The sequence below is a fragment of the Podarcis melisellensis genome (genome assembly GCF_964234715.1).
Source record: "Podarcis melisellensis genome assembly, chromosome: 18".
NCBI classification, from domain to species: domain Eukaryota; kingdom Metazoa; phylum Chordata; class Lepidosauria; order Squamata; family Lacertidae; genus Podarcis; species Podarcis melisellensis.
The window spans coordinates 12461455-12531921 of record NC_138536.1 but is presented as its reverse complement, the minus strand read 5'-3'; the positions used below and the strand labels follow the sequence as shown (position 1 = coordinate 12531921).

Below are 70467 nucleotides of genomic sequence, written 5' to 3'. Positions count from 1 at the left end.
CCCCTGACAACCTTTGAAAACCTCCTAACAACAAAGGGAAATGGTAAAGGGACGGTATCCGCAATATACAAAATACTACTCCAAAATCCCGCAAATCCCCTAGACGCAATCAAAAAACAATGGGAGAATGACATAGGCTATGAGATTAACCCCACTCAATGGACCAGAATGTGGTCTAAACCCCCCTTTAAATCCATATCAACGAAAAGAAAAGAACTCACACTGAAACTCACCTACAGGTGGTACCTAAGGAAACTAGCGCTAATACACCCAGGAACCTCACCAAAATGCTGGAGAGGGTGCACCTCCACAGGCACATACCTTCACATGTGGTGGGAGTGTCCCAAAATCCAACTATTCTGGACAACAGCCATACAAGAAATATGTAAAATAACTAAGCAAGTATTAGACTTCACCCCAGAATTGGCCCTACTAAACATCTTCCAAGACAACAATGCCCATTTACACCACAAAGAACTCATAACCCACCTACTTTCAGCAGCCAGAAACACCATAACCAGACACTGGAGAGACCTGTCAGGAGTAAGCATGGACCAATGGTACCAAATAGTATGGGAAACAGCCCTACTAGAAAAATTAACTAATAAACTGAAACTGACACGGGGACAAACAGAAGAAGACACCTTCACCCCGGTATGGCTCCCCTTTATCACATACACAGCCCAACAGGACAATGACAATAATCCACCAACAGCATACAAATCAATATGGCTAACCTGATCCAAAACACCCACCCACCCCACTCACACACAAAATCAAAGATCACCAGCCAATCACAATAAAACAATCACATCCTAGGCCAACCCCAACCTCTCTCACCACCAAAGGAACACAAGTGAACAACACAAGCACGCTGACACCAAACTCTACATACATTAAACATAATAGAAACACCGCCACCCGACCCCACCCCCATCCATCTCCCCTCCCTCCACCCCCTTTCTTTCTTTCTTTTTTCTTTCTTTCCTTTTTTTTTTCTTCTCCCCCTAATGCCTCAACAATTGAAATGGATTTGTAAAAATGTTACATGGGAAAAAAAATACGAGGCATTACACTTACACTGTAAAACAAGAAAACCCTTAATAATAATAATAAAACAACAACAACAACAAACAAATAACATGAAAAGCACCCTTAAACCAAATCTGTATATTTTATAACATAAGACATTAACAGCAGTTTCAATGAAAATCATGTACATTTCCAGGTTTGGGTAACTCTCCACTAGTGAATATTATTATTTAAATAAATAGCTTTATTGTTATGCTAGCCAAAGGCCATGACAAATTGAAAACTAGAACACAAAACAGAAAAATAAAGCACACGTTACATACTACTTAGGGCTGCCTAGGCTTAAGCTAGATGAAAACACATAACTAGGAGATTCTGTGCTGCATATAATAGTCCCTGTTTAGACCTCTGCACCCCCTTTGCAGTTCCTAGTGAATATTCACGAATTATTTTTAGGAAGTCTAAACTGGTTGTTGACTCTGGAGTTGCAACAGGCAGCCTGAGTGGTTGGGGCAGCCCAGCCCATTTCACCGCCTGAAGCAAACTGGGAAGGGGCTTCCCAGGGGGGCACAGCTACTTCTGGCGAGATTGACATGGACGACTCTCCTCTGCTCCCCAGACAAAAGAAGAATTTAAGGAGAAGCTAAATGGGCTCCGCCCTGACCTGCCCAGACAGCAGGGGGGCGGCGCAACCGGGCACGAAAGGTCTGGCACTCTGGCGCTCCCTGAATTCGTGGACTGGCGCAACACAGGTTGTGTCACCCCGGTGAAAGATCAGGTGAGAAGAACGCTGCGTGGGAAGGCCAGAATGACCAGGTCAGGGACTCAAGGTGTGTTGCAATGATGAGAATCCCTCAGGTGGGGGTAGGGATGTCAGAAGGTCCCCCCCCCATCTGAACCAAGGCAACCAACCGAAGTCCATAGCAAGTTCAAGACGCAAAAGAAGCTAACTTTTTGCGAGCCCCCTGTTTGCCCTCAAGGGTAAGAGACAGACACTTCTCTTACTCAATGGCTAGCTGAGCTGTTGCTCCCCGCCAAAATAAAAAATAAAAATCCAAACCTGCTTCGGATCCAAACCCACGCCATCCCAACCCACTGTCTCCATGCTTCCTTATCCAGCACCCTGTCTGTTTTAAATTGCGGCATGGGGTGGGGGTGGGGAACTGGTTGGCCGGCACACAGCTCTGCCCAATGCTGCTGCGGGTGGTGTGCTCTCAAGGGAGAGTTTCCTGACCGCATTGGCGTGGCGGGGGAGAGGCTGTCCCTTTGCCCACCCCCAGCAACGGCCCTGCTGGGGCTATGGCGCCATCAGAGAGGGCTCTGGGTGCCCACTCTGGCACACATGCCATAGGTTCGCCGCCACTGGTCTAGTCCAACCCCCTTGCAAAGGAGACTTGTTTGGGTCAAAATCAACGCTAAATAAATTTCTTCCGATAAATGAACCACCATAGTCACTAGAGGGCCATGAAAATTTGCATCCTGGGCATTTTAGACTCATCTACCCATGTACTAGGGACGCAGGTGGCGCTGTGGTCTAAACCACAGAGCCTAAGACTTGCTGATCAGAAGGTTGGTGGTTCGAATCCCCGCGAAGGGGTGAGCTCCTGTTGCTCGGTCCCTGCTCCTGCCAACCTAGCAGTTCGAAAGCACGTCAAAGTGCAAGTAGATAAATAGATACCGCTCCAGCGGGAAGGTAAACGGCGTTTCTGTGCACTGCTCTGGTTCACCAGAAGTGGCTTAGTCATGCTGGCCACATGACCTGGAAGCTGTACGCCGGCTCCCTTGGCCAATAAAGCGAGATGAGCACCGTAAGCCCAGAGTCATCACAACTGGACCTAACCTGGTCAGGGGTCACCCATGTACTATCTGAAACCAAAAGGGCTCATTGGTTGCCAGATGTGAAATTATCCAAAACCAAAGGGGCACAGTTGTTGCCAGATGTGATTTTTTCCCAACTCTCTTACCCCACTAATCTGCTCAGCTCCTGAGTTAAATGTGGAGTCCCAGCATCTGTCAGATTCCTGCCCCAGCTTCATTCGTTTCCCCACTTTCTTAGCCGAAGGCCCGGGAGCAGGGGCGCCGACTTATAAAAAATATTGGGGGGGCCCAAGACCTCCAAACTGCTGCTGCTGGGGGAACGAAAGGGGCGAGCCCCGGGCTGCCCCGACCTTAAGTGAACCTGTGAGGGCCCGCCCTTTGCGGCAGCCGATTGGCTGCTGCCGTGGGCGGAGAATATTAATGAGCTAGGGGGAATCCCCGCTTCTCGCGGGGCTGACGCCAGCCCTGCGAGATTGTTGATGGGTCGAGAGCCCGCAACCCCACCCCCTCTCTAGATCGGGAGTGGCTTTGTTTTAACTCATTACTGAATGTATTTTAAAAGGTAACTATCGTCAAACAAGGAAAATAAAAAATACCAACATAATTTTGTGATTTTACAAAGCATAATATAACTAATAATTTTCTTAAATTATTGGGGGCGGAGCCCCCCCAAACGAATTTTTGAGGGGGCTCAGGCCCCCTCAGGCCCCATGGAGTCGGCGCCTATGCCCGGGAGTATAGAGGAAGAGCAAATTACCTGACAGTAAGAGCTGTTACCTGACAGTAAGAGCTGTTTGACAGTGGAGTGCCAAGGAGTGTGGTGGAGTCTCCTTCTTTGGAGGTCTTTAAGCAGAGGCTTGACAACCATATGTCAGGAGTGCTCTGATAGTGTTTCCTGCTTGGCAGGGGGTTGAACTCGATGGCCCTTGTGGTATCTTCCAACTCTAGGATTCTATGATTCTAAATTGCCCGAGGTGAGTTTGCTGCAGAGAGTGTGGAGCAGACGTTGACCCACCTCTGAACACCAAATCAAACTGTTTTTCCCCTTCCGCAGGGCAGCTGTGGCTCGTGCTGGGCGTTTGCTGCCGTTGGAGCCCTGGAAAGTCTCCTATGCATTCAGACTCGCGGGCTGATCACGCTGAGTGAACAAAACCTTGTGGACTGTGCTTGGCCACAGGGGAACTATGGCTGCAATGGAGGGTGGCCAAGTCGGGCCTTCCAGTACGTCCTGCAGAACAACGGGATGAACTCAGAACGCGTCTACCCCTACACAGGACAGGTAGCATTTGAACATGACATTTTGCAACCATGGGGCATACGCACAGGGGCCTCCCATTTCATTTTACCACCCGAGGCCAAATGGGAAGTGTTTGCAGCCGGAACTCACCATGAACATCTCCCTTGTTCTCTTATGATGGTCACGGCACCCACCTGAGAGGGGCCAGAAGGGAGTTTTGGCAAGTTTGGACTGAAGAAAACAAGCCCTGAACTTCTCACCTTTGTCTGTGAGAGACACCAGCTCCAGTGTGGTTTTGCCCTTATAATTATTCATCAAAATATATATTTCTTTCCTCCCTCAATATTTAGTCCATAAGACTTTGAATTCCTCTGGACAATGGGAAGGAGAGAAAGAAACATTTAGTGATAGGCAGGTGGCAAATTTTGGCTCACACCTGTCAATTGCTTGCCACTGCAGTGCCTGGTGGTGGTTTTACCACATCCCAAAGAATGGTGGTGGTGGTTGTTGTTATTTCAATACCAGTAATTTCATTATTGGTACCAAACTTTAAAAACCATTATAGTAACCAAAGAGGCGAGAGCCCCATTTGAACAGATTTGTTTCCCCCACCGATGACACGTGCAGTTTATTGGGATGAAGAATAAGAATAAGAAAGCTTCATCATGACCTCATCTGCATCTGCGTCACATTTAAATGTGCCATGCATTGTCCTGTTATTAAATGGAAATACTGTGTCATTCTGTGAACCACCCTGAGATCTGGGTGGTATGTAAGAAATCAATAAACCAAAAAATAATTGTTGGTTTCATAAAAAAAGAATTGTTTCTGCCCTCCCATATACAGAAAACCAAAATATTGGTTACCATTATTTCTGTTACTATAGATGTTATATGGCTGTTTCTTTGTATATATTCCCATTTTTTAGTATACGGATGTTTTAAGATAGTCTATATCTTTAATGCCCAATAAAGGTTTGGAGAAAGAAAATTTCCTATTACTTTGCAGGACGGAAACTGTAAATTTCAAAGCTCAGACCGAGCGGTCAGGATCCGAGGGTGGGTCGATCTCCCTCAAGATGATGAGAGGGCCCTGGAAGAAGCTGTGGCCTTCAATGTGCCAGTTGCTGTTGCGGTGGATGCTTCCTACTTCAACCTTTACGGCTCAGGCAAGGGGCTGCAACACTCTTGCAAGAATGAGCCCAGTCTCTGGGTGACGCTCAACGCTCAGCAGTCCCCAATATAGGGAATGTGGAGGAGGCGGGGTTTATGATCGAGCATAAGAATATAAGAAGAGCCTCCTGGATCAGGCCCATATAAGTCCAGCATCCTGTTCTCACAGTGGTGAAACAGATGCCCGCAGCGGCATAGCATGTGTTGCCAGTGTCCAGGGCAAGGCAAGGACTGCAGCCACTAACCTCATTGCAGATGCCATGTAGAAGGCAGCAGGCGGATTTCACTTGCTGCACCCCTGGGGTGGCTGCTTCTAATGGAGGCCACCTGCTGGTCGCTGTGTTTGCCCTCTCAGCTTGGCGAGCTCTTGGTGGGAGCGACTGGCACTCCTGGGTGGGCTTGGCAGTGTCCCAGCAGCACTTGAGCCGCTGCTGCAATGTGCCTAAGAGGATGGCGTTGGAGAGCAGGCCAGCTCATTTACTTTGAGAGGGAATCCTAAATTTGCTGCCAAATCCCTCAGCTTTTCCTTGAAGGAAGTGTGGAAGGGCAGTGGCTCAGGGAGCAACCTGCAACTAAGTTCTATTCAGAGCAGACCACATGGAAATAAATAGGTTTAAGTTGGTTGTGTCCCTTCATTCAACGGGACCAATGCTGGATAGTGCCCAGAATGTGAGTTGCCTTTTCCAGAGACGACCCAGGAATGTCCTCCCTATCTTCTCTTTCATTCTCACCTTGTCTCCCTCCCTCCCCCCTCCCCCTTCCCCAACTCCTTCTTTATCCAGGAATCTTTGACTACCCCTGCGGGACCAACCTAAACCACGCCGTGCTGGCAGTTGGCTATGGTGTTCAGAATGGAATTCCTTATTGGATCATAAAGAACAGGTAACGTGGGGAGCCCAGGAGACAGAGATTGCAGCCTCTTCCTCTGACCTTCAGCATACCTGGCCTGGGCTTTCAACAGCTAAACATTGTGATATACTGATATATGACAACGTCTGAAATCAGGATGGAGCGCTGGAGAGGCGCAGAGCGTCTTCACGATTTTTCCAGCATTGTGATTTTTGCATAGCACACACACCTCATGATTCGTGATATATTACCAGGTCAAAAACTATGAACCTGATATCACAATATGGACTTCAAATTGGGTTTGGACGATATATCAATATATCACTCAGCCCTCCCTGGCACCTAGTAACGGTAATCCTTTTTTGTGCTCCTGTTGCCTCCCCAGACTTTCAGTGGCCACAGGACAAGATCCCACTTCTCAGTGCCCTGCAGATCTGTTGCCAGGCATCAGGCCTGGATAATACAAGCTGGGGATTGAGTGTCCTCATTTGGACAGATAATATTGAACAGCGATAAGAAACAAAATTAAAGGATGCACTGGTGATATTTCTGTGGTGGGGACTAAACCTGCCCTCAGCCTCAGGTGCCCCTTATAGGTCCCCCATAATGCAACACATGGGTCATCGAAATGCCATGAACTTTTAATTATGAATTAAAGGGTCACCTGTCCTTGAATATAACCCAATATCACCTATGCCATCTGCATAGATCCACTTTGGTCCAATTATAACCCCCAACCTCAAATCCACCAACATTTTATTCACTGGATAACCCTAAACTGTTATGGTGCAAGAAATTGGATTCAGTTTGCATTTGAAGGCAAACTGACCCATTTTGCACTTTCTGAAACAATACAGAAACCACACCCATCCTTTGAAATTTGCCTGTATTCGGATTTTACACTGCTGTTCTCCCTCCAAGAGATGGGTGAAGTGTAGAACATCCAAATGCATATTACTGAAAATAACAGAAATGCATTCTATTAGGAGACGTTGCTCTGCAAAAATGTGTTTATTGAGGAAAATTCACAGAACAACATGCTTCTGAGTTTTTGGGGTGATTTTTTTTTTTAAATGCAAACTAGATTTAAGACTGGAAAAATGTGGAACTAAGAGGACTGAAACTGACAGATCCATGCACCCAGAGTCTGACTCCACTTTGATTCACCAGACTCTCCTGTCATTTCCTGTTGAAGCATTTTAGAGAGACCCTCTTCTTCTCTCTCTTGCTTCCATAGCTGGGGACCTTACTGGGGTGAGAACGGCTACATGCGGATGCGAAGAGGCGTCAATCTGTGTGGCGTGGCACGTGTGGCCAGTTACCCCGTGTGACCAGCTAAGGCTCCACAACCCTTCCTTCTGGAATATTCCAAACTTCAGAGCAACGAATCATCAGGACGCTTCACCTCTTATTTCATAGCTACCAAATAAAGCACTTTGAAATCAAATAATATAGAGTGCCATCTCGATTTTCAGATATTAATAAATACTTAAGCATGCGCTTGGCTGTTTTGTGTGAGTTCTTGCATAAATTCAGCGCATTCTGTGTTTTCTGAAGGTTGCATTTAGTTTGGATTTGGGTGAGGACCACATCCAAGGCACTTTGGGTGCAAATTTAAAGCCCATGGCTTCAGCCAGAGAATTCTGGTGTGTTGGGGGTTCTGGAGATTGCGGCTCTTTGGGTTGGAGGTGGGGTGGGAATCCATAGTTCCCAAGATTCCTTGGGAGAAGCGGCATGTTTTAAATGTGCTTCAAATGTATGGTGCAGATGTCACCAAGGACACCGTTTCAAATCCCCGCTCTGCCAGTATTTGTATTGCATTTGCATTGTGAGTATTTGACAAAGAATAAATGTCATTGGGGAAAGGAGTTGGTTGGACATTGTGTCAATTGACTCTTTGGCGGAGAATGAGGCAGTGTGGCGACTCCAAGGAGTTTGTGAGGACAAGCAAGCTATGGATTAATAACTTATGCCCTGCTATGAAGGTGCTTTGAAAGCAAAAGGAATAATAATAATAATTATTATTATTATTATTATTATTATTATTATTATTATTATTATTATTATTTATATCCCACCCATCTGACTGTAATATGCAGCAGCCACACTGGGGGACTTACAGCATATATAAAAGCATCAAACAGTAAAAAAATTTCCTGATTCAGGGCTGCCTTCAGATGTCTTTTAAAAATCAGGTTGCTTACCTCCTTCATCCGGTGGGAGGGTGTTCCACAGGGCGGGAGCCACCACTGAGAAGGCTCTCTGCCTGGTTCCCTGTACCTTAAAAATGTAACTGCCTAATTGGCATTATTGGGAGGAAACAAGGTTATATAGGCAAATAAAAATATTAAACTGAACAGCTAGTGGTAAAGAATGTCTGTTAATGATTGTCAGTCAAATCCCACCAGATGTCAAGGAGGTAAGCCCTTGAGGTCAAATCCCACCAGCAATGTGTTTCTCCCTTGAGCCCAAGAGAAGGACCAAGTTTGTAGCCTGGGAGTAATTTTGGACTCACAGCTGTCCATGGAGGCACAGGCCAATTCTGTTTCCAGGGCAGCTGTCTACCAGCTCCATCTGAGACCCGCCCTGCCTGTGCATTGTCTTGCCAGAGTGGTGCATGCTCTGGTTAGGTCCCTGTAACATCATAGTGAGGGAACTGCCAGAAGGCCCTTGGAGCTGGACCTCAGTGTCCAGACTGGACAATGGGGGTGGAGATGCCCCTTCGGGTATACTGGGCCGAGGGCATTTACGGGTTTAAAGGTCAACACCAGCAATTTGAATTGAGTTCAGAAATGTACTGGGAGCCAGTGAAGATCCTTTAGGACTGGGGTTATATGGTCCCAGTCTCCAGTCTGGCAGCCGCATTCAGGATTAGTTGTTATTTCCGAGTCACCTTCCAAGGTAGCCCCACACCTTTGCTAAATTATTCAGTGCCAGATATCATCTATCATTTTCATATAATTTTATTTCAAAGCATAACATGCTATGAATTTCAGATCAATTTTCCACAATTTATCCCGTAAGCTGAATTCAGTGTTATCTCCTACATCCCTTGCCCCGAGTAGCATCTAAATCACAAAACTTGTTTGAGCTTAGATTGACACCCACCTCTAGCCATCGAATTGACCACAGAAGTTTTTCCTTTTGCTGTTTCGTATGCTTGTATTTAGACAATTGTTGTGTGGCGAGTCCCCCTCCCCCGCCATGAAAATAAAGTCACATGACACAATTATTAAGGTTAATGGGCTAAATAAGGCAGCAGCTTCATTAGTTACAGGTGATAAGTGGTATTGGCTTAGGCATTGGTCCTAACAGACTATATCTGACTTCAGCCCGTCTGCTTGAAGTCCGGGAAGGGTTAACCACCCGTAGGGGGAGTCCTGCTGATGCACATCAACTAGGAAATGCCCCGGGGTCACCCACTGGGGGCGTGCCTTAGGCCCTCACCTCCTTAGGCTTTGGACAGCCACGCCCCCCGGAATCCTTTACTGGACTACCCTTCAATATGCGGGGCAGGTGATGGTGCTACCTCCCTTCTTCTATCTACAAAACTATATGAATGCCTAACCGCCAATACCCAGAAAGTTCTGACGATTTACTACAAGGTAGGCGAAAACCAAGTGGTTGGTGCCAATTTGCCAAGTGCAAAAATTCCTACCAGGCCCCTCAACGGCGACCAACTGAGGTCCATAGCAAGGCCAAGGAACAAAAACCTTATAGGGTGGGAGGGTGGGAAACAGGAACAGCTGGCAGGCGGGGAAAGAGGGAGATCCCCAACCTTGTCCTGCCTTAAGTAGGACAGGCCACGCCCCCGAGCCAGCCAATTGGCTGACCAGGGGATGACGCGGCTGGGAATTCCCCCAATCGCTCTAGCCGCTGCGCACGTGGTGGGGCCGTGAAGCCCAGAACTCCACCTCCTTTTAGTGCGGAAGTGGCTTTAGAGAAGGCAAATGTTGGAAAACAAGCAAGGCAATAAGGACATGTCCATGCAAGGACAAAGACCCCTTTCTACCAATAGGGGCACAGCAGAAACCGCAAGGGAGGGCGAGGGAGAAGAAGACACATCAAGAAAGCAGATGACGGTATCACCTGGTGTCCTTTGTCCAGCCTTGGGAGATGACTCCACTGGACTATTCAAACTAGTCTGAGTAAACCTGTGTTTTCCCACTCACTTGTTGTCCTGCTTGGCTGGAGAAATGGACAAGTTGGGCCTTTGTTACTTCAGGGCTCTTCTTTGGTTCTTGTGAGCAAAGTTCAAGCCAAACTCCCCCTTCCCAAATTCACACATTGACTTATGTCAAACTCTGGATGTTTAACACAAGCATGTTTATCTCCAGCTCTGCAGCTGATGCTTGAGCCATTCAAGACTCCAAAAAGTTGCAGAGGTTAAATTTTATCCATGTATAATCATCTAAATCATAGTGATTTCTTCTTTTAAAGCTCAAGAGATATTTCTAGAGGTGGCGTAAGCCTCGGAAGCAACAACAACATAACAATATTAATTGCACTGTGACAAGAGAGGGGAAAGCTGGTGCAGAGAACATTTTCTGTGTCGGAGACACACAGAGTCAAGATTTAGAGCTTAGAGATACAGTGCTTAATACTCCTGAAGCCAGATCTGAGCTTCACCCTGATCAAGAACGTCTCTGTCACTTGGGTCTCACCAGAGTTTTCTCTTCTTCTCCTTCCCTGGTCTAGGAAGTAAGAGGAGCTACTGACAATACAGTTGTAGGAAGGAGAGTCAGAATGAGACCCCTCCTCCTCCTGCTTTTAATGATGCCTCATGGAGTCTGTGGGAACCAGAAGGCAAAGTGTCCTTTAAATCTGGTCAGGGATGAAACAGATGCTCGCAATTACTACAGGCCTGGAGACTTTCTCATCAGTGGGATCGTATCTTCAAAACTTTACCTAAAACAAGCTGCTGTATTGAGGTGTTTGGTGTTTCACCTTCCTCCATAAAATTGGCTCCTCGCTGTTTTTGAGCCCCTTTGAAGCAGCCAGAGACCAAGCAGCAACTTCCAAATACAGCGCTAACTCAGGCTACAGACGCTTCAGGTTACAGATGCCTCGGGTTACAGACTCGGCTAACCCAGAAATAGTACCTCGAGTTAAGAACTTTGCTTCAGGATGAGAACAGAAATTGCGTGGCAGCGGCAGTGGGAGGCCCCATTAGCTAAAGTGGTGCTTCAGGTTAAGAACAGTTTCAGGTTAAGAATGGACCTCCAGAACGAATTAAGTCCTTAACCCGGGGTACCACTGTATTAGGAAGGATTGTAAGCAGAGGAGGCTGAATGTTGGAAGATTCAGGGCAGGTGAACGAAACTCCTTTACGGAACTCACGGCCACAGGAGGCAGTAGGATTTAGGCAAATTCATGGAGAGGAGGCGAATGTCCCGGGTCCTCAAACGCTCTGTGCTTCAATCGGGAGAAAGCTGCGCTCGCAGAGCTCAGGCAATATTGGATTTTGGCAAGCCCACTCGCCACGATGAGGTGATGATCCAGCGAGTGAGTCCAAACTCTTTATTGGGTTCCTTGCAGGAGGAAGAACTTTTCTGGAGGGAAGTGTGGGAGAAGAATCTACAGATGATTAAAGAGCACAACTTAGAGGCTTCCCAGGGGATGCACACCTATGAGCTGGGCATGAATCACCTTGGTGACTTGGTAAGTGGTCCATACATTGGGCAGCCTTTTCTGCATTCATTCCAGACGGGTTGTTTATTGCTGTGGTCAAGCTCCTTCTTGGGGAAGGACGGCAGCATCCGCCTTCCATGCATAGAATCATAGAGTTGTAGAGGTGCAAGAGACCCCCTGGGTCATCTATTCCTGCAATGCAGGAATCTCAACCAGTGCATCCATGGCAGATGGCCACCCAAACTCTGTTTAAAATCCTCCAAAGAAGGAGAGTCCACCACCTCCCAAGGGAGACCGTTCCACTGTCAAAAAGCTCTTCCTGTCTTCCTGAGGTTTAGCCCGAATCTCCTTTCTCGTAATTTGAAGCCGTTGCCTTGAGCAGGAGAAAACAAGCTTGCTCCATTTTCCATGTGACAGCCCTTAAGATATTGGAAGCTGCGCTCATATCTCTTCTCAGTCTCCTCTTTTTCAGGCTAAACATACCCAGCTCCTTCAACCGTTCCTCATCAGGCTTGGTTTCCGGACCCTTGATCACCTTGATTGCCCTCGTCTGCACACCTGCCAGCTTGTCAACATCCTTCTTAGATTGTGGTGCCCAGAACTGGACACAGGATTCCAGGTGTGGTCTGACCAAGACACAATAGAGTGGCACTTTTCACTAGACGTCTGTTGATGCAGCCTAAAATAGCCTTCGCTTTCTTCACTGCTGCATCGCACGGTGGGCTCACGCTTAGCTGGTGGTCCACTATGTCTCCTAGGCTTGTAGTCTTTCTTTGTGTAAGCATAGGCACAATCTGACGCGCAGCGTAAATTAAGAATGCAGAGTTTTAGAGAAGAAGAGCTTTACTGCGTTAAAATCAACTTCTTTTTAAACAACTTGCTTCCAAACTGTCTGCCTGAGATTCCATACTGCTCAGAACTGAGGCGACTGACTCTGACTGACATCTTACAGAGAACCAAAAGTGAAACTGGCTGCCAAGTCACATGACTCAGAGTGACTCCCCCGTTGGCAGTCAGGCCTGGAGGACTTGACTGGGCAGCCCAGCACTTCCCAGCCTGCCTTGCGGCTTCGGCTCTCAGGGCCCCATTACCTTCAAGAGCTGAGGGCCTCATCAGACCTAAATCCAGCCCTGCGTCGGACGTTCAGCTTCCAAGGAACGTTCACAAACGGGAACACTCACTTCTGGGTTTGCGGCGCTTGGGAGCCAAAACGTTCGAGTCGCAAGGCTTTTGAGATCCAAGGTACAAGTGGATGTTATTTTAAAGTTGTTGGTTTTTTTAATGCTTTCAGCTTTAGGTTTGTCTTTGCTGAATGTAATTGTCTTAAACAGTTGTGGTGAGCTATCTTGAGCGGTTGTGGAAAGATTTTGAGTATTTCAAATAAACAAATGGCAGTGAGTGAAGCCATCAGCAGGATCAGTCCTCAGACCAAAAGACTCTGCAATACTCCCAAATTTTTGTCAGGATAATATTTGCTAGTACTGAGCCTTCAAATCTGCTCTCATGTTGCAGTGTTAAACACATTGGCCATGAAATGTATTTTTAACAAATTCTATGCAGGAAAACCCCCAATAGTGAGCCCACCCACTCCTACCATCTGGAACGAAGGACCTGGGTTTTCAGATCAGAGGATAGGACCTCAGGTCTGGATTTCACTTCCGCTCCTTTCCTTTTTTTCCTTGTTGAAAACAGCATCTTCAGGTATTGCAGTTGCTGGTTGTGGTCCTACCCTGTCTTTTCTCCCCCACTTTTATGCTCGCCGGAGTAACCAGCTTCATGAGTCATGGTTTTAATCCAATTTATTACAAAACCGTCTAAGACTTTATTTTTAAACAAAGATCTCTGCTTGGAATGTAGGGATAAGTAGAGACGCTTTGAAAGTGAAGCAAAACTGTATAGAGCTTCCCCATCTTTGGCTGCAGAGAATATAATCAACCTGATTTCGATGCTGCCCATCTGGTGATGTCCATGTGTAGAGTCGTCTCTTGTGTTGTGATGTTTGTGATGACCAGCTTGTTCTCTTGACAGAACTCTATTAGCCTTTGCCCTGCTTCATTTTGAACTCCAAGGCCAAACTTGCCAGTTGTTCCTTTTATCTCTTGATTCCCTACTTTAGCATTCCAATCCCCTATAATGAGAACAACAGCCTTCTTTGGTGTCACTTCTATAAGGTGTTATAAGTCTTCATAGAATTGGTCAATTTCAGTTTCTTCAGCACCAGTAGTTGGTGCATAAACTTGGATTACTGTGATGTTAAAAGGTCTGCCTTGGATTCGTATCGAGATAATTCTGTCATTTTTGAGATTGCATCCCAGTACAGCTTTTGCCACTCTTTTGTTGACTATGAGGGCCACTCAGTGGCGTAGCGTGGGTTATCAGCACCCGGGGCAAGGCAAGTAATTTGCGCCCCCTAACCCATGGATTTGCGCCCCCTAACCCGTGGATTTCCTTAACCCCCAGATGTTGCGCCCGGTGCGGCCGGCCCCCCCTGCACCCCCCACGCTACACCACTGGGGCCACTCCATTTCTTTTACGGGATTCTTGCCCACAATAGTAGATATGATGGTCATCTGAACTAAATTCACCCATTCCCATCCATTTTAGTTCACTGATGCCCAGGATGTCAATATTTATTCTTGCCATCTCGGTTTTGACCACATCCAGCTTGCCAAGGTTCATGGTTCTTACATTCCAGGTTCCTATGCAATATTTTTCTTTACAGCATTGGACTTTCCTTTCGCTTCCAGGCATATCCGCAACTGAGTGTCCTTTCGGCTTTGGCCCAGCCGCTTCATCAGCTCTGAATCCACTTGTACTTGTCCTCCGCTCTTCCTCAGTAGCATGTTGGACGCCTTCCGACCTGAGGGGCTCATCTTCCAGCGCCATAACTTTTATATGCCTGTTGTCTTTGTCCATGGAGTTTTCTTGGCAGGGATACTGGAGTGGCTTGCTGGTTCCTGCTCCAGGTGGATCACGTTTGGTCAAAACTCTCCACTATGACCTGTCCATCTTGGGTGGCCCTGCACAGCATAGCTCATAGCTTCTCTGAGTTATTCAAGCCCCTTCGCCACGGCAAGGCAGTGATCCATGAAGGGGGCAGGGAGATAGATGTACGGATTGACAGGAATGCCTAAGTTGTGTTTTTGCCAGGGGCGTTTTTAAATACGAAGGGAAAGCGCTTGGGAATTGTACTTTCTTGTTGGGATTTTTTTAAAAAATTGGATGTGAAGATGGTGAGACAACTCAGTTGCTTTCTGGAGTAATTTTAGTTCTTTCCCCCCCTTTTTTTTAAAAAAAATAAGGTTTATTTCCCCCCATTTTCCTGTCCTTGTTTTTTGTTTTTGAATTGAAACTTTTAAAATGCACAATCTTGTTCTATGTAGTGGTGTCGCCTCATTGCATTTTAAGATGCATTACACTATGTCTTTGGTAAATAAACGCCAGTGGCGGGTGACTATCAAGACAGCTCAGCTTCAGCCCCCCCCTCGTGCCCCCTTCTAGAACCCATCGCTCTCAACCGACTCTCCCCTGCCCCCCTTCAAACTCCCTTTCCAAGCCTCCTTCCATCTTCCGTCTCCACCAGAATTCCACTCTCTCTCTTTCCCCTCCCTCCCTGCTTGACATTCCCTTTGGAATTGTAATAGCATCACCTCACAATAATAATATTGCCACTCATCTCCTCTAGGCCTCCTACCTGGAGAATCCATCTTTCTCTACCAACTCTCACTGTCCTCTGACAGGCATCCCCCTTGCAGGGCATTATAAGGCTTGCTTGCAAAGCAGCACTTTGTGACATCAGCTGGCAAACAGGGGCCAGGCTGCTGGGTTGTCCAGCAGCTGAATGAAGAAAAATAAAACCAGGGGGGTCAAAGTGTGCTGGAATGAGGCCCCCATGGGTCAGGCCAGAGGGGGCTGTTGGGGTGTGTGGTTGTGCCTCCCCTTCATCTGCATCTTCCTCTCCCGCCCGTTACTTCAGCTGCTCGAGAGAATCAGAGCATGGCAGAGTTGGAAGGGGTGCCAAGGGGCATCTAGTCCAACCCCCAGCAGTGCAAGGATCCTGCCCACAGCCAGCTCCTGGCTGGGCTCCACACTCCCACCACCTTCTTCCCAGCCGGATGCACAGACCCCTTGCCATCCTGCATGGGGTGGGGAAAGGGGAGAGAGAGAGGTTTTGCTCCCTGTCCCTCCAGACATGGATATGAGAGCCCTGTCAATATCTCAAGGGCATCCCAGGGAGGAAGCTTGTCTTGGCTTCAACCAGAGCCAGGGCCTTTTCAACTCTGGCTCTGGGCTGGTGGAACGCTCTGCCTCATGAGACCAGGGCCCTGCAGGATCTGATTTCTTTCCGCAGGACCTGTAAGACAGAGTTGTTCCGCCTGGCCTTTGGCTTGGAGCCAGTTTGATTCCCTCCCTCCCTCTCTTTCTTTTTTCCTTTCCTTCTTCTTCCTTGGAGGTTTTTCAGCAGAGCTTAGATGGCCACATGCTATGGGTTCTTGAGTTGAGATTCCTGCATTGCAGGGGGTTGGACTAGATGACCCTTGGGGTCCCTCACAACTCTACAGTTCTAGGATGCTATGATTTAAAGTGCATCCAGTGAGCAGTTCAAGCACATGACGTCCCCCAAATGATCCTGGGCATTGCAGCTTCCCTGTCAGAGAGGCCAGTGTGGTGTAGTGGTTAAGAGCAGTGGGCTCGTAATCTGGTGAACCGGGTTCCCTCCCCATGCAGCTGCTGGGTGACCTTGGGCTAGTCAGACTTCTCTGAAGTCTCTCAGCGGGGGGCAAGTTCTCATCTGCACCATCTGGCTGGGCTCTTCTCCCCCATTCCCTGAGCCTGACATGCACTCCCGGGTGGAAAAGATCATCCTGCAATGCAGCGAAGCGTCTGTGGCCATGTTTTATGTTGCCCTTGGCTACATGAGCTTCTTGGCTGCCACCTGCTTCACGGTGGCTTTCCTAGCCAGGAAGCTGCCTGGCTCCCTCAATGAAGCCAAGCTGATCACCTTCAGCATGCTGGTCTTCTGCAGTGTTTGGGTGTCTTTTGTGCCCACCTACCTGAGCACCAAGGGGAAGCACATGGGGACCGTGCAGATCCTCTCTATGTTGGCCTCCAGTGCGGGGCTCCTGGGCTGCATCTTCCTCCCCAAGTGCTATGTTATTCTGATGAGGCCTGATCTGAATACAAAGGAGCACCTGACAACTTAAGATGGCATCGGATTCAGTGTTGACAATGGCCATCACTGCAGTGATGAAACACAAGTAGTTGTCTTTGGATTACAGCTCCACATAGCTCTCTTCCTTTTACATGAATCATGAAAGATGAAAATAATTGTAGAAAATCTGCAATGGCCACAAGGCTACTGGGTCCAATGTTTAGCCTGTACTGCTTTATCACTGCCTGATTCCCACTAGATAACTGGTGATGAGCTATGTTGGCCTTGATGCTGCTAATATTCATCTGGGTCACAGTCGTCCTATCCTTTTCAGAAGTTGGGGCTTAGGGACATTGTGGCAAAAACTTTGTTTTAGCTTCTTCTCTTTATATTTTAGGGATTTTTCCAAATATAATGGAACTTTCCCTTTGACCCACTACAACGCCTTACCATCGGCTCTATTGCCCCCCCCCCCATTTAGCAATGAAAAACGGAATTAGAATGGCAAATAAAAATCCATTAACCCAACAGTTGTTGATAAAGCATGCGTCTGAATAAGCCCTGAGTGGCATGCTCCTCAAACCTTCAACGATGGAAATCCGGCGGAGCTCTTACTAAACTCCCACCATTATAGAAACAATGCCTAATGATTACTGGGGTGAGGGTGTGGAGGCTGCAAGAGAGGCTGAAGAGGAGAAGGCAGGGCAAAATTTCCTGCTTTGCCTCAAACCGTGAAGCATCCTAGGCTGCCCCCTTACAAAGTGTTCCTGCTGCTTCCACAGGCCTGGCACCTTGGCAAACGCTTGCCCAAACACTTTCCCTTCAGCCAGGCATTTGATAAATAATAATCTCCATGCACTTTAACTCAGTGGGTCTGACATCTGAGGAGATGGACAGAGAAACATTCTTGGCTGAGTTTTGCTTTTACTGGTATAATTTTATTCATTTATTTCATAAAATTTATATACCATATTGTCAGGGTTTCAGGGAGAGAAGAGCAGATGGGGGAGGAGACAGAGAGCGAGGGGGAAGAATCCCAGAGAGATGAGGAGGAGGATGACGATGCCCAAAGGTTCTCCATGAGTCTGACCAGTGAGTCAGAGGATTCCCAAAAGGGGGCTCCCCTGGCCAGACCGAAAGGGGGACAAGGGGGAAACAGTGAGGAGCAGGGGAGAGAAGGGAGAAGCCCCAGTGGGGGTCGGAGGCAGGAGCCGGCTTCTCAGCCGGAACGGAGTGAAGGGGGTGGAGTTACAAGTGTGTCAGAGGGAGCAGAGCAGGAGAGAGACAGGGGAAGGAGATCGGAGCAGGGCGCTCAGCCGGAAGGGGTGGAGAGCAGCACCGAGAGCAGTGTAGCGGTCAAGAGGAAGGTCAGGAGCAACGTACGCGCGCCAAGTTCAAAGGTAGAGGCGCGCGGAAGTGAGGAGAGCCCTGGGGAGGAGCCCGGCCCTAAAGCGAGAAGGAGGGGGGCAGAGGCGTCAGAGGATTCAGCCTCGGGCGAGTCCCGGAGAGGGGGAACTCAGGGGGGCAGAAAGACCCTGCGGAAAAGGAAGGAGAGGAAGAGGTGGTCCAGGGCTAGCCTCTTAAATTGGTGCCGAGGCGGGACAGATTCAGAGGGGACTTCAACGATCTAACGGTACAGATGTAGAGTCACAGAGATGGAGTGTAAATGCAACCATGATCTTCAATAAAGACTTTCTGTAAATAAACCGGATCGGAGTTGGGTCTCTTGTGAGCTGGGACCAAACGGGTGACTCTGACAGTAAGTCCCCTCTCCAGAACGCAAAAAATTTTTTTTTGCAAAGCTCACCACCGGGAGCAGCCATGAGCGCGGAGGAACAGCTGCTTACGCTGAGGAATCAAGTTACCGAGCTCACAGCTGCAGTCATTGCATCGCAGAAGAAGAATGACGAACTGGACAAGGCTTGCCAGGACCTGCGAACAAGGTGGGAGCAAGCGGCCAGGGCAGGGGTCCCGGGGTCCAGATCGGAGGGCGTTGCACTTGGACGGCGGGGGGGCGCCCTAGTTACGCACTTTAATGGCAACCTTCAAGATTACCCTAACTTCAGAGCGGACATCGTGTATGCACTGCATTTACTCCGTCATGATTTTAAGGATGAGGAGGAGAGAGTGGGGTTCATAATTTCGCATCTGCATGGGGAGGCCAGAGCTTGGCTGCGCAATTTGTGGCGCGAAGATGGCCCTGCCCGCCGCAGTTCTGATGAATTTATTAAAGCGATGGATGCTTGTTTCCAGTCCTCTGTGGATGTGGATATTGCACGTAGACAGATGCACGGACTGCGACAAGGCAAAGCCACTGTGCGCCAATATCACTCCAAGTTCTTTGCATTGCTAACTGCGTTGGGCTGGGAGAAGGATAGTAAACCAGTCAGAGATCTTTTCTGGGAGGGGCTTAGCCCCCCCGTCAAGGATGAGATCGCCAGGGGGGATAGACCCCAGACCCTGGAAGACGTCGTGCATCGGGCTTTGGCTATTGGAATCCGACTTGAGGGACGCCCGTGGCACGAGGGGGAGGGACCCCAGGCGCGTGCACCAGCGAGAACCCCCCCTTTTGTCCCCAGGGACTTCAACCAGTCGCACCCCTCGCCCTTGGGGAGGCAAGGTGAAGAGCCGATGGAAATCGGTGGTGCTAGGGCTCAGACACCATCCAGAGCCCCTGTTTCCGGTGCAGTGAAGGCGAAGCCGCCTAGAGGGACCAGGAAATGTTACATCTGTGACAGTGCACACCATATGGCGAAAGAGTGCCCCCAGAGGCTCCAGAAGCACACTGCAGCTCTAGCAACAGTGTCAGCGGAAGTGGTGCAAACGGAGCAGCCTCAGGGAAACGACAGTGCCTGGCTGGAGGCGGAGCTACTGGGGCTCAGCCAGGCGGATCTGTAGAACAGTCCCCAGCACCCTTGCAACGCACAGACCCTTTACCCCCCAAGCCAGCAGTGCAACTCACTGCAACCCTTCAGCTGCCAAATGGACAATCCCTGGAAGTTCCGATCACGGTTGATTCAGGAAGCAACGCGGATTTTGTGGGAATGCAATTTGTCAAGCAGCATGGCATAGCGCTCCTGCCTGCAACGACCCCTCTGAACGTGGTCACAGTGGACGGCAGGAAATTGCTGGGAGGGCAAGTTGTGCAGCAGACGCCTCCCATGGTGATGCAGATTGGAAATCATCGGGAAGTCATTAGCTTCAATGTCACCCACCTGTCAGACACACCCATTGTGTTAGGCATGAGTTGGCTGGAGAGACATAGTCCCGCTGTAGCGTGGTACCAGCGGCAGATCACCTTCTGCTCATCGTATTGTGCTCAGCATTGCATCCAACCCAATCAGGAGGAAGGAGCTGAGCAGCAACTGCACCTGGGCATGGTGCAGGCAGTGCCTCACAAGTACGAGGGATTCTTGGAGGTTTTCTGCGAGAAAGAAGCTGACAAGTTGCCGCCTCACAGGCCTTACGACTGTGCGATCGACCTGGTGCCAGGGGCGCAGCTGCCAACTGCAAAGCTGTATTCCATGTCTGAGGACGAGATGCAAGAGCTCAGAGAATTCATAGAGCAGAATCTGAAGCGCGGGTTCATCCGGGAATCCAAGGCAGTGGGAGGCAGTCCTGTTTTCTTTGTGAAGAAAAAAGACACGCCCCAAAAAAGACTCGTGGTGGATTACAGGTTCATAAACAGACTGACTAAGCCCAAGGCCTTTCCCATGCCCAAGATTGACGACCTCCTAGCGACCGTTAGGAAGGGTAAGATCTTCACCAAGTTGGATTTGCGTGGAGCGTACAATCTCATCCGCATCCGGAAGGGCGATGAGTGGAAGACTGCCATGTTCACGCCTCTAGGCACGTATGAATACAGAGTTATGCCGTTTGGTCTCCAAAATGGCAGCCACGTTTTCCAAGCATTTATGCATCACGTGCTGGCGGGACTCCTCTACAAGAAGTGTGTATGTTTTCTCGACGATATCCTGATTTTCTCGGAATCGCCGGAGGCTCACGAGAAGGATGTAAAGGAGGTCCTACAGAGGTTGAAGGAGCACAGGCTGTACGCCAAGTTGGAGAAGTGCCAGTTTGATGTGACGGAGGTGGATTTTCTTGGCTACAAGCTCTCCGACGAGGGGCTGGCCATGGACAGAATCAAGGTCCAAGCGGTGTTGGACTGGAAGAGCCCACGCAATCGGAAGGAGGTCCAAAGATTCATCGGATTTGCCAATTTTTATCGCAAATTCATCAAAGGTTTTGCCAATGAGACGGCAGCAATCACGGACACCCTCAGTTCCAAAAAGAAGAGGTTCGCTTGGACGGAACAGGCAGAGCGCTCTTTTCGGAAGCTTAAAAGCCTCTTCGCCTCCGAGGAACAGCTACTGCACGTGAATCCCGGCAGACCCATGCGAGTGGAAACCGATGCGTCCGACAGAGCGGTTGGAGCCGTCCTTCTGCAGGAGGATCCGCAAGGCAATTGGAGGCCGGGTGCCTTCTACTCCCGGAAGCTCAGCAAGACGGAGCGGAACTACACCATATGGGACAGGGAGCTGTTGGCCATTCATGCAGCTTTCAAAGCGTGGCGGCACTTCCTCATAGGAGCCAAGCACACAGTGCAAGTCCGCACGGATCACAAGAACTTAGAGTATTGGCGAACGGCAAGGCTGCAGACCCAAAGACACATGCGCTGGGCAGAATTCTTTGCAGATTTCGACTTCAAGATAGAATACATCCCGGGGGACTCCAATGTTATAGCAGACGCACTCTCCAGGAAACTGCAATACCTGGAGGAGACGACACCAATTGCAGCGAAGCACATTTTCGCACCGCAGGCGTGGGCGTGCGCGGCTATCGCAGTCGACCTGGACGCGGTGCGACGAGCGTTGCAAGCGGATCAATTTGCACAGTCCAAGATGGAGGAGCTCCGCAGCGGGTCGCAAAGAGACGATGAGTTCCAGTTGCGGGACGGACTCTTAACTCGCAAGGGTGCCCTCTACGTGCCTAACGATGAACTTCGCGCAAAGGTTCTGCAGCAATTGCACGACGCTCCCAGTGCGGGACATTTCGGCAAGGAGAAGACGATAGAACTAGTGGCCAGGGACTTTTGGTGGCCCCAGATGCGGGGAGAGGTGGCGGATTACGTCGCCAGGTGTGACACCTGTCAGAGGTCCAAACCAGTACACCAGAAACCGGCGGGATTGTTGGAACCGCTGGAAACGCCGCAGCAACCGTGGGAGAGGGTAGCACTGGACTTTGTTACTGACCTGCCCAGCGCCAGGGGCAAGACGGCGGTGCTGGTGGTTGTGGACTTGTTCACCAAGATGGCGCACTTCATTCCTTGTGCCAAGGTGGCGACGGCAGAACAGACCGCCAAACTCTTCATCGACCACGTGTTCAGAGTGCATGGACTACCGCAGTCCGTCCTGTCCGACAGGGGGCGCCAATTTGTTTCCAACTTCTGGAAGAAGCTTCTGGGTATCCTGCACGTCAAGATCGACCTAGCGTCGGCGAGACATCCGCAGACCAACGGCCAAGCAGAGAGGGTCAACGCGATCATGCAGCAGTACCTGAGGTGTTACGCCAATCAGCGACCAGCAGCGTGGGTGGACTACCTGCCGATGGCTGAGTTTGCCTACAACAACACGAAGCACGCATCGACCGGGGTGACACCGTTCTTCGCGAACAATGGCCGTCATCCCAGAACCTTTCCGAGGCTTATAGCACCAGAGGAGGGGGTGCCTCAAGAAGCCGACCAGTTCGCAGCAGAGTTGCAAGAGGTGCACGAGGAGCTGCGGAGACATTTAGAGCTGGCCAAGCAGGCCTATAAGGTGCAGGCGGACAAGCACAGAAGGGCGGGAGAAGACATCCAGGTGGGGGACTGGGTATGGTTAGCAGCCCAAGCTATGCCAGCCAAATCGTTAGCCAAGAAGAAGCTAGGACACAGGCAGCTAGGACCCTACCAAGTTGAGGCTAGGATCAATCCAGTAGCATTTCGCCTGGCCCTTCCGGAAGGCTCCAGAGTGCACCCGGTCTTTCATAGGTCGGTGCTCACTCCCTACAAGGCCCCGCACAGGTTTCAGGAGTCAGTAACAGTACCAGACCCACGCAAAGGGGCACCAAAGAAGGGGGGGTCGCCTAGAGCCGAACCCCTTAACGAGGTCACAGAGATACTGGACTCGAGATGGGGGGAGGAGGGGGTTGAATACTTTCTCGCCAGGGAGGGCACACCAGCCACTGCTAATAGTTGGGTGCCAGGCTACGAGTTAGACGAACCCCTTTTGAAAGAAGAGTTCCATGCACTTTTCCCACATAGACCCATGCCAGCTGAGTACTTTGATGACTGGCTTTTCACACCCACATTGTCAGATAGCACGTTCAGGGGTTTCTCTTCCCCCGAGGGAAGAACACCAGAATCAAGCCCGCCCAGGGGATCGTGCTCGGGGGTGGACACGGAAACCCCTTATTGGTGGGAGGAGCAGCCAGAGGAGGAATGGCGTAAGAGGTGGCTGATAGGTCCTTGGCGGGCAGCACCGGAGGAAGTAGCGATGGAAGCAGAGACTGAGAAGCATTTGGGGGAAGAACCCGAGTTCGAACACACATACACAGAACTGCCAGCAGAGAACATTGACGTAGACGACCTGTATCCTGAGCCTACCCCCGAAGAGCCGCAGTTTCCACAACCGGCCCCCGGCGAGCGGGAGGGGGGAAGGGGGGGCTTCGAGGGGGGGATGGATGTCAGGGTTTCAGGGAGAGAAGAGCAGATGGGGGAGGAGACAGAGAGCGAGGGGGAAGAATCCCAGAGAGATGAGGAGGAGGATGACGATGCCCAAAGGTTCTCCATGAGTCTGACCAGTGAGTCAGAGGATTCCCAAAAGGGGGCTCCCCTGGCCAGACCGAAAGGGGGACAAGGGGGAAACAGTGAGGAGCAGGGGAGAGAAGGGAGAAGCCCCAGTGGGGGTCGGAGGCAGGAGCCGGCTTCTCAGCCGGAACGGAGTGAAGGGGGTGGAGTTACAAGTGTGTCAGAGGGAGCAGAGCAGGAGAGAGACAGGGGAAGGAGATCGGAGCAGGGCGCTCAGCCGGAAGGGGTGGAGAGCAGCACCGAGAGCAGTGTAGCGGTCAAGAGGAAGGTCAGGAGCAACGTACGCGCGCCAAGTTCAAAGGTAGAGGCGCGCGGAAGTGAGGAGAGCCCTGGGGAGGAGCCCGGCCCTAAAGCGAGAAGGAGGGGGGCAGAGGCGTCAGAGGATTCAGCCTCGGGCGAGTCCCGGAGAGGGGGAACTCAGGGGGGCAGAAAGACCCTGCGGAAAAGGAAGGAGAGGAAGAGGTGGTCCAGGGCTAGCCTCTTAAATTGGTGCCGAGGCGGGACAGATTCAGAGGGGACTTCAACGATCTAACGGTACAGATGTAGAGTCACAGAGATGGAGTGTAAATGCAACCATGATCTTCAATAAAGACTTTCTGTAAATAAACCGGATCGGAGTTGGGTCTCTTGTGAGCTGGGACCAAACGGGTGACTCTGACACATATGATTGTAAGAAATACTCCAAAGGGGTTTAATATGAAGTTTCTGGATGGAGCAACTGTGAGGGGGATTTGTAGATGGTTGACTGAATGAGCCCAAAGAGGACTTATAAATGGTTCCTCATCATCCTGGAAAAAAGTGACAAGTGGGGTGCCGCAGGGTTCTGTCCTGGGTCTGTTGTTGTTCAGCGTCTTTATAAATGACTAAGGATGGAGGAATTGATGGGACGCTCATCAAATTTGCAGGTGGCACCAAATTGGGAAGGGTAGCAGCAAACAGAATCGGGATCCATCCCTGACCACTGGTCCTCTTAGCTAGGGATGATGGGAGTTGTAGTCCCAAAACATCTGGAGGGCCGAGTTTGCCTATGCCTGCCTTAACATTTGGTTGCACATCAGAAGGGTTGAGCGCCAGGAGAGAGGAACATTTCCTTCTTTTTTAAATCTAAGGGCTAATCCACAATTAAATTCTGCCCTGTTCTTTCTAGGTCTGTGCTTTAAATCTCCATCTCTGAGTGTGTTTGGGGGGGGGGGGGGCTTTCCCTGCTAAAACCTGCTCTTTTAGGCCAGGAAGGTTGAAGTGGCCGAAACTTGAAAGATCTGAGCCTAGACCTCCAACTGTCTCTCCTCAGACCAGGCAAGGAAGCATTGAAGAGGCTTCATTACTGACCTTCACACAAGCTGAGGCCTTTTATTGAGGTGAGGGGGGTTGCACCACTTTGACTTGCAAGGTACCCCTTGCAAGGACTGCTCCTCACTACAGAAGCATTCCCTCCCCCCAGAAAACGAAAGGTTTCTTTTATGCCTTTTATGGCTCAACCTGACCAGTGCAATGAGGAAGGCTAAGGAGGTTAGATAACAGCCCTTGATAAAATAAGCAGACAGCCCTGACTGATATAGCTTTCTTAATTATCGGAATGCCTGCCGGAAGGAGAAAACGAGGTGCAAAGAGCCAGAAGAGCATAATTGGGACTCAAAATTCCTCTAAAACAAAGAATCGGCAGAGAGCCAACGCCATCTTCCCTGGCTCAGAAACAGAGCGGGTTGAGGAAGCCGAGAAAACGGAGCAAATAGAACAAACAGTGAGTAACAACGTTGGGGGAACCTCACCCCCCCCCTTAAAGGAGGATGACTATGACCCGACCCCCCTCCTCCCAGTGAGGGTATTTAAGGAGGAGACAAGGAGGCAATTGGTCCTTGCATAGAGTCAAAGCTAATGCGGACAAGGGAAACCAAGCTCAACACTAGAAACACCAGCTTCCCGTAGGAAGAAAAGAACTCTGTAAGCCTAGAATTACAAGACCTGAAGAAGAGGCTAATGAGTATAAAGACTGAGATTTCTACCCAAAATATAAGGAAAGTAGAGCCTAGAGCACAATATTTAAAGACGTCCAACAGTTCTTTATCCCATAGAAAGATATCAGTGTAACTCCCTGTTCCCTTTTTAAGCGACACTTAATTAGATGAGTAATTTGGCGCCTCTGGCATTTCTATGGCAACAACACCTAAAGAACTCTATGTTGGAGAAATCCAGCACCCAATCCAAACTGGAGAAATCCAGCACCCAATCTACATCTGGACCTTTGCCTAATGTTCCAAAAACTTATCAGAATGATCAACCTTCTCTACTGTACTCCTGGTGAAACAAGAACGACAGATCTTCCAAATTCAAAGCTGGCTCTTTGTTGGCCAGTGATCCACATTTTATAGCACATACCTCATTAATACTCCCACAGCCACAGATAGAACCAACAGTCCTCCAATCAATTCAGGAGGGAGAGGGGGGTTGACAGTTAACGAAACACCATGGGACTGCCCTCCCCGCTAGGGGTGCGGTTGGTTGGGTTTTATCTTCTATGGATACTTATCCTATCAAACCTTCACCTCTTCCCCATACCATTTTGACCCAGGAGTCCTGGCCCAGGGATGACTTGTTAGTGAGGGGATGTTACCCCTCTATTGGGGAGGCTAGTATGGGGTCTGGGATTCCCACTATTGAAGGGCTAGGGAGGAATGGCAGTGGGGCTAGATATCACTATCGGCAAAGGGCTTTGAGATGCAGTGATGCTCGGACCCCTTCCAATCTACGCCCCATCCATCCCAAGGGTGAGCATGGATTACCCACCTCCGTCATTGGTGCTGTGCAATGCCAGGTCCATAGGCAACAAAACGACCACTATGCGTGACTTTTTTGGCTTGCAGGGGATTGACCTGGCTTGCGTGACGGAGACCTGGGTACGGGAAGGCGAAGTAGTCTCCCTACATGAGATAACACCCCCAGATTTCTCTGTCCTCCATCAATCACGGACTGTGGGTCGGGGGGGGGAGGAGTAGCGTTGTTAATCCGGGAGGATTTCTCTTTCAGAGCTCTGCCAACACCGGCGATCTCCAGCATTGAATGTGTTGGTCTCGTGTGGGGCACCAAGGAGAGCTTGGCTGTCTGGCTGGTGTACCGGCCACCCAGCACACCGGCAACCACCCTGTCAGACCTGCTGGAGGTGGTGGCGGGCTGGGCCTTGGAGTTCCCAAGCCTACTGGTTTGGGGAGACTTCAACGTCCATGCCGATGCCACCCCTCCTCACAGGCTCTGGACCTAGTGACTTCCATGGCAACACTAGGCTCTCCCAGTTTGTTTTGGGCCCCACTCATCAAGCAGGCCACACGCTGCATCTGATCTTTGGTGCTGGCATAGATGTGAACATACTCCTCCCTGTAGAAGTCCCATGGTCTGATCACTACACTCTGAAAGCCAAGATTGACTTCCCGCTCCTCCCCTGCTCAGGTGGCAAGCCTATTTGGGCTCGTCCGCGAAGGCTGATGGATCCTGATAGATTCCGTCAGGCCTTGCGGGACCCTGCTCCTATTGGCGACTCATTAGATGGCCTTGTCGAGGACTGGGATAACCGGCTCTTGGCTTGGAGCCAATTTGATTCCCTCCCCCTCTTTCTTTTTTCTTTCTCCTCCTGTGATGAGGCTGCATTTTAATATTTTAATGTTTCAATATTTTAATGTTGTATTTTAATCTTGTTTTTAAGTTGTATTCATTCAACTTGTTTTTGTTATTGCTTGTTAGCCGCCCTGAGCCCGGCCTTGGCTGGGGAGGGCAGGGTATAAATAAATATTATTATTATTATTATTATTATTATTATTATTATTATTATTATTATTAACGGATCAGAGAACTGGGCCCAAATTAGCAAAGTGACTTTCAATAGGGACAAACGTCAGATTCTGCGCTTAGGCAGGAATAACCAGCTGCAAAAATATAGCATGGGGGACACCAGGCTTGCCGGTAGGACATGTAAAAAGGATCAAGGGGTCTTAGTAGACCACACATTTAGCATGAGTCAGCAGTGAGATGCAGCAGCATGAAGACCCTAATGCTATTCTAGGCTGCATCCACAGAAATCTAGTGTCCAGGTCAAGGGGGGTCATAGTCTATTCTGCCCTGGTGAGACCGCACCCGGAGTCCTGTGTCCAGTTCTGGGCACCACAATTTAAGGGGATGTTTACAAGCTGGAACATGTGCAGAGGAGGGTGACCAAGATGATGAAGGATCTGGAAACCAGGCCTTATGAGGAACAGTTGAAGGAGCTGCATCTGTTTAGCCTGGAAAAGCGGAGACTGAGAGAAGATAGGATAGACATCTTCCTATAATAAATGACACTTATGCAACTCGGGCCCTTAATGAGGTTGCAAGTTTTGCGGGGGGAGTCAGTCTGTATGATGCCTGAGTCTCTTCCGATTCATTATTATCTACCACCCTAGATGACCTTCCTGGTCTCTTCCAACTCTGATTCTATGATTCTGTGAAAGGAGATTCTAAATGGAAGAACTATCTGAAGGCAAGAGCTGTTCGAGAGTGGAACAGACTCTCTCAGAAGGTGCTGGACTCTCTGTCCTTGGAGGTTTCTAAGCAGTGGTTGGGTGGCCATCTGCAAAGGATTCCTTAGCTGTGGTTCCTACATTGCAGAGGGTTGACCTTCAGGATCGCTTCTACCTCTGTAAGTCTATGATTCCAGGAAGTGGTGCAATTTTTGTAGCTTGGTACAAAGTTTGGTCATTTATCAACAACTCATGCATCCACAATTCTAAGCAGGCATTGTCCACAGACTTCCATAAGGGTGAGAAACTTTGAAGTCTGAATTTCTTAGGAAGCCGCAAAATTGACCTGCAACATGGCCCTAATAACACTATATTAAAAAACAAAAACATGGCTTGTTGTTTCCGGCCTGTTTTTCCAGCAACCTACTTGTGCAAGCAGGCAGACCAGTGTTTGTGTGTGAACAAAAGGAAGTTGTGCTTTTTAGGGCAAACTATCTGCGTAAGTGTCACGGTTGGTTTTCCTCTCACAGAGTGAGGCAAACCAACAGGCTGTCTATTTCCCCCCAACCCGCCCTGCTGCACAGAGAGGTAGGTTGTGTCTGTCTGTCTGTCTGTGTGGGAATTGATGGCAGGGGCTGCTTTGCATGCAGGAATTTGCAGGTTTAATGCCTGCTGGCACTGCCAGCTAAAACAGACTGAAGAGCAGGTGATGGGAAAGACCTGGGTCCCTGTTTTGGGAGGTGGGCATCTTCCTAAGTTCCTGTATTGTATAGAGATTGGAACCAGAGCTCATTCATTCAATCCCCAGGCATCTCCCGTGAGAAGGAGAGGGTGAAGGTTCTGCCTCTGAATATCAGTTTCTGGGAATCCCAAATGGGGAGACTTGCTATTGCACCCAACTTCTGCTCTTGGGCTCTGCATCTGTTGGGCCACTGTGAGGACAGGGTGGTGGGTGACAGGGGGCATTGCCTGGCCCAGCTGGCTCTTCTTAAGGAAAGAACACCTCTCTGCTTGAGATCCTAGTAAGCTGCTGCCAGCCAGAGCTAACAGTCCTGGGCTAGATCAATGAATAGTCTGACCTGCTAGCCTAGGCTCAGAGGTCATTTGCACTCCCGCTGCCACCGAACTACAGCACCCATCAGTGACATCTGGAGGGCCAAAGGGCCAGATCAGGGCTGAAATTAGGCTTGAAAGAACCATTCTGTTGTGGGCAAGAGGCTCTGTCAAGGGGCGTGCTTTGTACATGTGCCCAGCCCTCCCCACAAGCTGCAGCATCCATGCCTGGTGGCTGGCTGGCTGGCCTGCCTCTTCAGCATCTCCTGAGACAGCCTGTTCCCTTCTCCTATACTTTGCATCCTCAGGAAGATAGATGGCAAGCCACTTCCTGTGTGTTTCAGGCTATTGAAATGGGGGGGGGGGTAGTGGTGAGCGAAGGGACCTGTGGAGAGCTTAGCCGGTAGAGCATGAGACTCTTCATCTCAGGGTAGTGGGTTCAGCCTTGGACAAAAGATTCCTGCACTGCAGGGGGTTGGATTATTTGACCCTCGTGGTCCCTTTCAGCTCGACAGTTCTAGGATTCTAGAGGCCGCTTTCTGTGTGTGGCTTTTGATACACTTTTGATTTTAAAAAGAACCTATGATTTAAAAAAGAATCTAACAGCAGAGAACTTCAATCTTTTTGGAAGTCTTGTTCCACCGGTGCTGAAAAGGCAACAGAAATGGTGCCTGTCCAATATCTAACAGGAGGGAGCTTCCAAGAGTTGGGGCCACAAATGCCTGATTCCTACATTATGTGGAACTAGGATTCCCGGGGCAGGAGCATCCCAGACCCTGAGATTTCAGGACCCAAACCTGAGACTGAGTGGCCACCCCCGTGATATTACCTGGGGTGGGCGCCGTGCCAGGCGTGCATGAGCACTCCGCTCTCTCCTCTCAAGCCCAGCTCAGTCCTATTCTCTCCCACCACTAAGCCCTGGAGAAAGAGGTGAATTGGGAGAGGGGGAAGAGGACGCAAACACCCCCCCGCAGGAATCCTTGCAATAATTTGCAGCCAACTCCTGAATGTTGCAAGCTGCGTGCACAGTCTTCTTCTTCTTCTTGTGGACTCTCCTTCCTTGGAGGTATTTAAGCAGAGCTCGGGTGGGGGCCCCTTCCAGCCCTGCAGTTCTGTGGTGGTTGTGTTCCAATTTGTGTGTGGTTTTCCAATACACAAGTTAGGAAGCGTTGCATTAAATGCGAACTGAGGAAGCTTCCTATGTTCTGTGATAGGAATTTTGAGGTCTTAGATATATGTTAAATGTTCATAAGTGTACCAACCAAGCACATACATAGATCAGCACAGGAAGACCGACCTGGAACCATTTTGATTCCCAAACTGTCCCAAACTGTCCCAATGTTTTCTCTGCAAGGTCAAAGGAAAATGGAAAAGCCTCCCCATTGTCTTTTCCTTCACAAATCCTGCCTTAAGGGCATGTCTGTGTTTGAATAGGGTGTGAGCCTGTGACCTGGCCCAGGAACTAAGTATCACTACAAAAGACTAGCCAGGCTCCCCAGGAAATCTAATCAAGGAACCTGCCAGACAGGAGATAAACAAGGACAGGAGAAAAACAACATTCAAAATTTCTGTTTTGGACTGCCTTTTTTGTGATGTAGGTGTGATGTATCTGGTGAAGAAATTCTTAGCAGGCATCTAAATAAATAAATAAATAAATAAATAAATAAATAATTTATACCCCACCTTCCCCTGCCAAGACCGGGCTTAGGGTGGCTAACATCAGGTATAAAAACAATTGATTAAAATACAACTTAAAAACAGGATTAAAGTACAACTTAAAATGCAGCCTCATTTCAGTGGAAGCCCAGATCAAAAACTGTTTGGGAGGAGAAAACGTCAAATCTTCACCAAGGCCAACTATCCAGACTGGTCCTACGTGGACCAGAAAAAGCCAGGGAAGTCCCCAAATAGGAGTTCCATCACAGAGGGGAAAAGGGGAAAAGAAAGGGGGGGAGGGGATCAAGTTGATTCCAAACCAAAGGCCAGGCAGAACAACTCTGTCTTACAGGCCCTGCGGAAAGAAACCAGATCCCACAGGGCCCTGGTCTCATGAGGCAGAGCGTTCCGCCAGTGTTGAAAATGCCCTGGCTCTGGTTGAGGAAACTCAAGGAAACAACTCAGTGAAGATGCCTGCCTCAATATCAATAGGAAAGGAATTCTGGAGAATACCTTCTACCACACTGAAAGATCCATTTCATGCAGGTGGGGGCAGGAATGCGCAAAAGTAACTTGAATGATGCACATAAATACACAAATAGTTCCAGCGTTAGCTGAAGGTTCAGCATGAAGAAGAACCAGAATATAGAAAGGTTTTCAAAGGCTCTAAGGAAGTGTCTTCTGCAGCTTCGGTTTCCCCTTCTGCCTTATCTTGCTCAAGCAAAGCGGCTAGTCCACATCCGCTGCTGCAGAGGACAAGATAAGGCTCTGCAGTGAGCGGGGGGGGGGGGGGGGGCTGGGGGGGCGCAGGAGAGCTGGTTTGGCAAGGGGAAGGTGAGAACATCATTTGCTTGCACTTCAGCTGCTGGCTTCTTGATGCAGCACATAGTTAAACTATGCAGCTCACTCCTGCAGGAGACAGGGATCAAAGAGGATTGGATAAATTGTGGAATTTTGTGACAAAATCGTGGAGGGGTCATGTGACTGGTGCCTGCTGGCCAGGGTGGCTCTGCTCTGCTTCCATAGTCAGAGGGGGAAATGCTTCTGAGTGCCGGGGGGGGGGACTGGGGGGGGAGCGGCTCTTGTGCTCAGATCCTGCTTGCAGGTCTCCGCCAGGCCCCTGGCTGGCCCCTGGGAGGAGGACAGAAGGCTGGACCCTGTGCCATTGGCTTGATCCAGCAGCCAAGGCTCTTCTTATGTTCTTATGGAACCTCCCAGACCAGAGGCAGTCTATCTGGATCCCAGCAGGGGTGGCCTGTGGGGCTGGGGCTCTGGGTGCATTTTTTATGGGGTGCTTAGGTTCGCAGCATCAACACCCCAAAGGGGTCTTGTTTCTCCCATAGCCCCAGCCTTGGACCCCAGCGGAAATCAGCTATGGCTCTCTCTCTCTCTCTCTGCCTGCCTGCCTGCCTTCCCAGCCTGCTGCTTCTGTCTCCAGCTTCTAGTTCCAATAACTGCTCCCAAACTCTGGCTTTTGTCCTTCTCACTATTTGCAAGTTTAGTTGCGATTCATGCATTGCAGGTTAGACTAGGTGACTCATGGGGTTCCTTCCAACTCTATGATCTGCCATATTGCACTGAGCCCTCTTTCCTTTGCTCTCTTAATGGCCCATCAGGGAGGTAGCCTGGCTTATATTTTAACACATGCTGAATCCAGGGATTAGAGAGGTCTGTCACCTACAAACTCATAACAATAGGTAGGTAGACAGACAGACAGACAGACAGATGCACGTCGCCCCAATCTCTGAGCAGAGAGATGATATTTCAGGGGTCCCTGGTGCTTACCCAGTGGAGAGCCAGGCGCTGACGGTCCCTCTTCAGCCAGCCAGCCTCCGCTGACACTCAGAACAGAAGGGTCTTGCGGTTGCTGAGCAGCAGGCCAGAGGAGCCCAGAGGGGTCCCTCCTTCTCACCACAGCTTGCATCTGCTTGGGAGGAGTCCAGAGGCCGAGGGCGGGCGGGCGGACGGGGGCAGATGCCAGTCCCAGCAACGTCTTCCTCTAGGGCCGGTGAGCCTAGGTGGACTCTGCTGTGTTTTCCCTTTTCTGAATAAAAAGCTGACTTCACCTTGACTCTGGCGTCTCCCTTCTTGGAATCCAGCAGAAGTCCAGCCTGGCTCTCTCTCTCTAGCTTTGGCCTGCAGCCTGCTTCCAGTTCAGCTCTCACACAACTGCCCCGGCTTTTGTCCTTCTAGGTACTGGGAGGGGGGGGCAAGGCCCGTTTATTTGCCCAGAGGGCACCATCACAGGGGTCCTTAGGTGGCAACTGTGACCATTAAGAAGAAACTTGCCTGGCTAGTTCAACAATGGAAGTCTGTTAGATTTTCTCTTTGCTGAGGAGGAATTAGATCATGCTGACTAAATATTCTCACCAAACTAATATATATATATATATATATATATATATATATATATATATATATGCTTTCGTAGATTTTCACGGGTACAGGAATGCAGGTTTTGGTGTCCTCGGGTGTCTTCCCGTGTAAAAGTTGGGGTGTCCCCACAAAAACTGACACCAGATCCAGAGGCACACAGAACGCCATCACCAATCAACCACACCAGACCCAAACCCAGACCCTCTCCACAGATAAATTACAGACACCATCCAGTAGCCAAACCATGGTGGCACCTCCGGATGCTGCACCCCCCTGCAATCCCTACACAGATCTGGCTGACAAAGGCCACAAAACCACAGCTCGCCCCTATACACGAAGCCAAGCCAGAGCACAACTAAGTGCAGTACAGCCATCTTCTCAGAAAAACTCTTCACAAAGTTCAAGAGGTCAAGACACAAAGACTTTAGCAACTAATCCACACCTAATGACCCACCTAAGTGGTACTCAGGATATCACTCAAGAAATCACTCAAGATATCCCTCAAGTAATTAAGGAACAAAAGAAGAAAAGGCACACTAGCCTGGGAACTTCCTCTCTGCCCAGAACATTGGAGGCTATACACCACACCCCCTCAACAGTATTTATAGGAACTCAAACACTGAGATCCTGCTCTGTTCCAGTAACAAGAAGCCGAAAGCACCAGCCTGAAGATGACGAGTGAGACCTCGTCGAAACGTCGCCTAGACACCCCAACTTTTACACGGGAAGACACCCGAGGACACCAAAACCTGCATATATATATATATATATATACAGTGGTACCTCGGGGTAAGTACTTAATTCGTTCCAGAGGTCCATACATAATCTGAAACTGTTCTTAACCTGAAGCATCACTTTAGCTAATGGGGCCTCCTGCTGCCGCCACGCCGCTGGGACACGATTTCTGTTCTCATCCTGAAGCAAAGTTCTTAACCTGAAGCACTATTTCTGGGTTAGCAGAGTCTGCAACCTGAGGTACCACTGTACCTTGGTTTACAAACTTAATCCATTTCGGAAGTCCGTTCTTAAACCGAGGTGCGCTTTCCTTAGTGAGGCCTCTGGCCGCTGGTGCCCTTCCACCATTTGGATTCCGTTCTTAGACTGAGGTAAACTTCGCAAACTGGGACACTATTGGACTGTTCTTAAACCGAGGTACCACTGTACACATGCTGCTTCCAAACTTCAGCCTGGCAGGTGCTGGCTGCAAATGATTGCAGAGATGCTCTGGGGACCTGACCTGACCTGCTCTGCCCTCCTCTCCGCAAGGTCTCTGGTCTGGGCCACTGCAGGGCTGGCGGGGGCACCTGCTGGGCAAGATCCCCACTCGCCAGGCCTCCAGTATCGTCCAAAGGCTTTGGCCTCAAAGCTCATCCCTTCCAGTGCCTGACGATGGTGCTGTTTGCCATCTCTTGCAGACTAAGGCATGTCTCCGGTTTCAAGAGTCCCTCTGATCTTGCTGGTGCTCCTGGGAACATCCGCCAGTGCACTGGATTGGGCCCTGGAAGGAGAATGGAAAGGATGGAAGGAAGTTCACGCCAAGCAATACCTCAAGGTGAGTTTGCCGTGACAAGATGTCAATTCCCCCGAAGTACTAGCACTGCTGATTATTGCAGAGAGAAATTTCCCTTGGGAAATCCAACTTTTCTTCAAGGGACCTGAAGGCAAAGACACTCTGTGCACATACAAAGTGCCTGGTTACTTATAAAAACGTATTTGCTTTGTTGGATTAGACGAAGGTTCCCTCTAAATTCAGCATTTCGTTCTAATGAGGGACATCTGGGCCTCAGCCCTTCTGTGCCCTCAGCAGCTGCTGTTCAGAGGTAGACGCTCCTGGGCATGGAGAGTCTTATAATGGCCAGCTGGGAAAGGAACAATTCAGAGGCAGGCAGCACCAAATGGGCTCCTTTGGAGGAAGGTGAGAGGTATAAATAAATATAATAGTGGTGGCCTTTTAGTAGAATAAAAATAATACTGAGGTCCAGCTCCGAGGGCTTTCTGGTGGTTCCCTCACTGCGAGAACCCAAGTTACAGGGAACCAGGCAGAGGGCCTTCTCAGTGGTGGCGCCCGCCCTGTGGAATGCCCTCCCGTCACATGTCAAAGAGAAAAATAACTACCAGACTTTTAGAAAACATCTGAAGGCAGCCCTGTTTAGGGAAGCTTTTAATGTTTAATAGGTTATTTTATTTTAGTGTTTTGTTGGAAGCCGCCCAGAGTGGCTGGGGAAACCCAGCCAGATGGGCGGGGTATAAATAATAAATTATTATTATTATACAAAAGCATTATTCCCCCCCCTGCTTTTTATTTTTGTCCTAAATTTATTTGCCGAGATAAAGAAGAAAATACATTTATAAAAGGGGGAATCAGTGAAATTTATAAAATATTAGAAGAAATGGAGTATCAAAAAGATCAATTAAAAGAGGTGTGAGAAAAGGCAGCAACAAGGCAGATAGATTATCAAAGCTAGGGGGAAATATGAGAGAAACGAACGTTGAAAATGTTGTCTATAAAAATAAAAGAAAATTGTTATAAGTTACCGTAGTTTGGAGATGGTATTTAACACCAGTGAGATTAAATCAAATATATTATATTGGTGGGGATGCCAGGAAAGAGGGAATTATGTTCATATGTGATGGGGGTGTAAAGATGTAAAAAATAGTAATAATGGCAAAGGGTGTTTAAGGAGATAGGAGAAATTATGGGGTTAATGATGATCCAAAGTCCAGAGGTAGCACTATTATCAATTTACGATGGGGCTAGGAAGGACTTGCTCACAAATTTTTTGACAGCCGCACAAATCATTATATCTGGGAAGTGGAAGGGGCAAGGAGAATATAAAATGGAAGAATGGTACAAAGAGCTTTGGGATATAGCTATTAATGACAAATTGACATGTACCACTAGGGTAAGACGGGGAGCAATGATTTTGCAAAGATATGGAGGGTGGTTTTGGAGTTTGTATTATTAAAACAGAAAAGGGTTGGACCATCACAGGAGGTGTTGAGATTTTGGGAAGCTGAACAGGCATTGTGGAGTGGTCTCAGCTGAGGGGGCACATTTTTATTCTTATTTATGTATGATTAGTTGTATGATTTTTATTACATTCATAATAAACAATATTTTTTTAAAAGAAAGAAATTCATATCAAATCATTCCCGTGGTGGATTTTCATCATTCCAGCGCTGCTTTACTCAGGGAGAAGAAGATGGCCATCAGAGAGGGAACCTGAAGCGAGGCCATAATCCCTGAAGTGCGTGGTCACACGCTCACCAGCCATGCTGCCCAGGGGTTAAGTCTCACCATCCTGACTCAGGATTGCCACTCAAAACCATTCAGAGAACAATGTCCAACTGGTTTCAGTGTACTGGGATACTGGGAGAGACAAAGGGGAGTCAGAGGTTGCGGCTTACCCAGTGATAGGAGTGTAGAATATCTCTGATTGACATGGCATCAGTTTTCAGCCCAAATGCCACTCCTAGTTCATGACATGCTTATGACATATGTGTGATATCAAGGTGTTATGGGTAATCTAGGGAAACTTTTAAAAGAGTACCCCTTGTTTAAAAGAGTACCCCTCACTGCATCTTCTGCGTTGAAGTTTGGAGTCTTCTTGCAACAATAAAGATCCGGCCTCCTGGCTGCTGCTTTGCTTCAATTTCTTGACTACACTCTTGTTTGACCTTCCAGCCTAAGCCTGCGGAACTCATTGCTGCAAGAGAGAAACACAGGAGCAGAATAGAGAGAGAGAATGAATAAGACTCCTTCTGGCCTGTCCAAACAGTGTATCATTGAGATAAGATAACAGGGCTGATCTCAATCCCGCTCAGTCCAGCTGCTCCCAGCTCCAGATGAGAATCTTCTGCTTGTTTCTTAGCAGAATGGAGATGTACTGGCCATGTTCTGCCATGTTTCAACTTCCAGCTTGGAATACACACAATATGCTATAAGACTTCTGTTACTTGAAGTGATTTCTGTCCCTCAGAAATGCCATTTAGATTTAATACTTGGCACACATACATCCCCATTTTTAAAGTTGGATTTTCCATAGCATCAATTTATTGTGGGAGAATTGATCAAATTTATTTTTACTAGCCATCATGCTCCATAATTTCCTGACTGACTTAATTCTGTCAGGTGGATTTTGAATTATAACATATTTTGATCCCAGTGCTGTCCATGCAACTAATGGGGTTATATCTGCATATTCAAGGGACACCCAAGCCAGAAAAGCATTGTTGGAATTTACTTTCCAACATCTAACATTTGGTAGTAAATGAACTTGATGGTACAGTTCTAGATTTGGGATGCCAAATCCTCCTTTTTTGTTGGTAACTTGCATTCTTTAGTAAGGATAGTCTTGGAGTTGCAGAACCCCTTAGGCATTTCCTAATTAAGGAGTTCATTTTACATAAATATTTACTAGATAAATGAAGTGGAATTCCTCTCAAAATGTAGATCATTCTGGGAATAATGTTCATCTTGAGAGCGTGTTCTGTGTTACAAATCAAGCATTGCTAGGAGGTCTTTCTTTTTGTTTTCTAATGTATTTCTTACCAAGAAAAAAGTCAGTGTGGCATGAGAAAATTTTGGTGTGGCCAGAGAAAAAAGCTTGAGAACCACTGATCTGTAATTGAGCTTCCCATTGCAGGAGGAAGAGGCCTTTCGTCGGGCCGTCTGGGAAAAGAACCTGTGGAGGATTGAGCAGCATAACCAGGAGGGGAAGAGCTTCCAGCTGGCAATGAACCACCTGGGCGATTTGGTAACTGGAACTCTCTTGCCTTGCCCTTGTTGAGCTGGCATTTGGGAGTGTTCTCTTTGGGGGAACGCAGGTCTTGGGAATGGCTGCAGTCCAGCTGCTGGGAGTGGAGAGGGAGGATGCCGGTTTTGCCCTGGGATGCAGCCTCAGGGGTAGCTTGGCAGGGGTGGGCATTCTGAAAATCGGGAAGTAAGAGCACAGCAACTATGGTTTCCTCCTGCAGACAGACGAAGAGTTTAACGAGATGCTCAGCAGCTTCCGTTCTGACTTGGCCGGTAAGAAGGTTGCCTTGTTCCAGGAATCAGCCAGCCTGGAGACCCCCAAGGAAGTTGACTGGCGCACCAAAGGTTATGTCACCCCAGTCAAGAACCAGGTGAGCCCAGAACCACCTGGGGAGACTTCATGGCCAAGCTCAGGATTCCTGGAGGGGCCTTTTTTAACATCTCTCTGTTGGAGCAGGCCAATGGCTCGTCGAGTCCAGCATCCGGTTCCCACAGGGCAAGAGCACTCTGCCCACTTGTGATAGCCAGCAACTGGCTTTCCGAGGTGGACTGCCCCTGGCCATTGAGGTTCTGCACATGGAGAACACCACTGGGTTAGACAAAAGGAGGTCCATCTAGCCCAGCATCCTGTTCTCACAGGACTCAACCTGATGCCCCAACAGGAAACCTGCAAGCAGGACCCAAATACAAGAGCAGGGCCATCCTGGCTAGAAGCCACCCTGACCTTCTCCTCCACATATCTGACCAGCCCTCTTTTAAAGCCATCCAAGTTGGTGGCTCCCTTGGGAGGGAGTTCTGCCCTTTAAAATGTCCTTCTGAAGGGCTTTGCTCCCTCTGTCTGAATCTTCCAGCATCTGCCTTCACTGCATGTCCACCAGTTCTAGTGTTATGGGAGAGGGAGTAAAACTTTTTGCGTTGTCATAGAACTGCAGAACTGGAAGGGACCCTCGGGGTCCAGCCCCCTGCCATGCAGGAATCTTAACTAAAGCTGGCAGGTGGCCACCCAGCCTCTGCTCAGAAACCTCCAAGGAAGGAGAGGCCACCACCTTCCTAGCTGGTCCATTTTCCACTCTCAAAGAGCTCTTTCTGTCAGAAAGTTCTTCCTGTTGTTTACCGTATTTTTCGCTCTATAAGACACACTTTTTCACTCCAAAAAAGTAAGGGGGGATGTGTGTGCGTCTTATGGAGCGATGGCTCTCATATCTCCTCAGTCTCCTCTTCTCTAGGCTAAACATACCCAGCTCCTTCAACCTTTCTACATAAGGCCTGGTTTCCAGGCCCTCCTCTGCACATGTTCCAGCTGGTCAATATCCTTCTTAAACTGTGGCTCCCAGAACGGGACCCAGGTGGGGTCTGCCCCCACACCATCCATGTTTGATTTACTTCTGCCTCACCACCTCTTGCTGTTCCCACAGGGCCACTGCGGATCCTGCTGGGCATTCAGCGCCACCGGAGCACTCGAAGGGCTGCGCTTCAACAGGACAGGGAAGCTGATCCCGCTAAGCGAACAGAACCTCATCGATTGTTCCTGGAAGCTGGGCAACCAGGGGTGCCATGGAGGGTACATCACCCGGGCCTTCGAGTACGTGCGGGAAAACGGCGGCATAAACTCAGAGACCAGCTACCCCTACTTGGAGAAAGTAAGACGGAAGGAGGAATCAGTGCACATGCCTCGCTGGTCTGGGCCCCACACATGGGCGCAATTGTGCGCTCAAGCACAGACCTTTGCCACCTTCACATTACTTCTAATTTATAGTCTGCCCTATTGCATATGTTTATATTTTGCAGCTTGAAGCAATAGGGTGAATAAAAACTGACTCCTCTTGGAAAAATAATTGTCCAGACCCATATATTGTCCAGACTCTAAAGCTTCACTCACAGAACTTTCTTCAATTACTCCTAATATCGTTTTTATAAGAAGCTGAACCTATGCTGGATGTGCACATGATATTACACAACTATCTGAATGTAACACTGATTGTTTGATGTTCTGTTTTGAAGAAAGTTCTGTTTGGACCAAAAATCAGAGGTCTGTCTCTCCCCACAGCTTCCATTAGCCCGCAGTTGTTTTCTCTCCAGGAGATACCTCATTATCACATCCTTTGTTCTCTTGTGGCTTCCAGAGAAACACTCAAAGGGAACTCCCTTCAAAATGGCAGTTTGCAATTTAATAACCCTCTCACATGATCTAAAGTTAAACACGATATGAAAGAGCAGAGAACACCCTAAATTGATTATCAACCCATTTATTTTATTTTTTCAATTTTTGTTTATCATTTCCATTTTTACACATGAAACAAGAACCTCCCCTTACATGGTTCATACATGGTATCTGAAGAAGTGTGCATGCACACGAAAGCTCATACCAAGAACTAACTTAGTTGGTCTTTAAGGTGCTACTGGATAGAATTTTTTTTGTTATGGTTCATTTTGTTACTTTCTTTACTTTCTTTTCCACTACATATTCTAGTTTCCCCCTATATCTAAGTTTTTCTCAACTTTATATCTCAATATTTCTTACTCACTTACTGCTCCTACTGTTAACTTTTTGACATGCTTTCAATATGTTTCCAAATAATCTATAAAACATTTCCAACCATCTTTGAATACTTTTTTTTTATCCTGACCCTTATTCTATTTGTCAATCTTGCCATTTCTATATATTCTATTAACTTTGTCTGCCATTCCTCCTTTGTTGGTATCTTCCCTCCACTTCTGAGCACACGCCATGCACAGACCCCTTCTTGATGATCAGAGGGATCTGCTTTGCTTTATTATAGCCCAATGGGATTTTCCAATTTTCAGCAGCTCACATACAGGCATATACAGAGTTTTTTTCTATTCCAATGTTAATTAAAATAAAATAATAATAATAATAATAATAATAATAATAATAATAATAATACTTAACACACTCTTCACAGGTGGAAAACACAATTAGCCGGCCAAGGAGCGCCATTGCTGCTCCCACTGGGAGCTCCCTGAGCTGAAAGGGTGAATGTGGTGACCGGCAGGCGACCTTGTGAGGAGTGGTCCCCTCAGGCATGCATAGAGGTCCACCTGTTGCCCCCTGCAGGACACCCACAAGGAGCTTGGGGGTGCAACCCTTGCCTTGCCCTGGCGCTGTCAACACAGGTTGCACCACTGGGACCAGAACAGAAGGAAATGCATGAGCCCACACCAAATTTTACACCTAGTTTGGAAGCAGCAAACTGCTCAGTAAAGTCCGCTTCTCGTGGATCCTTCATAGCCTTGCAAAGTCTGCACTGCAGCCCTTCCTCTGAGGAGGGCAGATTGAAATGTTTCCCTTTTTTGTGGAGCTCAGTTTCCAAATCGAGTTACAGATAGGTAGCCGTGTTGGTCTGCCATAGTCAAAACAAAATTTTTTTTTCTTCCAGTAGGGTATTTTTTTCTTCAGGGTATCTGAAGAAGTGTGCATGCACACGAAAGCTCATACCAAGAACTAACTTAGTTGGTCTTTAAGGTGCTACTGGAAGGAAAAAAAATTTTGTTTTTCCAAATCGAGTTTCTGTCGTTCATAGAGTTGTCGAGTTGGGAGGAACCCTGGGGGTCCTCTAGTCCAACCCCCTTTAATGCAAGAATCCTGCTCGCAGCCCCACGGGGGGTGGGGGGGCTTGGACCACCAGCCTTCTGACTAACAGGCAGGCGCCCTGGAAGCACTGGGGGCTCTTTGCAAATGCAGCCCTGGGGAATCTGCCCCAGCCACTCTCCTCACTCACCCTGCTCTGCAGCCGCCTCCAGGTGATTGTCGCTTCTCTGCAGGATGGATCCATGTGCAGTTACAACTCTCAGGACCGTGCGGCCAACTGCACATCCGTCGTGGTGGTCCCAGTGGGGAACGAGGTGGCCCTGGAGCAGGCTGTGGCAACCATTGGGCCGGTTTCGGTGGCCGTGGACAGCAGGAGCTTCTACTTCCATTTCTACAAGTCAGGTGAGGGGCCAAACGTTCGGAGAGGGTGGCAGCCTCTGGTCTGATTTTGGTGGCAGCTATATTGCCTTTATTAATATTGCACAGAATGAAGCAATTGGATGCATAAAAACGGACTCCTTTTGGAATAAAAATTGTCCAGATCCATAAATACAATTCAAAGCTTTAAACAGGTACAAAACAATCAGCAATACATCCAGAAGGTTGTATAAAGCATTTGCATCAAGGATAGGCTCTTCTTAAATTATGACCAGAGCAAAAATACACGCTGTGTCTCTGTGCAGCTCCTGGAGGTGCGACTTATCACATCCTCCTCTCACTGTGTTTGGGTACAAAAGACCGAGCCAGCTCCCTCCAGAATGATGAATTGGCAATTGAATACATTAACTGCATCATCTAAGGTTAAACTCCCATGTGAAAGCTAGCAGAGAATATGAACAGTAAATTATTGACTCAGTTAGATAGATACAATGGGATTTTCCAATGTTAAACCTTTAGCAACATACTAGATTCAGGTAGGTATCCGTGTTGGTCTGGTGCAGTCAAAATAAATTTAAAAATTGTCCAGTAGCACATTAGAGACCAACTAAGTTTGTTCTGGGTATCAGCTTTCGTGTGCACGCACACTTCTTCAGATACCTTAGCAACATACATACAGGCACTCTATTTCAGTGTGCAATTATAGAATTATACTTAACAAGCTAAGGGATAATAGGCAACTCCTGGACACAGATGGCTCCTTTGTGGGCCTTATCTAGGGTGGGCTGCAGCAGCAGTGCCAGACACTGTAGTCCATGCAGCGGTGAGCTTGAGGTTGAACTACTGCAATGTTCAGCGCTTGGGGCTGCCCTTTGCACCTGGTTTCGAAGCTCTGGCAGGTGCAGAATGCAGTGACCAGACTGTGGATGGGGACATCTGGCCAAGGACGAGAGACACCTTTGTTAAAAATATTTGTACCGGCTGCCCAACCCCTGCCAAGTCATGTTTAAAGTCCTTGCATTGATTTACAAATCTGTGGACAACTTAGGTCCAGGCTGCCTCAGGGATCACCTGAAGCCTTCTTTCCCAGCTCAGTTACTGAGATCACCTGCAGGAGCATTGTAGGGTGGTTCCCCAACTCAGGCTCACCTGACAGCAACAAGAATCAGAACCCTATCCTGTGACCTTATCCTGTGGAACTCTCTGCCACTAGCAAGCCAGCAGGCACCACCTGTGCCGACTTTTAAACACCTGCTGAAAACTTTTCCATGCCAGGCCTAAGCAGAGAAGGAAGAATGCATCTTCCCACAATAGTTAGCTGATTTCTGATTTAAACTTTTAATATGGTTTTGCACTATATGGTTTTATGTACTAGTACTGTAAAGAACACACACACACACATAATATTTTTATGTTGCACTGGATGTGCTTGGCTTAAAGGCCTGTTCTGTGCCTGAAAACTTCGGAACTTGGACCCTCCACATGCTAAAAACCAGGATCTTTATATCAAGTTGGATGGTTGGGGAAGTTTGTGCAATTATAGAGGTAGCCCATCTATGAGGCAGAGGATGCTGCCGTTGCTCCATCTAGCTCAGTAATGTCTACACTGGCTGGCAGCAGCTCTCTGGAGTTTCAGGCCGAGGGGTCTCTCTCTCCCAGCCCCACCTGGAGATGCTGTCAGGGATTGAGCTGATGTGGTGAAGGCTCTACCACTGAGCTACACTCCTTCCCTTGTTAATAAAGTAAGATTCTAGTCCTCATGGGCCTGATTTAAAGAGGAAGCTGTATTGTGGGAAGTCAGGCCATTGGTCTATAACATGGGTAGGCAACCTAAGGCCCGGGGGCCGGGTCCAGCCCAATTGCCTTCTCAATCCGGCCCGTGGATCAGCGTGTTTTTACATGAGTAGAATGTGTCCTTTTATTGAAAATGCTTCTCTGGGTTATTTGTGGGGCGTAGGAATTCGTTCTTCTTTTTTCCTTCCAAAATATAACCCCCCCCCCCAAGGTCTGAGGGACAGTGGACCAGCCCCCTGCTGGAAAAGTTTGCTGACCCCTGGTCTACAATATATACCTCAGGACTGTCTACACAAAGTGTGCCACAGAAAGTGTGGTCCAAGTGCTCCCCCCTTGCCCTGCTCCTTTCCGAGGGAAAACTGGCTCTTTTGGTGATCAGTTGGAACAAATGGCAAACCAGGGAAAACCCAAATTGGCTATTGAGCGCTAAAGAGCAGCTTTCTTTGGGATGGCAGGACAAGCCCTGACTTTCTACAGCTCTTCCTTCTCCATCCTCCTTCCCTCTTTGTGCATTACCCCTTCACAGATCCTGGTGCTCTTAAAAAAACAGAACTTGGAATTTATTTACTTTTTTAAATCCAAAAAGCTTCCCATTGGAAAGTCATACTTGACACACAAGGTAGATAACTAGATTTCAGAGTGATGGTGGTGTTGGAGTGTTTGTGCAGCCGGCTATGGTCTACTCTGAGTGGTCCCAGTTGGTCATTGTTATTTTATTTGTTTATTAAATTTGTATTTATGTTAAATATGTCCCCTGCATTCATATCGGAGGATCTGCTGCAAGCCAGGCTCACATTGGATGAAGCCCCCTTGGGCGTGCCTTCCTCCCCGCTTTGCCCCGTTCTGATCCTGCCTCACTCCAGGTCTCTTCTCCTGCCAGGGGTGTTTGACAGCCCCTCGTGTACCCAGCTGGTGAGCCACGCCATGCTGGCTGTTGGTTATGGGACGCTCCAGGACGGTGGGAACAACACGGCTTATTGGATCCTAAAGAACAGGTGACCAAAGGGGTATCTGAGCCGGGGCCGGGATGGTCGGGAAAAGCTCAGAAGAACATAAGAGAAGCTCTTCTGCGAGGGCTGGCCCACCCATGAGGTGAGGTGCGGGAACCACCTCAGGCCGTAGGATCCATGGGGCAGCAGCCTCCATAGCGGCCCCTTGGCAATGGGAAGCTCGTCTCCTCCCACCCTTGGTGGTGGGACACCATTGAGTGATTGTCTCAGGTGCCCAAATGTCTTGGGCCATCGAGTCCAGCCTCCTGTTCTCACAGTGGCCAACCAGATGCCCCCAAGTCTGGGAGCAGGATTTGGGCACAAGGGCAGCCCTCTTCTCCTCCCATGGTTGCCAGCAACCACATGTCTGAAACAGTACTGTACAGGAAAATAGTCCTGAAGCCATTTTGACTCCCCAAATTGACCTCAAATATTTCTCTGAAAGGAAGGAAATGGGAAAGCCTCCCCATTGTCTCTTTGCTCACAAATTCTGTCTTAAGGGCATATTTGTGCATGAATAGGGTGAGCCTTCAGGAACTAAAGTATTTACCATTACAAAAGAATGGCCAGGCTGCCCTGGCAATGTAATCAGGGACCATTAACAGGTATCCTGACAGATAGGATGTCTGCTGGAGACCACCTCCTTCTGTGATGTATGTCCTGGGGGATTATAGGGGGAGAAATCCCCCCAAAAAAATATTAATGTTGTTTATGTAACAACAGCGGCTAGGATTTTATGTGTGCAGAAATGGAAGGAAGAAGAAGTTCCCACCAACGAAGAATGGAAAAGTAAGATAATGGACTTTGCAGAACGCTCAAAATTAACAGCAAAATTAAGAGAATCTAATGACGAGTGTTTTATGGACGAATGGATGCCTTTTTTTGGACTATTTAAAGAAATATTATAGTATGATGAGCTTGCGAGGAGGATTTGAGATATGAGCAACAGAAATAATTAGAGTATAATACTGTGGTTATGATTTAATAGAAGAGAGAGTGTAGCAGAAGGAGAAAAACAACAACTCCTTGGAAAACTGGAAAGCAGATAAAAAAACCAAGAAAAGATGAAATTGTGTTTTGATTGTATATGCTAAACATCTGGAAACTTAACAAAATGTAATTTTTAAAAAGAGATTTCACTCCCTTAAAAATATAAAGCGGTATGGAAATGAAAATACTACTGTTACTACTACTGACAATATACAGTTATGATGGTGATAATGGCTTTGAGGGCGCTTTTTTTTTTTACAATCAAGTGGTATATAAATTGCATGAAATAAAATAATGTACTGACCCCTCCTTTCTCTCTCTTTCTCTGTCAGCTGGTCTGAGAAATGGGGAGAGCAAGGCTACATGCGATTGGTCAAGGGCACTGGCAATCACTGTGGCATAGCCAATCAAGCCAGCTACCCCGCCCTGTAAGCTTCTCAAGAGCCAGGATCCCACCCCTCCTGACCTGCCCCACCTGAACCTGTTGCACAGCTATGAATCCTCAGTTGTTGAACATGCAATTTCACGTTCTCTGAGAAAAGCTGAAATTGCAAAGGAAATCGTGTACAGTGGTACCTCGGGTTAAGTACTTAATTCGTTCCGGAGGTCCGTTCTTAACCTGAAACTGTTCTTAACCTGAGGTACCACTTTAGCTAATGGGGCCTCCTGCTGCCGCTGCGCTGCCGGAGCACGATTTCTGTTCTCATCCTGAAGCAAAGTTCTTAACCTGAAGCACTATTTCTGGGTTAGCGGAGTCTGTAACCTGAAGCGTATGTAACCTGAGGTCCCACTGTACTATTATTACCTGCTGGGCTTCCTGACTCTGCCCTGTTCCTTAGTTGTTGTTCTTTTAAATGTCTCTGTCCTGCATATGATTCTGATGCACACTTTATCCTTCTATTGCTTTCCATTTGGCAGCGGCAACCTGCATTTTCTTGCCTTATTAAATAAATGTGGAATTCTGAAATGCCTGTTGTTGCCGGAAACTGTGATGAACTTCTTGGGGAAAGTATCAAATGAATATTTTAATAACTCAGTCGGTTGAGCATGAGAATCTCAGGGTCATGAATTTGAGCTCCCCCACGTTGGGCAAAAAGATTCCTGCATCGCAGGGGCTTGGGCTAGACTCTAGGATAAATGAATGCCATCTGCATGATACAGAATTTGACCACACCTGGATTTCCTACACCCTGGGGATGTTTGGAAGTTAACACTTAGTTAACAACGCTTTCCTATCATTTGCTGTATTTCAGTTTGGCAGCGCGTGTATGTGTGTGTGTGTGTGTGTGTGTGTGTGTAAGTGCTTCAGGCAAGGGGAACATAGCATGAAATGTGGTCCAGCCACCACCAGAGCAGCAGGGCCACAGGTTTATAACTGGATTCCTCCCCAAACAGTATGGCCTTTCTACATTGAGGACATTGTTCTTCCTGTCCATCCTGACATGTTATGACATAGAATTGTAGGGGGACCCCAGGGTCATCTAGTCCAACCCCCTGCAATGCAGGAATCTCGACTGAAGCATCCCTGACAGATGGCCATCCAACCTCTGCTTAAAAACCTCCAAGGAAGGAGAGCTCATCACCTCTTGTGGGAGTCTGTTCCACTGTCAAACAGCTCTCACTGTCAGAAAGTTCTTCCTGATGTTTAGTTGGAATCTCCTTTCTTGTAACTTGAAGTCATGGGTTCGAGTCCTACCCTCCAGAGCAGGAGAAAACAAGCTAGCTCCATCTTCCATATGATAGCCCTTGAGATGCTTGGAGATGGCTCTCATATCTCCTCCCAGCCTCTTCTTTCCCAGGCTAAACATACCCAGCTCCTTCAACCATTCTTCATAAGACTTGGTTTCCAGACCCTTGATCATCTTGGCCTCCCTCCTCTGCACACCTTCCAGCTTGTCAACATCCTCCTTAAATTGTGGTGCCCAGAATTGGACACAGGACTCCAGGTGTGGTCTGACCCAGGCAGGACAGAGCGGGACTATGACTTCCCTTGATCTGGACACTAGACGTCTGTGGATGCAGCCCAAAATTAGCTTCCCCCCACTGCTACATCACACTGTTGTTAAGCTTGTGGCCCACTAGGACTCCTAGTTCCTTTTCTCATGTACTACTGAATGCCGGGTGTCCCCCATCTTATATTTGTGCAGCATTTTTTTATTTTTTATTTTTTGTGCAGCTCTACACAATTTTTTTTTGTTTGTATTTTTGTGTATGCAAACCACTTTGAGATCCTTTAGATAAAGTGGTCTTTAAATTGAAATAATATTATATTTGTTGGCATCCATCTGTTTTGAGAAACATTGGATGAAGTCAGGGGATGAACAGGGGATGAAGTCAAACTGCACTAGCAGCACCGAAGTGACCCCCACAGGGCGCAAGCCTGGGCAGTGTTTCTGAAGGTCCTCAGCTGTCCAAATGACAAGATTCCAGTACTTTCGGATTCGGCGCAACCCGAAATTGCACAACCCAAAGCGTCTGTAACCCGAGGTATGGCTGTAGTTTTGAAAACTGTTGATTTCACCTGTCCTTTAATAATTTTTTATTGCCCCTGGCTGTTTTATAAATTTGATTTTATCAGCATTTTCATATATCGTTTTATGTACCTTAAATTGCTTAGAGGAGGGTGGTTGTTTCTTTTGATTCAGCAATGTCTCCGAAAATTTTTACACATCACTTGTGGAGACAAGCGAACTAATGCCAGTGCACTGGAAGAAGCAAAGATCACCAGTGTTGAAGCAATGATTCTTCAACATCAGCTTCGTTGGACTGGCCGTGTTGTGCGGATGCCTGATGATCGTCTTCCAATCTAAATAAAAGGGTAAACTTGCACACTGGCCAGTTTCCGTTTTGACTTGAAATGTTTGTTTCGGTACTCTCTGCAACGACACCCCCCTGAGAGAAGCCAGGGCTCCACCTGGCGCCCACTACTCATAACTCTAGCAAAGGAAGCTCAAATGAGTAGCAGGGATATTCTGTCTGCATGAGCCTTCGCAAACTTATTGCTCTCTTCCTATCGGCCCCAGCCAGAACAGTTTTGGACTACAACTCCCATCAACCCCCAGTCAGCAAATCTGTTGGATGCTGCCTTCCAAATCATCCAGAAGGCATCTGTAGGCTGATAGATAAACTTGGCACAATAGTTGTCAACAACTTTGCCACTTGTGCTTCTAATAACTGCTTTAAAATGAGGGGGGGGGGAATACTGAATAACTCACATTCCCACCCCCATTTCTGGTCAGTTAGCCTACCTCACAGGGTCGTTGTGAGAGAATCAGGAATGCCCCTTGCTAAACAAAAATTGCTCCAAGAAGTGTTAAATGGGGGGAGGCGCGCGCGCAGACACTCACACACACACACACAGACGAGTGCACAGCCTTGGGGAAGTTTCGGGAAGCCTGTTTTGTCATTCTGGATGTTCTGTCCGGGATGTGTGACAGGAGGGGAAATCCGAGCCAGTGGGGGGGGGCTGTTATGGGAATCCGCCCCTTCTTAGGAGAAAAGGCTTCCTGAGATCAGCTGTGAGCCAGGAAGTGAGGGGAAGGCCAGCGGTTGAGACAAAACCACAGAAGAACCTCCTGAAGAGAACCAGCCCAGACTCGGAAGGCAAAATCTTTGCTACTGGTGAGTCCCCCGTCTTAAAAATAAAAATTTAGGACTCCATTTACTGTTGCCATGACAGCAGCATGCAATGCAGTGCCTTTAACAAATCATAGCATAAAAGGATCTCTGCCCCAATGAGCCTGCAATGGCATGGCATACCTGTTGCTCTCCCAATGTTCCCAGGGGCCACCCCATCTCCTCCCTTAGTACTTTGGGGCCCTCGCTAGTCATGGAGAGCTGGGCTAACCTGTCAATTTTGGTTTCTCTCATATTCTCGTTTTTCCCCAGCCTTGAGTTCAGTCCTAGACATCAGTTTACAATTAAAACATCTCTCTCTCTCTCTCTCTCTCTCTCTCTCTCTCTCTCTCTCTCTCTCTCTCTCTCTCTCTCTCTCAGCTGCAAATTTCAATTGCCTAATTTCAATTATGTTTTTAGTTACTTCTTTTGACTGTTGATAATTTTAATATTTTGTTTTATAATTTTGTAAATCATTTAGAGGTGTTGTGGTTTTTTATTTTAAGAAAAAAATCTAATGGTTTACAAATTTTGTTAAATAAAATAAATGCTAGGTGCCGCTGCCCTCTGCTCACTCTGCTTGCCACCCCTGCCTACCCGCCAACCCCTCCTCCCTTTACACCACACTCACCTATCCCCTCCCGGCTTGCCCCACACATTGCCTCTTCCCCTCTCAGCTTGCCCCTCCGCTCCCTGATCATCATGACCCCCCTTGCTTTTAAAGGAAGCGGGTGGGCTTCACAGAGCGGTTTGCAAAGCACCTCCCCCCATCAAACAGCTCACCTGGGCCACCTGCCATCATGCTAAAGTTCACCACCTACTGGCAGCCACATGAACTACAGTGTGATGACAGCCTTGCATTTTTATGTATATAGGAATAAAGACCATTTGTGCCTGTAAAATCTTTCAGGTGGTCATACTGCTTCACTTGCAATTGGTGCACATCCTCTTGTTTCCTGCTAAAATCTTGCAAGTTTTAATATCACAAATTTTCCTGAGTTGTAGTTTCTTGTCCTACTTTTGTTGCCCTATAGTACAAGAGTGCCACTCCAGACGGCAATAATGTGGTAACATTGCAGAACTAATAAACCGGAGTGACCTGTGGATGGTCCAGTGTAAATCTACCATTACTGTAATGCACTCCTACTGCATCAATAACATGCTACAGAATATACCCACCAAAACACCGGCCGTCTGGAGGGGTCCTTCTTAGTTACGTAAGTTGTAAGCTTGGAAAATGCTGAATATTAAGTATTTTACATAAGTTGAGTTTTGATGACTCTTTCACACAGGATTTGAAGCTGCCCAAGCACTGAAGGAAGATGCAGCGGATAATACTGACAATCGCATTTCTCCTGTCACCCGCTTTCCCTTCCCAAGAGGACATTCTTTGGTTCCACGGATCAAAAGGTATGGCAAGAAGAGAGGCAACTGATGGGAGAGGCTTGGCAGTGTGGCTGCTTTGCTGCTCCAAAGCTGCATGCAGATTCTCCAGAGCTCCATGAGGTCCAGCACCTTGCTTCCTGGAGCAACTCCTGCCATATCATCCAGAGGACCCCTTTCCAACCTTTTAATACTGTGTTGGGTTAAAACTGGTGGGATCCCCCAGTCTTGAAACTCTTACTTAGCAGACCCTGTGGTCCCCTTTAATTTGTGTTGTGGTTAATCTGGGGGCATCACTGCACACTTCAGTGCATTGTGTAGAATCATAGCAGGTTCACATTGAAAACTTTTATAGGGGATCAGGCATTGGTGTTATTGTCCTGGTTCAAAGGCCATATGAAGGGATATCCTTGGTGTTTCCCATGTACACTTAGTACCTGAGCAGCAGACTGAGCAGACACAGTCTATAGCACTAGGGCAAGAGGCACTGAAGCAGCTCAGCCCAGCTAACCAAGACCGCTGAGTACAGGGCAGTGTAACAACAGTAACAACAACAACAACAACAACAACAACAACAACAACAACAACTTCACAGGGTCATTGTGAGAATAGAAGGCTGAGAGGTGATATGAGAGCCACCTTCAAATATCTGAAGAGCTTCATATGGAAGATAAAGCAAGTTTGCTTTCTGCTGCTCCAGAGAGGAGGACCTGAATTAACTGATTCAAAGGAGATCCCAACTAAACATTAAGATGAGCATTCAGATAGTAAAAGCTTTTGGCAAGTGGAATGGACTCCCTCGGAAAGTGGTGGCCTCTCCTTCCTTGAAGGTTTGTAAACAGAGGCCAGAGGACCATCTGTCAGGGATTCATTAGCTGTGGTTCCTGCATTGTAAAGGTTTGGACTAGATGACCCTTGGGAGTCCCTCCCAACTCTATAATTCTATGATTGTAAGAAAATAGGAGTTCTTTCTTGTAATCTACTTGTAAGCTCTGGAATAAAAGATAAGTGTTGCAAGCTTATCTCTTCCTCTGATGCAATACCATGCAAATGTTGTATATTATTAATTGTTCCCCCCTTCCATTGTTCCTTTTTTGGGGGTGGGGGGAACACAGGAGTTCCACTAGACCAGCAGTACGCCAGCCTTGGGGCGCCTGAAGTCCTCTTGCATTGCCCCGTCCCTGAAGGCAATTCCACGGTGGGATGGAAAATGAGCAGCGCGTTCCGTGGGATTTTGAAGGCAGTGAGAAGAGATGGCAGCCTTGTTTTGCAGAACACCAGCCTGGCTCAGAATGGGGAATACAGTTGCCATGATCTCGCCACTGGGCGGTTGCTGCGGAGAATTCATCTGAAGCTGGGCTGTGAGTAGACAAGACAATTACAGTCCACATTCCTTGTGTCTCAAGTTCTTGATGTTTGGTCTTTTGTGACTCTGCCCCTCTCTGGTTGATTCCCCACCAGAGTCTAGCTAAGAGTCTGCCTTTCTGTAATCCAGGATTTCCCAAACTTGGGTCTCCAGCTGTTGTTGGACTATAATTCCCATAATTCCCATAATTCCCATTATCCCTAGCTGCAGGACTAGGACAATGGGAACTGTAGTCCAAAAACAGCTGGAGACCGAGACTTCCGGGTTAGCGCCTACGGTAATGGCTGAATTCCTCTGATTGGGAGGAATTTGCTTCGTGGAAATTAGAGTCTGGCCGCCACGGCGAAGGCGGGGACCCACAAAAAATCACAGGCGGGAGAAGCCTGTGAACGTGGGATTCGGCTGGCACCTTTTGCACCTCTCCTACTTGCGGGGAAACCCGGTTTCGGGGATCCGGAGCAACGTGGGGTGAGTGGTGCGGTGCTTCAAATTGACTGCTTCTTTCATGGAGTGAAGCCACATTGCTGTTGCCGGAGAGCTCTGACTTTTTCCTGTGGACAATTTGATCTTAAAACAACTACCTGTGAGTAGAACGGAAAATTGGATTTTTAAACGTCTTAATTTGGCACCGAAACGGGGAGGTTTCAAACAGGAAGTCCACCTTCCCCTTTTGTAAATAGACTGAAGCAAAGAGGCTGCAAGCTAAAGTCTTGGAAAGCCTTCCATAAAGGATTAAACTTCCATCGGCTAAAATCATCAAACCCCCCTTGGAAGCAGGAGAAGAGGGGGGAAATTTTGGATTGCGTAAGCCTGCAGGAGAGAGTGAAGAAAGTCAAAATTACCACTGCTCTGAACCTGGAAACGGGCTATTAGTAAGACTGAAGTTTTGGAAATGCTCATTGAATGTGAATTGATCGTTTGTTGACAGCTAATTAAATAAGAGAAATACATTGTTTCCATTGTCTCCTGCGTTTAAAAAGGAGTAAAAGTAACTGAAAATTGAAACTAACTTTATTGCTTGAACTGTGCCTAAAAGGATTGATACAAATATCAATCCCCCCTCTAGAGGGAGCCTTTGAAACTGTTACAAGAGTTGAGCTGGGGGAATCTCCAGCTGCAAGATAAAAAACCGTGAGAACCAGGGATTGACCTTGGATCGGTAAGAATGTCGACAGAAGAAGCCTTAGTGATTGCATTATGCAAGATAAGTGATTCATTGGAACAGCTCCATAAGAAGACGGATGTGATGACTATCAAAATTGATAACTTGGGACAAAAAGTGACTAATTTGGGACAAAAAGGGAACATTATTACAGAAACTATTCAGGAATCGATACAGGGATCTACTTTGACATGGCAAATTGAGGAGAAGACGGGGGAGAAAGTTGTTGTTGTGGAACCTAAAGTAGCACAAGTGGAGAGGGAGAGAGCCCCAGCCTTACAGATGCAATTTGATGACTATAAAAGTTGATGCCTTGTATGATTATAACGTCCACAGGAATTTACCCTTAGCCATGGCAACATCCTAATGATTTGGTTTTTGTTTCAATTTACTATATACCATAATTGGCAGGGAAGGTAAATGTCACATTATTAAAAAAAGAGGGTTTCATACTTATGAATATCCTCTTGCATCAGCTGGGCAGCAATTTTTCTTTTCAGTTTCCCAGTCTCAAACAACCAAGTTGCCAACTGACACCAGTACCTCAATTGCTGTTTTTGCACTTTCTTTTGAGATAATCACATTTCCCACAATGGCATTATTCCCTGTGTTTGTGGTGTTTATTGTGTTAAAAATCCATTTACACTTTGTTCAAGACTGCTTTCAACCATTTTCAGGGTGGCTTATAATGCCTGTTTAGTTCTTTTGCATATTTCTTGTAGAATTGCTGTCCAAAAGGGTTGGATCAAAATCCCACTACATGTGGAGGTATGTGCCTGTAGAGCTGCAGCCTCTCCGGCCCAATTAAAAAATTGAAAGAAGCTTAGTGATTTAAGTCACCTCCCACAGACCAAGACCAGAGGTTCCTGGTTGTGTCAGCACTAATTTCTGTGGTGTTAAGTACCATCTATAAGTAAGTTCCCTTCTTTTAGCTAAGATGGCTTTCAAGGGAGGTTTAGACCACATTTCAGTCTATTGGGTAGGGTTTATTTCGTAGCCTATGTCGTGCTCCTATTGTTTTTTGATTGTGTTGAGGGATTCTGGAGAAGTATCTTGTATATTGTGGATACCATCTTCTAGCCGTGTCCCTCTGCTGTCAGGCGAAGGTTTTCAAATGTGGTCAAGGGCCTAGTGGCTACTGATTTTACTGCTGGATTAAGAAGGTGTGGTGTGTCAGCCAAGGTATTTGGGTGTCCCCTAGTTTTGTCTTTGTGGTGTTGGTGAACAAAAATTATTCTTGAAGTGATGTAGAACATCTTAGCTGAATATGAAAATGAAAAATGTGTTTGTTGGTTGACATTTTCATGGAAAGTCAAGGTGATTTGAATCTGTTGTGGTCTTTTAACTTTTGTATGCTTTAAAGAATGGTTATGGATCCCCCCCCCCAGTTTTATTGATTTTTTATTGATGGTGTTTCCTGCTTGGCAGGGGTTTGGACTCGATGGCCCTTGTGGTCTCTTCCAACTCTATGATTCTATGCTTCTATGATCTTTTTTTTTTTTGTAAACCTCCTTGAAGGTTTTTTTTTTTATACTATCAAGCAATGCATAAATTTTATGAAATAATTAATTAAGCCACCATTTCTGCTCCTCCTCTTTCCTCCAGACCCACCTGATAAGCCTTTAGTATGGTGCTGGTCCACCACCTACCCAGCCATCAATTGCTCCTGGAGGTTGGAGACAAAGACACACCTGCCTACTTTTTTTTCCTCCACGTACAGGTAAAAAGGAGAAACTCCCTCTTATTGGTATCATAGATACAGCTGTGGCAATTCGGCTTCTCTCTTCACAGAAACGGAGGAAACAATATTTATCAAATTAAAGTGAAGCTTTCAGAAGGGCTGCAGGGCTACTGAGGAGTGCTCTGATGGTGTTTCCTGCTTGGCAGGGGGTTGGACTCGATGGCCCTTGTGGTCTCTTCCAACTCTATGATTCTACCCATGGCGCTCATAAACCAACTTGTTTCCTTAGTAGGTGTCATGGACTGGTTGGGCACAGGGATGGTGGGAGGAACCAGCTAGAAACCCCAAGGGAAGAAGGCTCAGAGCCCAGGGACTGCAGGTGGGACGACAATGAGTGGTCAGAGGAGGAAGAGGGAGCATACTGAGAAAAGGCGTCAGAAGCTGAGGAGGCAACAGGTTTTAGTGAGCAGGGAGAGTCTGTGGCAGAGAGAAGTCCAGAATCAGAGGCAGGAGAGGAATCTGGAGAGGAGGAGACTTAGGCAGCTGTGGGGAGCCAGGGACCTTTAGTCTCAGCATCTGATCCATAGGGCAAGAATTGCTGTGCTCATGAGGCCTGACACTCCTGTGCAGCTCCTGTTTTGCTAATATAGAGTTAACTCCAGCTCGCTTGGGGTGCTTCGTTGCTGGTTTGCTCTTGTCACTAGGTGGCCTGGGCAGCCCATGCTAATCTCTGACTTCTTTGCAATCCAGGCTTGGCATGGGAGGGGAAGTAAAGGAGTGTGTCCAAGCTACCACAGTGGCCAACAGCTGCTCCATTGACAATGTCCAGATGTTCTCCATCAATCCCTATGTGCTGAATGTAACAGCGGTGAACCCCCTGGGGGCAGCGACGACTCACTACTACTTCTTCCAGAATGAGATCCGTAAGTTTTCATAGAATCACGACACACATGATTTCCTGCAACTTTTCTAACGGAAGGAAACAGGATTCATGCTGACGGCAGTAACAGGCTGTTGCTCTTTAGACATTGCTGGACTGCAGCTTCCATCATCGCTGACCATTGGTCATGATGGCTGGGGCTGATGAGTCTCTAGCCAATACCTGGTCACACTAGCTAGCCCAAAGAAGGATCCCCGGTCCTCTGGTGGAGGCAGATGAGCAAGAGTCTTCCACTGCTTCGTTGGGGCAAAAGTCTGTACAGTGCAGAGATAGGGAACTTGTCCATCACTAGGGGATTTAAAAGGTTTCAAGCCACAAGGGCGAGAGAAACAGGTTTGCAGGTTCAGAGTTCTGAGGGCACATTGTGTTATTCAGAGTGGCTTTTACAGGGCTGGCAGGATTGACTCCGAATGTTGTCCACATTAACACCACCCATTTATAGCGCTTTAAACAAGCCTGGCTTCCCCCCAAGAATCCTGGGTAATGCAGTTTGTAAAGGGTGCTGAGAGTTGTTAGGAGGGCTCTATCCCCCTCACCGGCCTACAATTCCCAGAGTTCCTCGGGAAGGATTGTTAAACCTCTCTGGAAACTGTAGTTCCATGAGGGGACTAGTGGGGTCTCCTAACAATCCTCAGCACCCTTAACAAACTACGGTTCCCAGGATTCTTTGGGAGCCATAACCATTTAGTGCCTGGTGTGAAGGTGGCACTGCAAGGCCACACATGCTTCTTCCATCTCTCCACTTGCTTGCTGGCTTGTTTTGTATTATTTTCTCTGCACTGGCTTTGTCTTAGTCAAGCCTGACCCTCCAGAAGACTTGACCGTCTCCCAGATCCCCGGCCAGAGGAAGAAGATACTTTTGATGTGGAAGCCCCCCAGCTCCTGGAAATTCCCAGAATACTTCCCCCTCAAATACTTGATCCGGTATTCAAGGGATGGAACCAACACCAGCAAAATGGTGAGAGAGAGCACCATAAATAAGTCAGGGCTCTGTAGCTTGAGGACAAAATTGCTGCGCTTCCTGTATTTGACCGTTGTGCTTCTTCTTGCAGCCCTTCCTTAAAGCTTTGGTGCACAGGCTGCTGGCTTATTGGAGATAATAGAAATAGTAGTAGTAGTAGTAGTAGTAGTAGTGTAGCACATGGTCAGGCCAGTCAAATGACCAGCAAGAAAGCTTTAGTTGTTTGCCGGCAGTAAGCAATGGCATTGAGGAATAAGTTCCAAAGTCCGGCCCCTCCCAACAGGGGAGGCTTCCCTTTAGACAGTCTTGAATCAGGTCTTTATCCAGTCAAAAGTTACAGCATTGCGCATACTGTGATAGATACATTAGGTTCCGCCTGGAGACAGGGCATGAGGAGTTGGACATGACCCTTCCATGTACTAATTTGGTAATCCTTATCAGCCTATCTCTGTGTGTCTCTGGGTCGTGGGTGTCTGAGTGTATTTACTGGATATGGGGACCTGGCCGAGAGCAACAAAATGGCTTCCTTGCTTAATATTTTAACTCTCAAAATGGCTTCCCTGAGCAGGTTGCCACAGTACAGTGGTACCTCTGGTTACGTACTTAATTCATTCCGGAGGTCCGTACTTAACCTGCAACTGTTCTTAACCTGAAGCACCACTTTAGCTAATGGGGCCTCCCGCTGCCGCCGCTCCACTGGAGCACGATTTCTGTTCTCATCCTGAAGCAAAGTTCTTAACCTGGGTTAGCGGAGTCTGTAACCTGAAGTATATGTAACCCGGGGTACCACTGTAGTAGTAGTAGCAGCAGTAATTTATTTTTGTACCCCAGCCACTCTAGGCGGTTTCCAATGTAATATCATGGCCCACTTGGATACGAGTCAGACTATCAGCTAAGCATGGCTGATAAGTCTGAAACACAATTGCAAGCAGGACCTGTAAGAAATTGTGCTGTGAATTTTAGGGGGAGGGGGGTCCAAAATCTGTGCTACCTTGGTTCCCAGGTTCCCAAACTTAATCCATTCTGGAAGTCTGTTCCAAAACCAAGGCATGCTTTCCCATAGAAAGTAATATAAAATGGATTAATTTGTTCCAGACTTTTAAAAACAACCACTAAACAGCAATTTAACATGAATTTTACTATCTAATGAGACCACAGATCCATAAAAGGAAAGCAATAAACAATGTACTGCAGTGACACAATCAATCCATCAATTCCACACAGTCACAAAAACAAAACAAAAAAGCCACAAAAACAAAAACGCAAAATTGTAGGAATGAAAATCACGGGAGACGAGTAGTAGGTGTCATGTGAGAGGCGTCTGCCGGGGAAGTCCCGGGACCTCTCTTTTATTGAATATTACAAGCATTGCCACAGGTGTGGTTGTGGCTGATTGGTTGATACAAACACAAAGAAACTCATTGCCTATTGGTTAATGCAAATGCAAGGCGGGAATTACATGTGAGGGGTGGGAATTACATGTGAACATTAATCACTGGTAGATTAAAGGCTGGGAAACGAGGTTGGGACTAGGCAAGCATGAAACCTCCTAATTAATTATATGGCATAAAACAATTACTAATGATTGATCATAACATGAAAGAATACAACAATCAAGTTCTATAGATGTGCTCGGCTATGCATGGAGAACAGGTCAACATGAACTTAAGATGAATTGAGCAAAGGAAAGAATGTCTTGGTGTTTGGAACAGGTTCGTACAGTGTGTGCAGAAACAGAGAAAGGATCATGAGCGAGAGTTCTCAGAATGCAAGAGAAAAGAAGCAATGCTTCCCATAGCAAGACTTCCCATAAGGCCACAGTTATGTGTAGAAAGAGATGCAATGCTTCCCTATAATGCAACAATTATGTGCAGAGGGAAAACATATGTGCAGAAGGAAAACTTCCCTTTATCTCCCCCTTTCTTTTCTTTTTTGCGAGGCGTACTGGGTAAATAAGGCAAAAATATTTCGGGATTAGTGGTGTGCCAGCAAATGCCCAAAATAAGTTCGCCAGGGAGGATGGGACAGAAGATACTACGAGATACGTGGTTTGCCAACGCATGCTCGAAATAAATCTGCCCATATCTCCCCTTTGGTTTACAATTGGTATCGCCACTTTGCAAAATAAGCAGCGAGGATTTTATTGGGTGGTTGAGGGGGAGAGAGAAGCCGAGAGAAAAGACTTATGAGGCCAGGAATGCATTGGAGGAAGCAGCATAGTAAGATCAACATGCAAATTATGACAATAGCATATTGAAAGAGATTACGAAGCCAAGTAAGGTTTGGCAGCCAAGCGGTAAGCCACTGGGTGAAAGAATCCCAGAAAGCAGGAAAACCAACATCCTGTTTGATATGATGTGTGAGATTTTGCAAATGAGAGATTTGTTTTTGAATAGCCTTAGAATTGTCAGTGATATTAAAGCAGCACATGTTTTCCACTTGTTCGCATCCGTAGTGATGGAGCATCAATAGATAATCGATAGCAGCGCGGTTCTGCAAGACGCCATGCTGGAGTTCACTCTGCTCCTTATTCAAAAGATGAAGGGCTTGTGATGTAAAGTTCAGAGCCTTTGCTGCGGAGCAAGCTAAAGAGTTAATATTTCTGCTATTCCGGACAGCCAATCCAGGAACTCCTAAAAGAGAGACAGCTAGAGAAATATATTCAGATCTGCTAGGGAGAGAAACAGAATCGTTATAATCATTAGTCAATTGCACAGGGCGTCAATATCGAGAGCAGGACAAATGATGCTTTTTTGGTAAAATAATAGACATACGGCTTAAGCAGCAGGGCGTGCCATGGCTGATGTTTGCAGGAATGTAATTAAACGTGAAGCCTGGACACGACCAAAACCAGCCGTCAGGCAGCTCTGTGTATTTATATATATATGAAATATTTACATAATCAGAACAATTGAAGTTATCCTTGCCCATTTTTACACTGTTGGTTTTTGTGCAGCTCACCATACGGGCACAAGTAACATTAAAGGAAGCCACGTATGGGGTCATGGAATTGGCTGCGTGGAGAAATGATGCAAAACTTTAACAGCAGCTGCCAGCTCAGAATGCTGGGCAAACTTCTGTGGAAGAATGTAGAGGCTGTGCCATTTATCATTTTGTAGCCATGCAATGACCCCCCTGGAGGGGGCTCCATTAGTAAACACAGTAAGGGCATCCAACGGGACAGAGCTACTGCGCTATGCTTAAATTCACTTTGGTTGGCTGCCAAATTTGGATTTGCTCCGGCAAGCAAGGACATGGCATGGCTCAGATCGTACTTAGGACGGTTAATGATTGACTGCAAAGCCTTCTTACAGTCAGTGTTTGCATTTTCAAAAGCCAATTTTTTCATCAGTTCATTCTGGGCTGTAGTATTATCAACCTGCCTGGTGACTGCTTCTTTCAATCTATCTATAAATTGATGGTAGGGCTCTGAATGTTGTTGTTTAATATTAACAAAAGAGCTAATAGGGAAAGCAGAAGGCAATTCCCCAGCCCACACAGATTCCTCCTCTAAGGACAGAATTCCTTTCTGCCTAGCCAGGGAAAGTGAGGTGCGCACAGCTCCTGTAGGAGAGCACGCAGGGGTTGTGGCAGGCAAAGCAGGCAAAGGAGGAAGGGGAGGGGTGGATGGGTTTGTGGGCTGAGGTGTAGGGAGGGGTTGGCAAGGCTGCAATGGAGGCAAAAGCTTAGGATAAGGAGGGGAGGGATTGTCTGCAACAGCCAGAAGGGCAGGGGCCGAAGGAGACGCCTGGGGTCCTAATTTAGCAACGGCAGCTGCACATTTCTGCCAGGTGAGCAGACAATGAATTGAAGCCCTCGGTTCTGCAAAAAGGGTCTTCCCGATCTGTTGCCAAGTCCCCACCTCAAGAGACCCCCTTTCGGGGTAGGAGGGATATTGGCAATTGATCTCACCAAGGAGCTGTTCAATTTCTTTTAAGGAAACATGAACACCCACAACACGCTGCCTAACTAGAGAAAAAAGTTCCCTGGCATGCTCTTTCTGCATTCGAGTCAAATCGCCCCCCATACTCACGAAGTAGCGCGCTGAGACTTTTCCAGTCGAGTGAAGTACAGGTGCTAGGCTGCGTAAGGGATCTGGCACGTCCGGGGTCACCAGATGTAGGAATGAAAATCACGGGAGACGAGTAGTAGGTGTCATGTGAGAGGCGTCTGCCGGGGAAGTCCCGGGACCTCTCTTTTATTGAATATTACAAGCATTGCCACAGGTGTGGTTGTGGCTGATTGGTTGATACAAACACAAAGAAACTCATTGCCTATTGGTTAATGCAAATGCAAGGCGGGAATTACATGTGAGGGGTGGGAATTACATGTGAACATTAATCACTGGTAGATTAAAGGCTGGGAAACGAGGTTGGGACTAGGCAAGCATGAAACCTCCTAATTAATTATATGGCATAAAACAATTACTAATGATTGATCATAACATGAAAGAATACAACAATCAAGTTCTATAGATGTGCTCGGCTATGCATGGAGAACAGGTCAACATGAACTTAAGATGAATTGAGCAAAGGAAAGAATGTCTTGGTGTTTGGAACAGGTTCGTACAGTGTGTGCAGAAACAGAGAAAGGATCATGAGCGAGAGTTCTCAGAATGCAAGAGAAAAGAAGCAATGCTTCCCATAGCAAGACTTCCCATAAGGCCACAGTTATGTGTAGAAAGAGATGCAATGCTTCCCTATAATGCAACAATTATGTGCAGAGGGAAAACATATGTGCAGAAGGAAAACTTCCCTTTACAAAATAAATAGCAAAAACAGACAGACTTCAGTGTAACACTCAAAATGTTTTTTTTATAATATTTATTGAATTTTCCATTATAAACATACAAATACAAAACAACTACAATAAAAGACAAAAAACAAAAAACAAAAACAAAAAAACCCAACAAGTATAATTTCCAGTCTTATTTTCTCAAGCTATTTTTCCCGACTTCCTCATACCTCCCCGTTCTGTTTTCTAATTTAATTATCCTGTCAGCAAATCCATTCCCATATTTCCCAAAATTTTTCGATAAATCCATTCCTTTCCTTAATCAAGGTCTCTGAAAAAGCCACAATATTTTAAGACCCCTGTCTATCTAACATTCATCAATCTTATAATATTTATTAAGATAGATTTTGAATTTCTTCCAATCTTCTTCCAATGTCTCCTTCTCCTGGTCGCGGATTCTGCCCGTCATCTCCGCCAGTCCCATATAGTCTGTCATTTTCATCTGCCATTCTTCCAAGGTAGGTAGATCTGGTGTCTTCCAATACTTTGCAATAAGAATCCTTGCTGCTGTTGTAGCATACAGAAACAAAGTTCTATCCTTCTTTAACACCACATGGCTAACCATACCCAGGAGAAAGGCCTCTGGTTTCTTCAAGAAGGTATACTTAAATACCTTTTTCATTTCATTATATATCATTTCCCAGAAAGCCTTAATCCTCGGGCATGTCCACCAGAGGTGAAAGAATGTACCTTCACTTTCTTTACATTTCCAACATTTGTTATCTGATAAGTGGTAAATTTTTGCAAGCTTGACTGGGGTCATGTACCACCTATAAATCATTTTCATAATATTCTCTCTCAAGGCATTACATGCCGTGAACTTCATACCGGTGGTCCACAACCTTTCCCAGTCCACAAACATGATGTTATGACCAATGTCTTGTGCCCACTTAATCATAGCTGATTTGACCTCTTCATCTTGCGTATTCCATTTCAACAGCAAGTTATACATTTTTGACAAATTCTTAGTATTGGATTCTAACAGTTCTGTTTCCAATTTTGACTTCTCCACCTGGAAACCAATTTTCCTATCCAGCTTGTAAACCTCCATTATTTGATAATAATGGAGCCAATCTCGCACTTTATCTTTTTACTATCTAATGAGACCACAGATCCATAAAAGGAAAGCAATAAACAATGTACTGCAGTCACACAATCAATCCATCAATTCCACACAGTCACAAAAACAAAACAAAAAAGCCACAAAAACAAAAACGCAAAATAAATAGCAAAAACAGGCAGACTTCAGTGTAACACTCAAAATGGAAGTGTGTCACTCAAAACGGAAGCGTAACACTCAAAACGGAGCATGCTCAGCTTCCAAAATAAGTTTGCAAACCAGAACACTTACGGTACTTCCAGGTTTGCAGTGTTTGGGTTCCAAGTTGTTTGAGTGCCAAGGTGTTTGAGAACCAAAGTACCACTGTAGAAGGGTATAATTAATATAATATAATTAAGCAGGGCATGGAGTGAGTGGGCAGAGAAAGCTTTTTCTCTCACTCTCTTGACACTAGAATTTGGGGACCTCCGATGAAAGTGAATGTGGGAAGATTCTGGATAAAAGAAGCCCCTTCTCCACACATTCCCACAGGAAGCAGCAATGGACACCAACTTGGATGCCTTTAAAGTTGCTTCAGGTCTCTGCCCTCGCATTTTATCTTCACAACAAACTTTGAAGTGGATAAGGCAGAGATACTGTGATAGGAATTTTGAGGTTGGACTTCCGGGTTAGCGCGAAAGGCTAATGGCGGATTCCCTCCGAGCTCCGGAAGGAATCGGCTCTGTGGAAGACGGGTCCTGTCGTGGCGGCGATGCGGGGACCCTCAAAAACCACAGGCGCGGAAGCCTGTGGACTTGGTGACACGGTGGGCACCATTTGCGCCCCCCCAACCCGCGAAGAAGCCTTTTTAAAGTTGAAAAGCTGTTGAAAATAAAGAAGAAATAAAACAAAAACAAAGTAACTTGACTGTTGGAGAAAGAATACTAAGTAACTAGAATCCCTCTAGAGGGGGTTCGGAGACATTACAATGGCTGCAGATGGAAAAATACAGGCTGAGCTGGAGAGAATGTTTTCTTTCGTGGGAAAGCTACAAGAACAGAATGAAGCTTTGGCTACAGATGTTACGACCTTGAATTTTAAAGTAAATAAACTTGTTGACGGCACCAAGGACTTGACTCAAGAAAATTTTGCAGCTGAACAAGAAGAGAAATGTGTTGTTTCAGAGGAGCGAGAAGGAGGAGCTGAAAAGCCGCTGGTGAAAAAGGACAACCAGAGGCCTTTAAAAATGGATTATAAGGAAAATAAGATCTGGAGGATTAAAATTCAGTTTGAAATTGAGAAGGAAGATTGCAGAGACTTCCCCATGGGGATATCGGAAGACCTATGGATTATAAGCTTGTATAAGGCAAAAGATGGAGCTTTTGGAACATTTGGGGCACTTGGATTTAAAAGAAATATGAAACATGATTTGGGCTCCATTCTTGAACATGGAGGTCTGGTTGGAAGAAATATTGATCCTATTGGGACAGAGCTTCTCCGAGACATGATATTCATTACAAAGGACTACCAACAAAACCGGCTGAGAGGGACTGAGAGAGATTTAAGGGCCTCGGACGTGAGGGATCCAGGCTGAGAATTGACTGGTTGATGGACATCTTCTGGGGATCAAAACCGGGAAAGGGGGGGGGAGAATTTTGGAACTTAAAGGGTGTATAACTATAAGTTGTTCTTTGTTATTTGCTTTGTAATTATTATAAAAATTGGGAAATTTGTGGAAGGGAACTTGGGTCGACCTTAGAAAAGGGTGTAATGATGTGCATTGTGGTTTAATCTAAGTATATAAGCTAAATTTTTAAGTTAAGTATATATGTTTATAAGTTAAGTATATAAGTTAAATTTATAAGAACTTGCTGAACTAACTATTGGAATTGGGATACAAGAAGGGGAGGTGTGGGGAAGTCAGGGAAAATGGCTAAGAAATTAAGGATTTGAAATTATACATGTTTGTCTCTATATGTGTATGTTTGTATTGTATATTGTGTGTGTCTATATAAACTGTGTAAAACCCAATTAAAAAATTTATTTAAAAAAAGGAATTTTGAGATTTTAGATATATGTTAAGTGTTCATAAGTGTTACCAACCAAGCACGTATATAGATCAGGACAGGAAGACCAACCTGAAACCATTTTTGATTCCCAAACTGACCAAATGTTTTCTCTGCAAGGTCAAAGGAAAATGGAAAAGTCTCCCTGTTGTCTTTTCCTTCACAAATCCAGTCTTAAGGGCACATTTAAGATATGAATAGGGTGTGAGCCTGTGATGTGGCTCAGGAACTAAGTATTTATCATTTCAAACTACTGGCCAGGCTCCCCAGGCAATCCAATCAAGTGACCATTAAACAGTTAACCTGGCAGACAGGAGGTTAAACAAAGCACTCAGATTTGGCCTGTAGACCGCCATTTCTGTGATGTAGGTATGATGTATCTGGGGGTGGCCTTGGACTCCAGGGAGGGAATTTAAAATGTCTATATAAGGACAGGCACACTTTTGTTCTGAGTTCCTCCTTCCTTCTGCATGTGGTGAGTGAGGACCCTGTTGCAACAGATCAATAAAGATCAGGCTTACTAGCTGCATTGCTTCTCAATATTCTCTGGTTGGCCTCTGTTATTTTCTCCTACCAATAGGGAACCTACGTTAAGGACTCTATATGGGCTCTTGGATACCCCACAAGGGGGAAAAGGGCAGATTTTTCTTTACAACAATACCAGAACTGGCTGAAGCATTGTGTTAGGGGGGGATTTGAACCCATCTCCCCACTTCCAGTCAGTAGCCACTAGACTGGGCCACACTGGCTTCTTTTTTCTTCAGAGTGGCATGGTGGGTGTCAGGTTTTTGAGAAATGAAATTACAGCTGTGGTCTTTTGTCTCTCGCAGACAAGGCCCACCGAGCAGACATCCTTTGTGTTGACTGGGATCCGCCCTGGGGTGATGTACCATGCCCAGGTGGCAGCGAAGGACTTCCTCGATCACGGCGAGTACAGTGCCTGGAGTCCGGCAGCATCAGGGGCAGCCTGGATGCCAGAGTGATGCGCTTGAAGAGCATCTGGAGTTCCTGTGGATTTCGGATGTGCCCCCACTTCCCAGGGATGGCCAAGAGTTCTTCATCACCTTTTGCAATTCTGGAGTTCACACAGAGCCTGAAGTCTAATTTCTATTTGCATGGGGAAATTTCAGCTCCTTTTCCTCCTTTTCCTTTACTGGGAACTAATCTGACTCCCCTTTTTATAAATGTGACAAATGTATACTCTCATTGCACTCTCAGTTGTTTCCCGGTTTCCCCCTCCCCTCTGTATTTTCAGTTTATTTTTCTATTTGCATTTCTCACATTCATTATTCTCCCTGCATTTTGGTATGTCCTTGTGCCAATAAACATTCTGTATAAAAAATGACAACAACAGTTTCTTGTTGAAAAAGAAAAAACCTAGTTTCTTTCACACACCCTCCCCAAAAGATCATAGACCACCAATCCGGAAGTTTCTGACAAGGGCTTTTTGAGAAAGCACTATCTATATCACACTGCAACCAATGGCAGTATTCAAATTTATCTTAAAAGAATTAATAACATCTCATTACTCAAAAGGCTCAGATCAGCCAATCTTTTTATATAATGTTACTGTTGGAAAATAAGAGCAAGAACATAATAAAAGCCTCCTGAATCAGGCCAGTGACCCAACTAGTCCAGCATCCTGTTCTCACAGGGGCCAACCAGATGTCCTTGTAAGCAGGACATCAGATTTATATTATATTATATTATATTATATTATATTATATTATATTATATTATATTATAATATTAGTCCAATCACTGCATTAGTATAGGATACTTCAGTTATTTCTGTTTACATTTTATGAAAATATGCATTTTAACAGTATTGCACATTTATTCTTATATTAACAATACAATTAAAATTACTACTTAAAGCAATGAATACATAATTGCATTGCACAGTTAAGCAGTATGAAAATGTGCAAACAATGTTCTTACAAACAATTGTTAACAATGCCTAATATCTTTCTTATTGTGATTAGTGTTACCTTTATTGCTACTAATACCAGTGGCTTACAAGATCAATCCCTATTCTGGGGTCTGGAAACCAAGCCTTCTGAGGAATGGTTGAAGGAGCTGGGATTGTTTAGCCTGGAGAAACTGAGAGCAAACAGGAGCTGCTCAAGAGTGGAGAATGGACTAGCTAGGAAGGTGGCGGCCTCTCCTTCCTTGGAGGTTTTTAAGCATCTGTTATGAATAAACTAGCTGAGATTCCTCATTGCAGGGGGTTGGGCTAGATGACCCTTGGGTCCCTTCCCACGCTATGATTCTATAAGTACCAGTGATAAGACAGTCCACAAAAGGAAAAGGGGCTGGAATGGAGGAGGGAGGGGAAAGAAAACTCCTGGCACTCATTCTTTCTTGCTACAGAACTAAAAGATTTCCCAAGATCAGAGCAGGCAGAACACTTCTTCTTGCTTCATTAACAAATTACAAAGCACTGGACGAAAAAAACAGAAACAATGATAGGCACACATAATAACCTATTTCCAGGCCCATTTCTCTCCACATCCTTCAACTTGAGGTTTGGATAGAAAGAGCTGAGGACTGGAGTTGAACTCCACAGCAAGAACAAATCTAGGAGAGAGCGTCATGCTCTGTCAAGAATTCTCTTTGAAAATCATCCACCTGGGAAGGGAGCCAACCGAGGTGAAACCCTAACACATGGCCCAGGCTAGCCCATTGGTGTGGGGAACCAGAGGTTCAATTTCACTCCACTGTGAGAGATATAATTTATGATGCTTTTTATTGCCGTTTTTTTTTTTTTTACAAGGGATGCGGGTGGCGCTGTGGGTAAAACCTCAGTGCCTAGGACTTGCCGATCGTATGGTCGGCGGTTTGAATCCCCGCGGCGGGGTGAGCTCCCGTCTTTCGGTCCCAGCTCCTGCCCACCTAGCAGTTCGAAAGCACTCTTAGGTGCAAGTAGATAAATAGGTACCACTTTATAGCGGGAAGGTAAACGCCATTTCCGTGTGCTGCGCTGGTGCAGGCTTGCCAGAGCAGCGATGTCACGCTGGCCATGTGACCCGGAAGTGTCTCCGGACAGCGCTGGCCCCCGGCCTAAGTGAGATGGGCGCACAACCCTAGAGTCAGACACGACTGGCCCGTACGGGCAGGGGTACATTTTTTATTGCCTTTTTAGAACAAATGTTGCTCTTATTAATTTTTTTTTTTTATAAAAGTCATAAGGTTATAATGGTTGGGAGATTTTTATCTGGGGCTGTTCTAATATTGTAAAAATGGAAAGGAAGAAACGATTTGTTAGAAAATGTAAAGGCAATATTAAGTTAGGAATTGCAGGAGAAATAATTAAGACGAAAGGCTATCAGAGATGCTGAAGGAAGTCCAAATAAGGATATATGTATAATAATTTGTGTTAATTTGTCTTAATTTTTTTGTATGCTTACTTACTTTATCAAACCTTTATTAGGCATTATGGAAATAAAACCTTAAAAGAGAAAATAACATATAAAAGCCTTGAAATATATATAAAAAAGGCAGCAGTTTGCTAAGTACATATATATATATACATATAGAGTCAGTGGTTTTCCTTGTTAACCTGCTCCTTGGAGGACTGCTGCCAAAAACTCGGCTACCCCCGCCGTTACCCTTTGGTCAACGTCGGATAGGTAGAATCCCACACATTCACCTTGCTGCGGTTCCAGACCACCCAAAAGAGGGGACAGCACGCGTTGACGGAGCGTACTGTACAATGGGCAATGAAGGAGAATATGCTCTACAGTGTCCGGGACATTCATAGAGCATCTGCAGAGTCTCTTGTTTCTAGGAATGTTTTGATATCTTCCCCTGACAAATGCTGAGGGAAAAACATTCAAGCGGGCCAGCATAAAAGCCCTACGTTGGGCTGGGATTATTAGTTTAGTGACGTAATTGGCTCTGCTATCTAAGATATTTAATTCATAGAATATGGGGGAGCAAATTTTGTTTACAGCTGCCATAATATTTTGTCTCTCGACATCCTTTAGTCTAGTTAGGATATTATGGGAAATATATTGCTCATTAGAATTGTACAGGGACTCCAGCTCGACGCCTAAAGATTCAATCTTTTTTTCGAGGTGCTGATACCATCTTGATTTATTGATTTGACCGTCTTTGAGCAAATCAGCGAGCAGACTTGATGGAGGGCAGCGGAAGTGGCAGCGTAACCAATACTTTATTGAGGTGGACCATGCCCAATATTCCATTGTGTGTATGCCTATTTCTGCACACATTGTTTCATATTTGATCATAGCTGGGAGTCCAAGAATACGTCTCAGAAAGCTAGAGTGAATCTTTTTTAAATCATTGTTATATGCTTGGACCCATAGCGGGATTCCATAGAATATCTGGGATTGCACTTTTGTTTGAAATATCTGATTTGCCGCAGGAATAAATTGATTACCTTTCTGATAATGAAAACGGGCAACTGCTGATGAGATGCACTTTGCCTGTTTTATGGCATTTGTGCGATGGGTTGCCCACCCTAAATTGCTCTGGAATAAGATTCCCAGATACCTATAGATTTTCACTTGTTGGATTTCTTGCCCTCTTATTTTCCATTTCTCTAATTTCCAACCATTCGAGAAGACCAAAATTTTTGTCTTCTCATAGTTTATAGAGAGTTTGTTACATTCGCAATAGAGGATCAGTGAAGATATAAGACGTTTTAGACCCAAGCTCGTTAAGGATAGTAGGACAGCATCGTCTGCGTATAGTAAGAGAGGAACTGGTTTCTGATTAAGTTTAGGGGCATGTGATTCTATTTTTTGAAGGTAATCTGGCAAGTCTGATAAAAATAAATTAAATAGAAAGGGGGCAAGAATGCACCCTTGTTTTACCCCTTTCGAGATTGGGATGTCTGATGAAAGGTGACCTTTGATGTTAAGTTTGACTTGACAGGTATTGGAAGAGTGTAGATTTTGGATTAGGATCAATAGGCGCTGATCAATTTTTAATTCTGCGAGTTTCCTCCACAACTTTGGGCGGTCAATTGAGTCGAATGCACCACGAAAGTCTACAAAAGCAGCGTATATCTTAGATTGCCTTTGGGATCTGTATTTTTCAACCAGATGCATAAGAATAAGACAGTGGTCTAGTGTAGAGCAACCTTTGGAGAAACCTATTTGTTCTTTCCCTGGTAAATTTAGATTTTTCATCCAGGTAAGGAGTTTAGATAAGAGGTGCTTAGCGTAGATTTTCCCTATCACTGATAGAAGGCTTATCGGTCTATAATTCCTTGGTTCTTTTGGGTCGCCATTTTTAAAGATTGGAATAATTATTGATCTTAGCCATATCTCAGGTATGATCCCATATTTATCTATAAGCGTAAACAGTTGGGCTAAGGGTTCTGCCCACCAATCTATATAGGTCTTAAATAATTCTATTGGTAGACCGTCTGGCCCAGGAGATTTCCCCGATTTGAAATTTTTTACTATCTCTCTAATTTCCTCTTCCTCTACCCTTGGCCACTCCTGGAGTTTAATAATTTTATTTTTAGTGGTTTCATTTCCTTTAAGTTCACTATGTAGATTGTTAAATACAGATGTAAAGTATTGGGACCATTTGGATTCTGCAATTGGTGGTAGAGTTAGTTGATTTTCGGCTTTCAATCCTCCATACACTAAGTTCCAGAACGCTTTGTTGTTTTTACTCTGAATTGAGTCAAATAATTGTAGCCATTTTTGGGTTGCGTA

The 70467-nt window shown here is 46.7% G+C and overlaps 3 protein-coding genes across 5 annotated transcripts in view; all 3 read left to right on the top strand.

The window, feature by feature from the left end:
* The window catches only part of LOC309361000 (cathepsin S-like), a 10715-nt gene extending 3109 nt beyond the window's left edge, over positions 1-7606 (top strand). The window contains exons 3-7 of the mRNA XM_081896008.1: positions 1652-1810; positions 3905-4129; positions 5096-5255; positions 6042-6141; positions 7346-7606. Of these exons, the coding sequence (XP_081752134.1) occupies positions 1652-1810; positions 3905-4129; positions 5096-5255; positions 6042-6141; positions 7346-7439 (738 nt within the window). The 3' untranslated portion in view covers positions 7440-7606. The remainder of the gene's footprint in view (positions 1-1651; positions 1811-3904; positions 4130-5095; positions 5256-6041; positions 6142-7345) is intronic.
* Positions 7607-12827: 5221 nt separating this feature from the next.
* Positions 12828-46731, top strand: LOC309360860 (cathepsin L2-like). Of its 2 annotated transcripts, none has more exons than XM_081895808.1 (8): positions 12828-12981; positions 34723-34859; positions 37954-38064; positions 38285-38434; positions 39479-39703; positions 41847-42015; positions 44666-44780; positions 46097-46731. In XM_081895808.1, exons 2-8 carry the CDS (start codon positions 34731-34733, stop codon positions 46194-46196), a joined length of 999 nt encoding a protein of 332 aa, XP_081751934.1. In that variant the 5' UTR covers positions 12828-12981; positions 34723-34730; the 3' UTR covers positions 46197-46731. The 2 variants fall into 2 exon arrangements, with proteins under 2 accessions (XP_081751934.1, XP_081751933.1); XM_081895807.1 differs by lacking the exon at positions 12828-12981 and adding an exon at positions 28718-28810.
* Positions 46732-49147: 2416 nt separating this feature from the next.
* LOC309360842 (interleukin-27 subunit beta-like) lies at positions 49148-66122 on the top strand. Of its 2 annotated transcripts, XM_081895772.1 has the most exons (7): positions 49173-49385; positions 50672-50789; positions 51878-52123; positions 54896-55010; positions 55722-55894; positions 56706-56869; positions 65602-65905. In XM_081895772.1, exons 2-7 carry the CDS (start codon positions 50702-50704, stop codon positions 65752-65754), a joined length of 939 nt encoding a protein of 312 aa, XP_081751898.1. In that variant the 5' UTR covers positions 49173-49385; positions 50672-50701; the 3' UTR covers positions 65755-65905. The 2 variants fall into 2 exon arrangements, with proteins under 2 accessions (XP_081751897.1, XP_081751898.1); XM_081895771.1 differs by lacking the exon at positions 56706-56869 and having other exon boundaries at positions 49148-49385; positions 65602-66122.
* The last annotated feature ends 4345 nt before the right edge of the window (positions 66123-70467 follow it).

Coding starts and splice junctions, on each gene's coding strand:
- LOC309360860 (XM_081895808.1), top strand. CDS start 34,731: ATGTCTCCGGTTTCAAGAGTCCCTCTGATCTTGCTGGTGCTCCTGGGA. Junction 38,065..38,284: donor TGAACCACCTGGGCGATTTG/GTAACTGGAACT, acceptor TTCCTCCTGCAG/ACAGACGAAGAGTTTAACGA. Junction 42,016..44,665: donor CTTCCATTTCTACAAGTCAG/GTGAGGGGCCAA, acceptor TTCTCCTGCCAG/GGGTGTTTGACAGCCCCTCG.
- LOC309360842 (XM_081895771.1), top strand. CDS start 50,702: ATGCAGCGGATAATACTGACAATCGCATTTCTCCTGTCACCCGCTTTC. Junction 52,124..54,895: donor AATTCATCTGAAGCTGGGCT/GTGAGTAGACAA, acceptor TCTTTCCTCCAG/ACCCACCTGATAAGCCTTTA. Junction 55,011..55,721: donor TTTTTTTCCTCCACGTACAG/GTAAAAAGGAGA, acceptor TTTGCAATCCAG/GCTTGGCATGGGAGGGGAAG.